Raw genomic sequence first — 55,077 nt, forward strand, 5'->3', positions numbered from 1 at the left:
CTACGTCCCGTACATAAGAATCGCTATCAAAAGGCTTATCGCACTGCTTTTGGTCTGCTTTCAAAGAGATTAAGCTCAGCGGAACACCGTAAATACGTTCTGTTTACGGCATATTTTGTCGAAATCACAAAAACGTATTAAAGAAGTAAGATAAAAATGCAAATGAAATGCATAAAACAATAGCATAGCATAGATTAACAAACATTAGTACCTATATAAATAATATATGTTTACTGTTGCATGTTACGTTATTGCTGGTAGAGATCTCTAGTTATTAGTGACTCTATTCTCCGGTTTTTTTTTCTTGCTTAGTGACCAAAAGTTGCTGGTGGAGTGGTTCAGCACTGATACTCTTATCGTTATCCGAATTATAGGTATGATTGTTGCTGAAATATTATATCTATACATTTTAAACAATAAGAACAAGAAGCTATTGTGAGCCAGTGTCTGGCTTCACCGTTTTATACGTAATTTCTCAAATTTGACTTAAAATAAAGAACGAAGTTAACGCTAGGATGCTGGATGATGTTAAAAAAAATAATAATTTATATAGTACGCTTATCTAAATATCGTAGAACATATTTCACTTAAAGAACTTTGATACTTGGCAATACGCCAAACTTGTGTATTCATGGTTCTGCAGATATTACTATCTCGTCATCTATTAAAGTTTATTTATGTGTCATAATATTATTTGCAAATATTTTTATTTTTTTCTACATTCGGAAAAATATAGGTGTTGCTGTATTTTGAAGAAACAAAGCGTGGCAGTGGGGTTTTCTATTTATAATGCGATGTTTTGTCGTAGCTTGGATGAAAAATTAAAAATGGAGTCTGAAAATCCTAAAAATAAATAGGTTTCTTATAATATTTAACTTTCATTAATAGTCCCTCTGTCATGAGTTCACTATGATATAAAACCGTACCATACCGGGTTACTCGATGTATTTGTTTATATAATTCTATATATTATTTATTAATTCCGTTCTCTTTTCCGTTGCAATACAATATTAAATATGCTATAAATTTGGAAAAGGTATGTTAATCTTCCTGTAACGATAAAATCTTTGAAACAATTTAATTTAGTACTAATTTAATAATATGGTTGCTGCTATTTTACTGTTAATGAATGTACAATAAATGGATTTTCACGAGATATTTAAAAAAATATATCATTTTTGTATTACTAAAATGGAAATTGAAAAAAAAAAACAACGGAAGGATGGAATGGTGTGGTAGAACGTGATCAGCTCCTGAAATTAGATAAATAATGAGTTAGCAAGTTTGTATGAGTTCGGCCCCTATCGGGTGACCACCTAACTAGCCAGGAGCCTCCCCAATATACGCTATTTGTTTACTTTCTTTTGTACCAAACTTTGTCTGTTGCTTTAGGCTCGTATGTGGGTTTTTAACTAACTTTCAGTTTACATTTCACTCGATTCTGTTAGTTTAAAATATCGTATGTTTCCTTGAACTTTGTGCCTTTTATAATATTGATCTATATGTGTTGACATCACCGACGAGTGGTCGACAGTGGTGTAACTTTAAAAAAACATTTAACTTTTAATAATTGAAGAACGTGCATATATTTTAGCTTTTGGAACTTTGGATTTCAACTACACAAGACTAAATTGCATTGTTTAAAATATACTGTATTAAAGTATTAAATTATAACTCGTCGTCTTCTGTTAATTTGTTTGCGTTAACTTTTTTCTTTCTTTAAGAGACTTTTTCTCATTTCCAGAATACATTTCTTTTCCTCTTTAGTTCTCTTATCTCTAGCTACATGCCAAATTTCAACTCCCAGTAGTTTTATCTATATGGTGCCTGTCAGTCACTAAGTAATAATACAATTTAGCGAATATAAAAATATTAGTAGGTACGTGGAATATGCTATTCTATTCAAATAAAACTCACGGGCCAGCTCGATACAAAATGACAAGTTTCGCTTTTCGCTCGCCAAAATAGCGGAAAGTCAGATAAGGCCCGTCACATAGGACGGACGACGGACGCGACACAAGACGAAAGAGAAACATTCAAAAGAAATATTCGAAAAGAATATTGTTGAATTATATTATATTTTGTCGATATTAAATATTTCCATTGAATGGGTTCTAGAGTTAACTTGACAAGTGCTTACTTAAGTTTTTGTGCCATTTTGAGTTAGAGTGTTTTTTTTGTTATTGTCCTTACTATTTAATATTAAAAAAAAATACTAAAACAACCAACTATTTTAGATTTTTTTATAAGTATATTTTAATGTAATTATAGTTAAATATTTCCCAATAATTTAATTTTTTTACAATCTATATCTGAAAACTTTACAGAGATTGAAACAAATATCCAAAATCTCCTTTTTTTTTAACTTCACGCTGTATTCCGCACACATCAGGGCAGGCAGAGGAAACCTAGTGTTACGACACTCCGTTACCCACTTTCTGCCGAATTCTGGAAGCATTGCGTGTTGATTGGCAGAACTCAACACGCTTTGCCCCGACACCAGAGCGAAAAAATGGAATTATAAATTTAAATAAATATTTCATCTCCTCGAGTGGGGATTGAACCCACAACCAATCGGTTTAACAGTCACACTTTGTGCCACTGCGCTACGACTGGCCTAAATGTACTTTATTCCAATTTACTTTATGATATTAATGAATACAAATGACCTACTAAATGGTCAGAGCGTCCAAAGTGCGTAATATTTGTACGATAGTCCAGAAAGTAATTTCATGAAGGATCAAAACGATCAGTTAAAGCTTGTATCGTTCGAACAAAAGCTATTAAGGGAACTATTTAGGAGTTATGAAGTGTCTATTCGTGCCTTAATAAGTACTGGTTTTATGTTAGAGTTTCTTGCTGGCATAATATATGTAGATACTTATAATATTGAGGCCATCTTGGTGTCATGAGAGAGCAGCTTACCGTGATGGTTCTAGGTTCGATTCCCACTCGAAGAAATTAATTATATTATTTTGCTCGCTCTGTTAACAAAAAAGGTGAATAACGAAGTGTGTTAACACTAAATTTTTGCCTACAACTAATTTTTTTAGGGTGAAGCTGAGAAATATCTGTTATTTAAGTTGTTAAGATTGGCCGACTCCTATGAGTGAGAAAGCTGTGTGCCAAATGAAACACTAGTCTAGGAAATCTAGTTTCTAGACAAGTTAATCTAGACAGTCTAAAATACATCCAAAATAGATATAACGATAGATGATTATGGCTTGAAAAGAAGCTAATATTATTTTAATAAATTTATCATAATATATTATATATAAATAGACGTCTATGCTCCTATACAACTTCAGTTAGGTAAATTGTGTTGCTTAAGTACCCTAATAGAGACTCGTTGAAAGAGGAAGTTTGCTCATAAAATTAGATTAACTGTGAGATCATTCAAAGTTGGGAAGTGTTATATTTTATGACGAAAAACTGTAAGTCATAACGATTTTACTATATAGATATTTTTATGACAATGAAGTAACGACGCTGCTTGTGGGTGGGAATCTTACTCGAAGATATTTTTTTGTTTTTTAAAGATTTTCATTTGTTATATGTTTATTATTTATGTGAAAATAGCATTTAATTGCGGGTTAGACTAGTCCATCGAGGGTTTCATGCTATGAATATAACTTGTAAAAGTCGATCAAGTTAGTTTATGAGCATATGTGTGTGAATCCTGAAAAGTTACCCTAGTTATTTAATGTATGGTCTTTTTGGACAGAAAATGGAGAAAGATTCGGAGTTTCTATAATATAATTAATTCTAAATCACAAACAATTATAAATTACTCACTGCACTCTAACAATTATCATTCTTAATGTCTTTAATAAATAACTATATGCAAAATGCATATAAATATTAGCTACTTATAAAACGTAAGAAGCCAGCCATGGCGTAGAAGCACATAGTGTTTAAACACTCGATATTTTAATTTTCATTCCTTCACTTCCGCTACTCAACCTGCAATGCCTATAAAATGTAAACAAAAATCTAAAATAAACTAATTAAATGATATACAACGGGCAGCGTCGTCAAATATGTGTGCTTCGTAAATCAATTATGAAAACATGTAAGTACATACATAGTTCACAGTATATCGTGAACGCGGCAAACTATGTGAGGAAATTATAACGCAATATCGCGAATAGCACGTGATATTGCATACTTTGCGGGTAAAAGGGGAAAAACATGAATAAAATGAGGCTCTATAGTCTCTATGGGAAGTGTATTTTTTTTAGATAAATTAGATAGATAGCTTAGATATAATTGCAATTTTTTTATTTTGGCAAAATAAGTTTATAGCTTGTGCCTATGGATCTTTTATTTATTTTTGAGACATAGGTACATTTGGTAACTAATGTAAGTCACGTTGACCGGATTCATAATGTTGGTGAGGAACCCTCGAGGGGCGAAAACGACTCGCACTTTTTTATTATTATTTATATAGTAGTGCGAATACAAAAATATCCTATATGAAGAAGTAGTTAGATATAAATATTTTTTATATATGAACCTACACCACCTATTGTGTTCTTGGCCAAATAATATAAATATAAGTCGAGATAATTTACAACTAAAATTACGTTTTAAAATTGTTTACTAAAGTTAAGTCTTCAGGTGCACGCAGTACTTACCTAGCTGTATAAAATGGCTGACGTACGAATAGCAATTTGCATAAAATAAGTTTTGTAGTGGAATGTTTAAATCCTAATCTGAACAATGATTATGAGTTTAAATGTAATGTAAAAATAACACTATTATAGAGTATTAAGCTAAACTAAACAAGACATAAGGCGACACTTTATTCAACGAATAACGAACCAGAAGTTCCTAAGATTAGCGTGTCCAACCAAGAACCTCTTCAGCCTTATAATTGTTAACCATAAATTAGCATTACGAGGAGAATATAGTGATGACGGAGATCTCTCTTTTCTTTAATGTAAGGAATATAAAAAAAAATATATCTGCTGATGCTGTAATAGAGATCTTGTCAGATCTGTGCATTTGTGAGATTTTTCAGTCTTTAGCATTGGAACGACGCCAAGTACGATTGCTGCGTTCATACTCCTACGATAAATGTCATATTATCATCTGAGATTGTTTCAAATTGCATAATGTCATACATTTTTCATACTAATGTGGTAATTTTGTATGGGTACTGTCATTGAGTAGTTTACATGAGCTAGCTTAGGTCTTTTACACTGGTTCATGGTGAAAATTTTGAAATGGCCGAAGGTCGAAGAAATTTGCATTTACTGAGAATGAGTTATTTGCATTTACCCGCTCTGATAACAAGATGGAATGCAACTTTGAGTTCTCCGTCCTCAAAACGGAATGTCTCAAAAGTTCGGTAGAAAATGGGGAACGGACTTCCTTACCACTAGGTTCCTTCTGCCTACCCTGCTATATGCATGATAGAGCGTGAATGTGAAAAAAAGATACGTAATGGGTGGTTGTGGGTAGATAGTAGCGAAGCAGTAACTAAGTCTAAACCAGCTCGGTTGATATCTAATTATAATATTCGCCGCGTAAATCCCACGTAATAGATTCGCATTGCAATTAGAAGTGCGAAACCGCGCTTGCCAAACCAACTCCTTGACTTGATTACGCAATACTGAACCAAACTTCCTTACAGGATTATCTACCTTCGTGTAGGCGTCCGCTTGGAGAAAAATTAATTAGGCCATTGCCGAAATACTGAAGCTTAAAACTATTTCAACACGAGCTTCATATTGTTGGTAGATGTTTTATATATGAGGCCGTCATCGCGCAGCGGCACAAGGGTGTGACTGTAACGCGACGGTTGTGGATTCGATCCCCCACTCGAGGAAGTGAAATATTTATTTACGTTTATATTTCCATTCATTCGCTCTGGTGTCGAGACACTGCCTGCAAAATACGGCGGAAAGTGGGGAACGGAGTGTTTTAACACTAGGTTCCCTCTGCCCATCTTGCTGGATGCGGGATACAGCGTGAAGTTGGTTTTATATAACATAAAAATATAATAAAATTGTTTAATCTAATAATACAGCAATCACAGCAGATTATTGTACGAAAAGATTATTATGTCTTAATTACTCTGAATATTTTAATTACGAAAAGGTCGGGAGAGCTAAATGTTTTCATAATTGCGAACAATAATAAGAGAATCATGAGTTATTAAAATTTGAAACCGTTTCTTCGTCGGGTTTAAATTTCTTAGAAACAACAAATGTGGAAGTGTTTTGTGAGGATATTTAGTCTTGTGGGATAATATATTAATATCTTCATAATTTCCTTTCATAGCCAATTTTATGTTTGATCTACGAATAAAATTGTTTAAAGTTAATCCACACTTAGGAGAGAAAAATACTTTTTAGGAAACGGAACGTAAGGCTTAGTGGCCAGAGTGCTTGGACGTTTTCTAAGATGCGCAGTTTGAAATCCTGCTACGTTCAAATTTTTATACGTTTTCTATTTACTTATTTATAAAAAACCTTTTCTGTTTTTTCTAACTTTACACTGTTTTCCGTATACGGAGGGAACAGAGGGAACTTAAAAACTTTTTCCTTACCTTCCCTACATTAGGCGGAAATCCGTGTTGGCAAAGCGTGTTGAATGGCGGAATTCAACGCCGCATTAAAGCTGTGTGAAATGAAAAATATCGTCCATGGGTAAGCTGTCGTAAGTGGTAAGAATTTTTTGTTAAATTAGTGGAATGGCGAAGAGTTGGTGAGCAGAAGACGAAAACAAGGGACTTAGCAGAAGATAAGACCATACATAATATGTAAAAAGAAAATAATGATGTTTTTCATTATCTTAACTTTCACAATGTACAAAACTAACAAAAAAGAAAAGATAACTAAAACAAAAGTAACAGAAAATATTAGATATTCGGACTAGCTGTGACATACTGTTTAATATCGTCCGCAAAGCATGACGCTACGTTAATGAGCTCGGCTCTAAATATAATAGGCTCTGTGACTACCATTACATGCTCCCGTTGTGTTCTGTGAATTATGTTTTTATTAAGATATTTCGTATCTGTTTGTTTATTGTTCATAGAACATGACTTATATAGAATTATAATATAATACAGTATTGAAATAAAGTATAATGGAAGTTCCTTTTCCCCCCCATTTTTATATGTATGTATGTTTTAATTAATGCACATAGTTAGGACGTATTTCACTGAAATGGATAAAATCTAATTTAAAAGTACACATTTATAATGAATGTTGATTTTTTGGGGTTCTGACTTGTGTCCCTTAAAAGATGAAATCAGATGAAAGATGAAATTCGATAGAAATCGATCCTACAACCTGTCGCTCTAACAGTGTCACCCTTGTGCCCCTGTGCTACGACAGACCTCAAATATTACATTAGTATCTATTATAATAATTATTATATAACTGATAGATATTTGAATGTAGATATTCTAGGAAGTGCTGAAAAGCTCTAAGTGTACTTAGAAGCTTGATGTGAAAACTTGGTGTCTTTGAAAACGTTCCAAGCCATTTGGCTTCGCGACACGTTCAGATATTCTATGATATGGTTGTTTCGTTTAATCGTTTTATTAATGTCTATGTCATCTTTGCGAAGAGAACATAGTGACCTTCTTTCCTTTTTCTACTTTCCGCTTATTGAGAAAAGCGGAAAGTAGAGAATAGAGTATTATAGAGTATTTCGCATTTATTTAACGGTCACGCTTAAGTTGGTTCACCAATTGAGCATGAACACTTAAATACCACATTCAATTGTTCGTTAATTTGTCCTTATAACCATTTTTAATTCAGCATTTATTTTATACTTTACAATTAAGTAATATTTTGGTTTTAAATTTTATTGAATTAAAAATTAAATTTTAATAATTTTTACTTTTTTAAGGTTCCGTATATAAAATTTTAGAGATTATGATATATTATTCTCACTTGTATTATGTCAGCATATGACTTTTTGATTTAAGTGTTATGACAAGTAACCCTAACCCAAAAATTTTAAAGATATATTTTTATTCATATATGTATGGATTTTATAATATTTTGTATAATTATTGAGATTAGCGCGTTTAAACATACAATCTTTTCATCTTTATAATAATTCATATGGATTGGGTGTTTAATTATACAGTATATACAAATTCAGGAAAAAAAACTACATTCATAAGTAATCATTCTTTAATTAACATAATATTGTCTTAGCCAAACACTAAGTCTTTAGTATTAAGATAACCGTCTTTAAACAAACCAAGAATTGCTTCAAGAGACTGTTTAGATCCTTCAGTCAGCTTTCTTTCTTTAAATATTTTACCCATTCCTGATTGCAGCTCGTTCACACTATCTAAAAATACACATACATATTGTTATATAAAGAACAACCTAATGATTTATTTTGCTATTTATTATAATTTAATAAAAGAACTAATAGTTTTTTAACTAATAATTATAGGCCTGACTGGTGCTTAATAGCCCGAAATAGACCGCAATGGAAGAAGTGGAGAGAGGCCTTTGCCCAACAATGGGATGGTGTAGGCTAGGGAAAAAAAAAAATATTTTTTTGATTTTATTATAATCATGTTACTATCCAATTTTTTTCAGCTTCACGCTTTATCTTTCATTGTAGAGTAGGCGGAGAACCTAGTGTCTCATCACTACCAGAGCAGGAAAACTCTATAGACTTATACATATAAGGCTTATACGGCTTATACACGTAGATGTCATATTAAAAGTTTTCTTGTCCGAGACGTGAAAAATGCTATTGTAATAGCAGCATTAACTACATTTAAGTATCTACACAAGATTATTTAATAAGTTAAAAACATATAAATTATTTTATACAAATAATACTTACTATACAATGAAATCAGCGCTTTCGCTGGCAACTTTTTCAATTTTTCAGTAAAAGTAGCTTGACTTGCACTATTATCAATTTGTGCTTGAATGTTCTCGAGAATATTTGCATCATAGAAACTGATACCATCTATGCCATCGTCATAGTCATCGTCGTCAGATACTTTGTGTTTATGGCTCATCGTATTTAATTTAGCTCTAAGCATTTCCTCAATTCTGCCAGACTCGCTATAAGTAACCTAGAATGGGATTAAGTAAATAAAAAAAACCAGTATATTCAATAAAAAATAAATAAAAATAAATAATTTCCTCGCTCTGGTAACAAGATAAAGCGCAGCGCTGTGTTCCGCCACTCAACAGATAATATTTTGGAAATTCGACCGAAACTGGAGAACGGAGTGTCTCAACACTAGATGCTTGCCCGTGCTAAAATAATTAAACTCACATCAGCCGTCTGTGCTGTGGTATTGCGCTATTCCCTTTTAATTCATATTAAAATAGTTATAAATAAAAATTTTAACATACCATAATGAATAATATAAGCGCCTTAATTATAGGACTCATTTTTAAATTACAATATAATTAATATTTACTAACAAAAGCGATTAAGTATTATTTATATTTAATTTACAATATTAAACATTTTATTTTATGACAAAACTAAAGAGAGACGACACTGGGAAAAAATGCGTTATTTTTCAACCCTATTAGCCTTTTTATAAGTAATTATTTATTAAGACCAATATGGTGAAAGTATATTAGAAAAACACGATTTTAATTTCATTGTTAATTCGTCGCGCCTTTTCTTAATATGATTAAACAATATGAGAAAATTATACATTTGATTTAATTAATTATAACCACGTATTTATGCGGTTTGTGGTTAGGAATTATAATTTACTTACTAATATCTTTACAGTAAATTATCATTTCTAACCACAGTGGCATTAATTTCTGCAACGAGACATTGAGTGTTGAGTTATTCCGCAATTTAACATTCAATGTCTCGTTGCGGAATTCGGTAGTGTCTTGATGCTAGGTTCTCTCTACTTATTCTATTATTCGGGAAAAAACTGGAAGTAAATGCGTTCAGTACTATATTTGAATATTTTCTCTCTTTATCTTGCATGTATTTCTATAACCGAAAGAACATACTTTTAAGACACGATTCTCTACTTTCCACCCGGATTCGAGACATTACGTATTAGACATTAAAAGGTAAATATTTAGACACTATACCCTATCGTTTATATTAATATTAATATATATACATATTTATAAATTAACAAAGAAATTTGCTTCAAGCTGTATCCCACACACAGCAAGGTAGGCAGAGGGAACCTAGTGATAAGACACTCCGTTCCCAACTTTCCACTGATTTCTGGAGACATTGTACACATTACTATACCAGTATATCAGTTAGAGAACACATAAAAACATAAAGCCAAATGGAAAAGAGATATCTTTAAAATTTCGTCAATTCAATACATTTTGAATATCCAGCACTTTTTCCAACACAAATGTAAATTAAATGATGAATAGATATTCGGGCGAACGCGCTCGACTGTAACCAGAAAAACGAACAGCCCACATTAATTTAAAATGTATTTTTGTTTTTGTTTCTTCTGGCATGTTTGCTGTATTATAATTTTCATATCAGACGGATATTTTGGAATATTTATTTGTTTTTATTTTCATTTTCGTTAATTATAAGGAATGGATAACTGTAAAGTTTCATTATGCATAAAATGAATTTAATGTTATGTATTTTGTCTACAGCTTTCTCTATAATAAAATGTTTTAAAATAACATTACTACAAAGAAATGGTAAATTTTTGAGTTTATTCGTGTGTAAGTGTGACAGGGCTGACGGTACACTATTAATAGCAGATACGAATACCAATAGGAAAAATAATATCCACTTTAACAACTTTTTGCTTCATTGTTGTGGTTGAAAAAAAAAACTTTAGTTTCTTAATGTATCTTTTAAAAATTTAAATAATCAAATTTATTATAATTACATAATTTAATAATATTAAACTATATATTTTAGAATATTCAAAACAAACAAACTACATGTTACATTAACATTATAAGTACGTTACGTTTACGTTATTAATTTTGTATTTGCACCGGAAATTTAAATAGCGATTAATTGTTTTTGCTCCCAAAATATATGAAATTCCATCGCTTGTGTCATAATATTTTATGGGGTTTAGGAATCCGATAATAAGTGGGATTCCGTAAAACCCATATCAGCGTAAAATGTCAACAAAATTATATCCCTGAATTAAGTGTTTTATTCACACCTGGTGCTGGTGGCTACAGCAAGTGTTCTTAGCCTATTATAATTGGATGTTCTAAGGCATAATGTGTGTCATAATTGCTTATGAGACGAGTCTATCGTTTTTTTACATATAAGATATTTTACTAAATGGATACTTTAAATAATAAAATAATTTTTATACTCACGATAATTTGATGATGATTGAGAGGCACAAGAGTGTGATTGTAAACAAGTTGTGGGTTCGATTCCCACTCGAGGACATGACATATTAATATTTTAATTTTCTTTGCTCTGGAGTCGAGACCTAGCGTGGCGTATTCTGCGGTAAGTGAGGAGCGGAGTGTCTAAACACTAGGCTCCCTTTGCCTACTCTGCTACATGTGGGATACGGCGTAAAGCTGATGTAGTTGATAGATGATAATGCAATCTTTATTTCACATGTTCTTGATGGAACCTTGACGGTCTTAAATATAGCAACATATATCCCAAATGTGCCAACGATGTCGCTTAAATTCATGAAAAATAAATAAAACTCTATTTTCATTTTATAAAATGGCAACATTCTTAGGGAGGGTCTTTGTAACAGGCAACGTATGTATGTCGTATAGGTTGAGTAGTAGAATCTTTCAGCATCGACACAGAAAGGGCGGGGCGGAGAGTCGATGAGTCAGCAGAAAACTTCGATCGTGTTTTTAAAAATCTTGTTTTTGAAGTCTTTTTTTTTCTATCTTTATGTATTTGTGCACTTATTTAGATTTTTTTATCTTAAATTTTTTGTTCATACACGTAAAAGTATAAAATATTTTCTGTCCATACAAGTATATAAGGACTATTATATTAATGCTTTTTTTTCTTTTCTTTCCTCCTGGCATTAATTCCGGCGTATGTTGCCAGGAAATTCATTAGGTACATTAATAATAAATATTAATAAAAAATTGAATAATTACATTTAGCATTGTTTGTTTATTTTAAAAGAATTTCATGAAATTCTTCGTGGTATCAATTATAACGTAGTTATTTATTTACAGGATAATTAATACGTACACTATATAATGCAAAGAAATAATTGGTGTTAACCAAATATTATCTTCATATTTGCTTAACACTCAATTGTTATTTGTTATCTTCGCTTGGCTTAATAGGGATATATTTCAGATATTTTTTTAGCTTTACACTGTATCTCGTACATAGCAGAGTAACTAGAGGCAACATTTAAGCCTGGTGTTAACACACTTCGTTCTCCATTAAGACTATTCCGTACCCTACATTCCACCAAATTCTTGATGCATTACGTGTTGAGTGACGGAACACTACGCCACGCTTTGCCTTCGGTGTTACCAAAACAAAAATGAGGAAATGAAAATAGGAAATATTTTATTCCTTTGAGTGAGAATCGAACTCACAACCGTTGCGTTACAGTCACTCTTCTGCCTTTGCGCCTCAGCGGCTTCATTAAGAAGTTTACAAATATTAGCTTAAGTAATCCTTTAAACATTTATTCTTGAAAATTGCATAATAAATTACCGTCAGTATGCAAGTATTGATAAAAGCAAATTAATTTATGATAACGTTATTACAATATGTATGTATTCGCAATTTCCATAATTACCTTGAGATCTTTTACGACCATTGAACATGAAAATCGTATAAATTAAGTCCGTACTATTAAATATTATAAGTTTCATGTAGTACCGCCTTATCTTCTTATCGGATTACTTGTAGTGCTTGTGCATACTATGGCGTATAATATTTTAGAAATTGTTCTATTAATATTCTTCACGAGGCCAGTGTGGATTTGAAAATGCCACTGGTTGTTGGGTCTGGGTTCGATATCCTGTCGATAAAATGAAATATTTATTTAAATTTATATTTTCATTTCTTCGCTCTGGTGTCGATGTAAAGGCAAAGGCGTTGAGTTCCATTCAATATGCAATGCCTCCAGAATTCGGCGGAAAATGGGGAACGGATTGTTTGAACAGTAGATTCCCTGTGCCTATGCTGCCATGTGCGGGATACAACGTGAAGAAGATTTTAATATTTTTGATAATAAAGTTTTTAAATTTTTTTTTTATTTTGAATTTTTATAATTATTTATTGACGTTGTTAAGCGTTTGATATATGTAGATGTGAATATGATAATATTCTGGGAAAAAATACGAATATTATATGGAATCATTTTAAATATTTATTATTTTTAACTTTTGTTATCGTGATGAATGGAATTGGGGTCAAATTCCACTTGTGGGAACGTTTTTATTTATAGATCTCTCGTTCTGGAAACACAGTGCGCTATTGTTAAGTAAAATGTAGTGTTATATATATAACATTTTCGTATTTTTTTTCTATTAAAATATACGCGCAAGCACAAACTTCATCACCCAAAGCTATGTTAATACGGAAAACAAACGTAATCCGTACACACAGAAAGTAGAAACGAAACTAATTAACAAGTTGAAGCGGAGAGATTTCGTTAGGCGAACAGTTATTTTTGCCAACTCCACCACAACTACTTATTTATATAAGGGATCTCGTGGTACCATTAGGCTTAACGGAACTTCCGTTTAATGTAGAGTTAGGAAACTATTGTGTATACCGATAAAGCATAGTACTATCTAAAAGTAAAGTTCATAGCTTTTATGTCTAGATAAGCTGTTGTTGAATTATTATATGAAAACTGTTAAATTATTTTACATAGAAATCGTTGATAATATAAAAAATAGATGAGACAAGTAACTTTTGTACATATTTTTTAAGATACTCCATTCCCATTAACTCAATTCCGTTCCGTTAATTCTGGAGGAGTCTGGAGTTCTAATTCCTTTTCGCCGAATTCTGGAGCCACTGCGTGTTGGGTTGCAGGGTCCAAAGTGAGGAAATGAAAATTTTAAATATTTAATTTGGTATTCTCTCTGAAAGGGCTCCACTGTCAAGTTAGTAAGTACGCACACCGACTTAACTACATATTAAACTAATAGTATTCAAAATTTCAGCTTTGCTAAAATGACGTAGATCGGGGGGCCCTGGGATCTTGGGCTGTAACGAAAGTTCAGCGTCATCAGCTCCGCTATTTAACGCGTGGTATCTCCCAAATTACTACATGGTACGCGTAGTGTCTTAACTCTAGGTTTTCTCTGCTTACCCTGCTTTATAGGGGAAAGAGCCAAAAAAAATATGTTAGTTCTTTTCCACACGGACCTCATTCTCAATCATCATCTCATTTTTGGATGGAGGCATCTATCACCAATTAGTCTAGGTGGCGGTCAATTGTAGTTAACACTGGTTTTTTTACCAAAAAAAAGGACAAATTTCAGGCAAATCTAGAAAAGCTAGTAATGTATCTGTAAATAAGATTAACTAAAACAGTAAACCGTAGTTCTCAGTATCAGATAAATGTTTGTTAAAGCATTGTGATCGATATCTCAAGAAGGGGAACTCTAAGACAATGTTTACATTGCTAAGTGAATACGAGACAAATGCTACTAGTTAAAGAAAATTGAAACGTTTGTAGCGAATTCTCAAAAGAGTTGGACGCGCCTGTTTATTTTCGAGGCACAGTATAGTCTACTTAAGTTATGCTTTTCATCGTCTCTGATATATGGATTTTTATGATTAATTTAGTATGAAAAAAATTGTATTTTTATTTCTGATTATGATTGAGGTTGTATAATGATTATAATATTAAGCTTTTAGTGTTAAATGGAATTTATAATTAAAATTATGCGTTTTTTAGGCAGCCGCAGGATGAGAGAGAACCTAGTGTTAAGATACTCGGATTCCTACTTTTCGCTAAAATGTTTAAAAAATTTGCCACTATCGAGTGGCGAATCAGAACATTACCTTTCTGCAAGAGCGAAGAAATGAATATAATAAATTGTCGCGAATTAGAATCGAACACACTACCGTCGTGCCTCCAGACACCCTTTTTAGTTTAAAATTAAGAATCTAAATTATATATAATCTGTACATTAGTATTGTAAAGGAATGTCCACACACAGTAGACGTCCACTCGTTTAGTTGCGAAAGCGAAGTTAAATAAACTTGTGCATGTATTTGCGTCTAATGACGTATGTTGCGAGCGGACGCGCACTTCGGCGAATTCAACTTAAACACATTTAAACTTCATCTGAAGTGAAGTCTGTATGAAGAAATTATTAGAGTGCATTCAATTATACCGTAGTAGTAGGTACCTACTACCTACTGTACTGAATACATTGAGGCTTTTGTTCAGTTAACCGGTATATTAAAAAGTTTATTGTAAGGTATAGTTTCTGATTTACTTTGAAATTATTTTGCAGAGAAGAATTGAAGTGAATTAAGTTCATAGATGTTGATTGTTCCCATTGACACCAGGGTAGGCAGAGAGAACCCGTGAACCTAGAGTTAAGACACTCTGTTACCCATTAAGACAGTTTCTTTCCACACTTTCCGCCGAATTCTCGAGCTATTTTCTATTATTTATTTCCGTCGTGAGGCAGTGACGTAACGTGTGACTGTGGAAGTGCGGCTTTTAGTTCCGGTACCACATATACAATGTCTCAAAAATTCTGCAGAATGTGGCGACAGAGACTCTATTATATAATACCCTGCTATGCTTAATAAATAATAATATTTAGTATTTATTTTGCAACTCGAGAGCAGCTCTAATTAATACGATACTATTAATTGGAAGTAGACATTATACTTTAGTCTTCCTTTGATTCGATCTATAGATTTAATAGTGTACTTAAAAATGTGTGGCATTCTGTTGATATGAAAATAAAACTCTTATTAAAATACTTTTCTAAGTGAAAATTTAATTATTACGAGGGGAAAAATATCAAATCCAATTCTTAAGCATTTTAACAAAAAAGAACTGGTACTAAAGACAAAATGTCTTTAATAGATGAAATCAGCAAAATTTTAATAGTGAGTATAATTGGAATTATCCTGAAAAGGCGATTTAAATAAAACGGTCCTTGCTAAGTGAATTTGGAAAGGATTGAGTTGATTGCATGGCCTTCAGTCTTTATTTGGAAATGTGAAATTCTTGTGAACTTAATGCTGTAGAAGTCCGATTTTAGATTAGTATATTACTTTTTTATGCTTCACGCTTTAACCTACACATACTATGGTAGGCATTCTCTGTTATCCGTCGGAATTTAAGACATAGCGTGTTGAGTAGTGGAACTCAACACCACCATTTGTCTACCAAAGCATAGAATCTATTTCTATTTGGTCACACAGATGAAGCCGCAGGTAAGTAAAAACAAGTGAGTAGAGATAATTCTGAAATTCCTTTTATGGCTTTAACAATTACGACGATTATTTACACATTTAAATACCTTTTGTGTACTCTGTTCTGATAGTAGTATATTTAAATGGATATTATCATTATAATAAAAACATCAATAACTCTTAGTTATCAACATTGATCCTTATAATCAGGATTCCACCAATTTCTAATGTTTTTAATTTCTTTATAATTGGAGGAAGGACTATTTAAGATTGCACATAATTCGCAGATACCGTCGTCTTCTGTTGTTTCTTTGTATGTATAATGATTATGCCACCTGGAAGTTAAATTTTTTAATTAATTAACTGTAGTTTTATAAATTATAAATAATTTTAAAGACCACCGTGGCGAGGTGAAACAGCGTTTGACTATTAAAGTGATTGTTGTGAGTTCGAGTCCCACTCAAGGGAATAAATTATTGTCATTTCTCTAGTATCGTAAAACAAAGAACGGGATCTAGCTCAGAGTGTATAGGTACAATAGATTCTCTCTGCCTTTCCTACTATTTACGGAATAAAACGTGAATTCAATGCTTATTAATAAAGAGAGAGACAGTATTTCAGTGTAAATAATTGAATAAATTAGTTTTCTGTTAAAATAACAATAGAAAATAATACTAAGTCTTACCGAAAATACTCATAATATTTATGTCGATTTTTGATAGACTTTTGAATTTCTGTTACAACGTCATTCGTATCTAATTTACTGGCATCTATGTAAGAACCCGGTGGTAAAAATCTAAAAAAATAAAAAAGATAAATTTAAGATAAGTTTTTTTATATACCTGTGTTAATAAAAAATAATTGTACCTTGAATAATCTGCACCTCCATAAACAACTGGAACAGCATAATTTAATAATGGATGTAACAAATCTTCTGTCACATAGTCTTCAGCAAAACTACGTTCAAACGCAAAATAAAAATAATAATTCTTTTTCAGAAGTAAAAGGCATTCTTCTATACGATTTTTTGGACATTTATATTTCCCACACCAGCCATAAGAGTCGAGTGTTAGTTTAGCTGCAGATAAAGATTGATTGAGACTAATTATTAAATTGGAAGTTGGGGCACAATTGCTTAAAAACCACGCTGCTGCTTTCTTTTTTTCCTTTAGTTTACGTTTCACCTCATCAGTAGTTGGTTGCATCTTGGTAATCCATAACATGTCTTTCTTAGGTCCAATTACGTTAGCATTTAAATCCATAATTTTAAATTTAGATTTAATTATATCAGAATCTAGTCGATATGTCCAAGTCAAGTTGTAATAGTTATCATATTTCTCATTACATATAGGATACGTTCTTGCTGATTGAGATGTTGTAAAAATATAATTTTGATAATAAGCTCTCAATAGAGGATGTATATCCCAATCACTTTCGACGCCAAAAAGAATCGCGTCAAAATATCTAAAATCTGGTAGTAGGGTCTTATCTATCGTTAAATAGCAATTAGTATACGTACAGTTGTTCATGAGAAATGGTGTTTGGCCTTTAACAAAATTAGAACCCCGGTAAGTAGGCTCATGATTCCAATTTAGTATATATTTCAAATCAGTATGAAATCTTTTCGGCCTTTTAAAATTTGAAGTCGTAATAGTTATGTTATTTTTAAGTTTTCTTAATTTTCTCACCATTTGTTTTATTTTTCCTGGAGTTCGAAGCATATAATTCAATTCTATTATATCACTCTTTTCATAAAACAAAAGGTAATTGATGGAGTGTAAAAAAATTGCTAAATATATACCAGCGAAAATTGCTTTCAAGCTTTTGCACATATCAGAATTTACGTAGACAAAATTACACTACGATACTATAACTTTCTTTGTTTCTTTGTGAAATGCTTACCATTTCATCAAATTGTAAACAGTCTCAACAATGCAATATCTTTCTTAGTAAATATGTCCACAATATTTCATTAATCTCAAACAGGATGGGAAAAGAATTTTCTCTTATGCTAATATAGTTTAAAGCACGCGAGCGGTGGACAGAAAGCTAAATATCGCAATTATACCGACGCGAAATTAAATATGAAAATCTCTTTGTACGGACGGCCGCGTTTGTCGCCCTTCCCTTCACGCCAGTGATATGCAAATGACAAAAAATAAGCAAGTAGTGCTCTTACCTGACAGAAAGGAATTTACGTTCATATTGTTCCATATATGTGGAATGTTTTCATACAAACTGCTGCATTTTTAATAACCAAATGGTTAACCTGCGAATATAGTTACGAAATTGGTTGAAACATTTTTTTTATATTGTTGTTGCATTTTCGTTACTACGGTATTACTTTGACTTAATATAATATTAATTTGATTTTTAATTCCTTACAGTATCGAGAACACTCTTCATATAAAATATTTTCCTTTTCAGCTTCGCTGTATCCCGCATGTACCAGGATTGTCAGACGGAGCCTAGTGTTCAGTCACTCCACTCCCCACTTTTCGCATTGCAGGGTAGGCAGAGGGAACCAGGCAACCCAGAGGCGGAACTCAACGCCGCGTTTTACCTCGACACCAGAAGACGAAGAAATGAAAATATAAAACATTCAATTTCCTCGAGTGGGAATCGAACCCATACACATTATAAATATTGTTTATTACTTATATTTTGTGTGTGAATCAAACCAACACCCAACTATGTACCTATATTAAATTATCCAGTTAACCTCTTCCAAATTGGCCCAAAATGGCGTCTACCAATTTATGCGTACCAGCCTAAGATATAACATAAACATTATGTATCTTTTTCGTTAATCGCTACCGAATTTTCGCGGCTTGCAAAACTTTTTTTTTCGCCTCAAAAGCGAAGCTCTGAATATTAGCAAAAAGTCATTAAAAGTAAGGACGCTGTTCATCATGGCGGCGAAACCTCAAAGTCGGTATTAAATCGGTGAGCTGGTAGGACCTTAAGTTATAAAAGTTCATTCATTTAACGGTTGTGCGCGTTCGGGCCGGGGCTCAAATTCAAATTATATCGTAGTTAGGTATGTGTGTTATGTAAGATTCTACTTGTTTAAATGAGAAGTAGGGGGAGTATTGAGGAATTTTTATATTTTTTTCTGGATTTAGACTTGCAATAATACTATTACAACAAAAATATATTTAAAAAAAACAATAAGTAATATTTGTAGGTCTACCCTCCAATTCCTGCTGTTCAGGAAATGTCATGTTGGCCCAACATGACATTCGTTTGGCGCTCTGTTCTTACTGGCTACTCCTAGCTGTATAGGATCTTTATGCTATATAGGTTTGAGATAAAAAATGAGAATTAAACACTATGATGACATGAAAAACAATTATTTTACATAGGTGAATCTATTGTGGTGTTCGAGTGTCGTTGAATTTCTCCGTCTGCTATGCAACTTATAATTTATAAAGGCTTAATGATGAAAATAGTTAACTTCACGCAGTTAGAATTTAATCTACTAGTCTCAAGTTCAAAGGTCAAGTCAAGAAGTAAAAAGTCAGACCAAATATTAATTTAGTATGAAATTTGACTGCGATATCTCATTATTTTTCGACTATCTGTAAGTATTACGTGATAAAAGTTTATAGTCTTCGCGATTTCAGCGAAATCACGTGGCACGATTGAAGAAGACATTCTTTTTTATTGCTCAGCGCGTTTAGACTAATGGTATTCACTTCGAATTATATAGTTTTCTTAGATATTTTTTCTTATTTTAATTTCTCTATCGTATTTCGTAGTTAGATTCATTACAGAGTTTCTTTTCTCCATTTTCCATTAATTAAAGAAATTAAATGTCAATAAAGGAAGTGGTGTCCGTGTGAATACTTGCGTCCCTGCACTACGACAGGCGTCTTTTCTTATTATTCATCGTTTTTAAATTTCATTATTTTAGACTAGTTTATTTGAATTACCTACTTATGGTATTTTAAATAGCACATCCGTACGTCGGAGTTATACGACATCGACAGCTAAATGACAGCTATTTTCATATTTGACCTTTGTCAGCTAAAAATAAATTTAACCTACAAAGGGAAGAAAAATTATGCTTCATTATTATTTTTAGTTTCACACTGTTATTCCACATAGTAGAGGGAACTTGGATCTAGTATTAATACACTCCCTTCCTATTGAGACACTTTCATTCCCTAGTTTTCGCCCAATTTTGGAAATATTTCGTTTATTTTTAAGCTTTATAAATATCACAATAAACGGAGAAAATCTAGTGTTAAGAAACTCCGTTCTTCACTTTCCATTCGAATTCAAAATCCTATGTGTTGGGTCGCTGTTATAATAATAATAATAATAATTTATTATACTAGTCTGAATTGTCCCTTGCGCAAAAGTCTCTCTCCAGTTTAACAAACAAAAAAAGGTATTGTATATGGTATGGTATGGTATATTAATATCAAAGATATACTTAAATTAATAAAAAACTGTAATATTAAATATTTTGTCCTTATACAATCGTATAGCGGTTTGAATATTCGAACAAAGCCTACATTGTACTGAATAAACTTTTAAACTTTTCGACTCTTTCGCAACTTTCGTTTCAGTCGGTTTCCGCGCCATCGGCCGCCATCCTATTAGTGATAATTAAATCCAATGGATTTGGCGGTTTTAATTTCATTATCGCGTTAACCCTTTAAGTTTTCAACGTTTTAAGCCGACCCGTGTAATTCGGACCATAATTTCGAGGATTGACTTAAGTCGATGGCACATTGATTTTGGTCCGGCAATGAAAGTGAATTATTTAAATTTTGGTGAATTTTGTCTTTTCTCTTAATTTTTAAGGGTTGTAGTTTTTTAGGGCTGCTTTAAAAATTTAAAACAAAACGTTCTTATTTATATAATAGCCAAAATTCATATTTAGATAATAACCAAAATATAAATTAAACAAGTTAATAAATGTGAGATAACCATATACCTATTTAATTAACAAAAATTACGTTATTCAAATATAAATATTACTTATATTTCGCCTTTAATTCTTATTAACTTCATGTTAATAGTGAATTATCATATATTTCTAAAACAGACTTACCCTAAAACTAACTGGCTTATGGAACATTGTACCAAGATTCACAATATTTAAGGAGACACGCCACGAGATCATTATAAAGTAAAGTTCCAAAGCTGAAGAGCAGCCCTGAATATAAAATTATCACCTCCCTTAGTCAGCCGGTTTAACTTCATTTTAATAAAAACGAGAGGAAAAAATTACGCCGCCAATGTCTAGCGCTGAGCGAGGTTTTTACGTTCAACAGAGATCCGGATTTTATTTGATTGCTGTATTACCAGAGAAATGAATAATAATATATTACTATGAAATTATTTGTTTGGTTTTAATAATTTTCAAGAATATGTAACATAACATCATTATTGCACAAATAGAACAAAAATAACATAAAAGATACAGTTAATTTAAAGATTCACAGATGTGCAATGGCGGCCTTATTACTAAAAGCAATTTCTTACAGGTAACCAGGCCAGGTTATATATTGAGACTATTCGTGGCGCAGGAGCACAGAGTGTTTTTTTGTGGTGCGATATCATATTTAAATGTTAGATCTTAAATTTTGGGCATATCGTCGTGACCGTAATCGACTGACTGTAATCGAGACAGTTGACAATTCGATATTCGTTCATTTCCTCGCTCTGGTACAAGATTAAGCACATCCTTTAGTTGGGAAAGGAGTGTCCTAACACTAAGTTTTGATTTTCTACTCTGCTCTATGCAGGATGCAGCGTGCAGCTAAAAACAAGTGCCTTTAATGTGGTATATGTAAATGTATTTTATTATTCAAATTTTGTAAAATAATTTTCGTTAAAACAATTATCATTACAATGTGTTTAATTAAATAAAATTATTACTCTAGCAATAAGTAATATTAAACAATGCACATCTAATTTCATCTCGGCGCAGCAGTAGTTCAAAAGTGCCAGAAATTTCATTATAACATTCACGGCGTGAAGGCTCTCAAAGCCCAAAGCCGAAATAATATAAATCTTATTCTAACGATGGTTTGTATTCGTCGATGTTATGTAAAATTTTTAATGACTACCCTCCAAGTTATGTTGTGATATGTAATATAGTGTAGTTTCTTGTATGCAAAAGTCTTTACTAAATAGTTATTTCTCAAGTTATCATATAAACTTATTAAAAAAAACAGTTAAGTACACATAATAGAAGTACAGTATAAACTATAATTGTTTATTTGTTTTGGAAGACAACTCAGTGCAGTTATAAACTAAATATATTATACAGGTGTTAAAAATTATGGAATAAAGAAGCAGCGCGACGCCAGATTCTATATAGAAAAGAAAAAATAGAGATTGTAGCTTCAATTCCCACACGGAAGAATAAATTATTTTCCTCGCTCTTGTAACGAGTTGAACTGCTGCTTTAAATTCCACCACTCAACAATGAATGTCTCGAAAAATGGGGGAATTCTTGGAGCGAAAATCTTTGGCCATAACAAATGTGGTTCTAAAGAGAAAATTATAAAATTATGCGACAAAATCAACTTTTCGAAGTCCACATTTGGCTGTAGCCCAAAAAATTAATTGGAGACAAGAGGCCGATGTTTCAGCGCTCGCACTGCCTGTAATTAGAGCAATCGGCCTGAGTCACGTCTAGCCGAGTGCCGCTAAGTGTGCTCCAGCTCCAGCTTCAGCGTCTATTGTCGTTCAGTTAGGACTTTAGTAAACGCTTGTAGATATACAAATTAAATGGTTTGCTGGCTTGTTCGTGTATTGATGGAATATTATGGTGTAGCTACTTGTTTGTGTGCTTTACAATATACTATGATAGATTTCGATATTTTTATTTTCACGCTGCATCCCGCACACAGCATGGTAGACAGTTATTTCAAGAACACACTTAAGACATTCCCTTCTCCCTTTTCCGCCGAATTCTGGAGGCATTACGCAATTTGCCTCAACACCAGAGTTAAGAAAGGAAAATATTGAATATTTCATTCCCTCGTGTGGGAATTGAACCCACAACCTGTGTGCTTTATAGGACACGCTTAAGCCCCTGAGTCATGACTTGCCGCACTATACATATGTATATCTAAGAACATTAAAAAGTCATATAAATATATGACAACTGTTCACATTTGGCTTTTAACCAAAAAAATAATTGGAGACTTGTAATGCAAGTTCTCAGCTAATAGCAGCACATTCATGTGTAATTAGTGCAATCAGCGTGAATCACGTACAGTCAATCAAAAGCACTGGTTAAGTGACGTCAAAGCAATCGTCCGGTATATATGTTATGCAAGATAGATAGATATATATCTTTCTTATATAATAATATATGTATAGTTTTTGGTGGTTTCGATCACCAGTGATGTTCTAAGGGTACTGTTACAATTTTCGTTGGAAGCTAAAACAACAAATATAGCTTATTTCGTGTAATAAAGATATATTTACGCTTTTATATGTATGGCAGGTGGTGTAAAGAAAGTTTGTAAATAGTTTTTACACAAACATTGACATGTTTAAGTTGCTTGAAAAAACTGCAATTACGTTATTATTGAACTAAATGACCAACATAGGGATGCTATTAACATAAAAGACAATAAAATATTTTTGCATTCATATTGTCTATTTTCTAATGGTAACAAAATTTTTTTGCAATTCTGCTGATTACTTTTGAAAATAAAAATAAACTATTAAAAATTGAATAATAATGGCAGTTACATGAATAAAAATAGGAACTTTTGTATGCCTACGATAAAGAAATATAAAATGAATATAAAAATATTTTTCCTCGTTTGAGATATTTTTATAAGTACATATGTATATACATAGCACGTCACGTTTTTTTACAAATTAAGTAGCTCCTTTGCTGAATATCTCTATTATTGAGCAAAAAGGAGAGTAGGCTAAGTCTAAATAAACATTTCGTGAAAAACTGTGAGGTCCAATACATTTCCTTATCTTACTTTCGTTTATATCAAAATCAATTAAAATTATTTAAGCTAATTTTAAGTAGACATGTGGATTATTTTCAAAAAGTATATGAGAGTATACGTCTGAAGGAATCGAACATATTTTTAAACATCTTCACTCTATTCGGAGGAAGTAAAATATCCAGGACTCCCCTTTCAGATTGTCTTATAGGAATGACTTCTATAGGCTCATCTAGATCCTCTTCAACATTCCTTGTGGAAGGCGTTGTAGTATCTCCATTTTTTACATCTACTAGTGTAGAACTACTAATATTTAATGAACTATTTGATATTGCCGGAGATGTCGTTATTTCAACATTTTTTGGGTTGAATTCACTAAATTCAGGTCGTACAATATTAATTGGTACATCGGTCTCTTCACTTATTCCAGAATCAGCCTGTTTACTCAAAACATTAGTGTATATATCCTGAAAATTGATAGAGGATGGCATGTAAGCATTTGTGTACGGCTGGTCATCTTCAGTGGACTGAGCTTCAATCTTCACCTGGAATGTATTTTTTTAATATTTTAAACATATTTGGGTTAAATAAAATATGTACATATAATTTGTTATTGCCAATTTAAGAGAGAAGATATGTTTAGTTCACACTCTCTACAACAGTGGAGGCGAAGTGCGGCGTTGAGTTTCACCACTTAACACGCAATCACACTCTGCTTACTCTGCTATATGCAGGATTTTCACTAAGGCACATTGTAATCTTATTTTAGTGAGAACAAAAAACACTAATACACTTATAATATTATAAAACATTTACAAAATTATACTCACTAAGTAATACGTATACAAAACCACTATAATATTAGCTATCAATCCCATATTAACGTCTGATTCTTTTAACAATTCTTGTTATAATAAAAATTATGGACATTGTTCCTCCATTCACTTCTCACTGTGAGAAACTTTTTGTTTTAAATATAACTACAATAGTGTTTATCGAGTTGAAAGAAAACGGTATTGTCTACTCGGTGAATGAATTTATTATGAACGAACTGTGAACTAAATAATATACTGTTAGATGATTAAGATATTCGAAGTTTTCAATACAATTTAATTTTTGTTGACAAGTTGCAGTGTATTCAACTGAAATGCAGTAGTTGTGGGTTCCATTCCCACTTGAAGCATTGGTTAAATACATACATATGTAAGTTTTCTCGGTTTTCTTAAACTCGTGCAATTTTTTTTTCACAACACAAGCTTTTCACAACACATTATTTAAAAGTAATAAAAATATTTGTAGTGTTTTTCGTGAGTGTTAGAACACGACGTCGCGTTTTATCTTTAAATCAGAATGAGGAATTAAAATTAATAATTCTGCCGAGTGACATTCGAACCCACTACCATCGTGTTTACAGTCATACACTATACTATTTCGTTAAAAATATTTAAAAACAATCACACAAATATTTACAATCTGTGTAAATATTTTATGAATAAAAAAATATAAAGTGAAACCCTGGTTATTACATATTATAATAAGAATTTAAGTATTAAATTAAAATGGCGGTACGTAAAATATAAATGGAATTTAGATTACATTTGATAGAGGCGCCTGAATAGTTAACGCTATTTTCGGTGTAAACGCGTATTGTTAAATTTTACTCGTATACTGTTGTATGTGGAGTGAACATGATTTATTGGCTTCAGTTAGAACTCACGATTGTTAGTTTTGGTATGTTGGAAGTTAAATTTATAATTACTTATAAAAATAATTAAATCAGTTTCACGCTGTTTCCCGCATACGAGGTGGGCTGAGGGAACCTATTGTTAAGACCCTCCGTTCCTCACTTTCTGCCGAATTCAGCAGGCATTCCATGTTGACTAGTGGAACTCAACGCCGCGCTTTGCCTCAACGACACCAGAGCGAAGAAATGGAAATATACATTTAAATTTCCTCGAGTGGGAACTGAACACACAAACAGTCGCGTTTACTACCCACGACTGGCCTCAATGTATACTCGTATATCTATGATTTCTGAATCTAACACCAAAATCAAAACGTGTCTATTTAGTGAGAAACTACAGTCTTTATTACTCATTTGTTTCGTATCACCAGAGGCATTTCTCATAATATTTAATTACAGTGGGAAATTTGTAAACGCGAAGAAACAAACCTTTTTTCAACTAAACACCGAAAGGTTAATATTTAGCATCATCATAATTGATCATAACATTTTACATCTAAGGATAAATTTTCAAATGTTTGTAAATATTGGTAATATTATTTCAACCTATTTCAACAGAGCTGACATACTTAGAATAAATTAATTTGCTCTATCTTCTCTTTGAAACATACAAAAAAAATCATGTATCCTTTGTAAATCCAAATCTAACTTTATCTAATAATCTTTAATATACAAAAACTTTGCTTTTCAAAGGCAAATAATATAAAAAGAATAAAACATACACTATATATTTCTTTTATAGTGAAAGTGAACATAAGGCATAGAGAAACTGCTTTATCCTGGGACTAGAACCGAGGTCCCGTGAGTGCAGCACTTTATTTTACACAAAGCGATGAATATACGGGGTTAAAATCGTATTTGCCCCTAAATAAAAGGAAGCGAGACAACCGTACAGCGAACTCCGATATGAAATACTTGTTTCCATTATCACATTTGAGATGTTCTATTTATAATATATTGGGATTTGTGTATAATATTTTCAATAATATTCTGAATTGTTGTAACGAACTTATAAGTTATTTTTTGCTTTCGAAAATGTTTCTTTCTGAATTGCCTGTGGGTTCGATGTCTACTGAGGGGTAATGAATTATTATTTATTAATATTTTCAAATCTTCACCCTGGTACCAAGGTGAAAGCGCCCCTGCTACATATAGCATATAGTATGCTTTTATGTACGGAGTATAACGTGAAACTGAAAAAAAGAAAAACTTTAAAAGATAAGAAAAATGTATATTATTATAAGAAAAGGGCGGAATAACACAAAATGTCTAGAGACATTTCAGGTTTTATAACGAATGACTTTAGCCCCATCTAGTGAATAGAATTAAAATTAAAGACGAAAAACTAATATACACACATACAATTTTCTACAATTTTGGTTAAACAATTATTATTAATTATTATTATTATAATCATTTCAGAATCATATGCATGTTATAAGTTTGCACATAATAGTAAAATAATGGAGCCGAGCACTCCGGTGCGCCAGTAAGGATGCTTATGATGCGGTGTAGCAGTTTATTTAATTTCCTCAAAGGCATTACGTGGAAAAAGCATGTTTTCAAGTGCAGCACGGAATTCTTTTCCAACCTTTTATCCAGAAAATATATTTAGATTTGTGAGTGCAACACACTTTTTAATAAAGTCTCTTGTATTCGCAATTTCGACACTTTCTGCCTTTTCATAGTTGAAAGTAACAACGAAATGAGAAACTTTGCCAAAGTTCATAATCAAGGCCCGAATGTGCTTAAAATTTTTGGTTTTCATTAATGCTCTTTCATCTGTTCCGAGATTGCGGTTGGCAATAACATTTTATGCTTTATAAATAATGATTTTCAGAAAATTCTGTACAATTTTTTTATTGCATTTAAATTTGTATTTAAAATTCAGACATATATAAATTTTCTTTTGTTGCTTCACACTTTTCCTTCATAGCAGGATAGGCATAAGGAATTTAGTGTCAAGATCCTTATTCTCTTCCTATCGATAATTTCCTTCTCTTTTTTTTTATATATTGCAGAACTTAGAAACTTAGCGCTACATTTTGTCTACCATAGCCAGGATTTGTACGAAAATGACTTGAATATAATCATTCCCTGAGTGGGGATTGAACACACAACCGACGCGTTTACTTGTCGTTACGTTTGTTGTCTACTCTATGGAAGGAACGTCTTAAATTCTATTTTCAGTTCATCTATGCATACATATTCTACGGCTTCCACATCACAGATGCAGCATAGCCCAAACTGCCGGTTGGGTCAACATAATCGGAGACACCTTTGTCCTGGAGCTTCGATTCACCGACAATGCGGCAATGCATCAAGTTGATAGCTCACGGCTAATCCCCGTATATATAGTGTTTGGGCATAATGGCCCTGGTAGCTAATCAATCAAGGCTTCGACTAAGATCTAAGTTGTAGTTGGTATATGTTTATTTATGAGTTTATTTTTTATTTAAGTACACTCTGTATCCTGCATATAGCAGGATAGGCAGAGGGAACATGGGAACCTAGTGTTAAGGTACTCCGTTCTCATTAAGACACTTCCATTCCCCATTTTCGGTATTGCGTATTGCTGGAGACTTGTGCCCATGCGCTAGAACTGGCCTCAGTTTTTGTGAGTTTTTATTAATTTATCTTATTCATCTTATTTTTTTCATTTTTGTGTTCCCACTGATATTTAACGTTTTTACATGAGTATTATATTAAAGTCGAGTATATTGGGAAATAACGAAATAATTATAATTCTGTGGATTATTGTGCGGATGTCGGGCAGTGAACGAAATGCTAGCTAGCATTTAGCATCAGTCGCAATCGTCAATGACGTGACAATTGATTTTATCGTTGCCTATTTGGGTATATACCTAGTGCAGAACGGAGTGTTTTAACACTAAGTTCCCTCTGCCTACCCTGCCGTGTGCGGGTTACAGCGTGAAGCTGTTTTAATTTTAATTTCTACCTAACAGTATTTAGGAAAATTTACATGTATCAACAATGTGGATGTACCAAGAGAATGGCGCACGGCTAATCTCGATATATGTGTGTGCTTGTGTGTAATTACCGTGCTAGCGAATCAATCTATTTGATTACGATTTAGGATTCATTGGCTAAATTCAATTTTGAAATTGGGAGCACTTTTTAACATTATTTATTACTTATCGACAGAAAAGAAAAAGAAATAAAATTCGGGTGATCACAGGACAGTCGTAGCGCAGGTTGTGGGTTCGATTCTCATATTTCATTTCGTATATAAAATAATAATAAATGTTTATACAGTGTGTTCACGTAAAATACACTTTTTCTTACGTATAAAACCTGGGCCCTTTTCGCAGATGTTTTAATCGTTAATTACCGTTGAAGCAATTAACGCTTTCACAGTATTCATTAAAAAGAAGAGTCTCCTTCCGCGGTTCTAGACTTTGGAACAGGACTATGCAGTACTGGAGCAAATATATTTTATTATGTCCGTATAACATTTTAAGTAAAACTAATTTATTACTGTTATTTTGAGGCCTTCGTGGCGCAATTCTTGCGTGTTTACACACGACGGTTGTGGGTTTGATTTCGACTCGGGATAATGAAATATTATTCATTAATATTTTCATTTCCTCGCTCTGGTAATAAAGCACAGCGTTGAGTTTCGCCACTCAACACGGAATTCCTCGAAAATTCCTTAGATTTATATACTTATCGGGAACTTAATTGGTTTAACTTTGCACAATGTTAAAGAAAATTTAGCATACACAATGTTTCGAAGACAGAATGGTGCATGGGTGGACTGTCTTAATACTAAATTTCTTCTGCCTATTCTGCTATTAGCGGGATCCATAAATAGTCTCTAGTCTTTTCACTTGTAGGAACTCCTCTTTTAGTGCTGTATATTCCCAAGGGAACCTACACGCCAAGTTTTAGCGTTGTACGCCACACACTACACTAAATATATCGATAAACTTAGATAATTTATACGAAATAAGCAGTAAAATATAAAATGTTATTATTTATTTATACTAAAGAAAAAAATAAGTATGAATAATGAATGAATATATCCGTTGATCTTGTTTAAAGCAGTCCGCGAGCGAGGGAAGGCGGCAACATCTTGTACTAATTGGTCTACGGCGCGAAGATGTTCCGCGATTTATAGCTTTACTCACCTACACATATATTGTGAACTCTAGATTCTACGTTAAATATGAAAAACTTTTTAATTAAAAAAATATAGTTACAGAAGTGTCTCAATCACTAGGTTCCCTCTGCCTACTCTGGTTTGTGCGGGATGTAGCGTGAAGCTGATTTGATTTGATTCTGCCGAATTCTGTAGCCATTGCGTGTTAAGTGGCAGAACTTTAGGCCGCGCATTTACCTCGACACTAGAGCGAAGAAATGGAAATATAAATTTAAATAAATATATCATCTCCTCGAGTGGGGATCGAACCTACGATCAGTCGGTTTTACAGTCACACTTTGTGCTACTGCACTACGACTGGCCTCAACAAAATAAGCGATATTTACCTATTATATATATGGAAAACAGAGTGTCTCAACACTAGGTTCCCCTTGCCGCGGCGTGCGGGTTACAGCGTGAAGCTGATTTAATTTATCTATAACTATATCATCTAACACAAATTTACATACATTATGTATAGAATAATTTTATATAGTAAATACATGTACGACGTTGTAATCTTGTACTCCGGGGAATGCATTACCGGGCGGCGCGGGTGCTTACGTCAGATATACTACCCTTAAATTACTTTGAGACATTTCTACTTTAGATTTTGTAAATGATTATGATTTGCTGAATTTTAAGAAAAAAATACAAATAGAAACGGGTTCGGTTTCTACTTGAGGAAATGAAATAATGTTTTTATTTCGATCTGATAACAAAGAGAGCGGCGTTGAGTTCCGCCACTCAAGTGCTTCCAGAATACGGCGGAAAATGTTTAAGTGAAGTGGCCTAATGGGAACAGAGTGTCTTAACAAGTTTCAAGTTTCCCTCTGCCTACTCTGCTATGTGTGGGAACTGAAAAAACAATCTTTCTTAACAACTTGTTTTCTTAAGAGATTGCTGTAAATAATAACGGTTACATAAACATAGGCGAATAGAATGTACACATATAAAAATTTAATAATCACATCAAATATGAATTAAATAGAGAACGCTATTTAATTATTTTTTATTCATTAACAATACGATAAAAATATATTTTTCTATTTTACGTATTTTAAGAAGACGCGCCAGATTTTGATGCGATTATTTAATATATGAAATAAATATTCCCCTAATTAAAATATGATCCCACAACCATCGAGACAATGCAGCTACTTTACAACTAGTCTCTTTCAAATCCTATAATATTTAGAACGTTAATAAAAAAAAATCATCTGATAAGAAGATGTGAAGTTGCATTCGATAGTAATAGTAATAAATGTAAATTTTATTTATTTTTCCTTTTTCTAATAAACTTATGATTGGAGCTGCTGCAATCGCCAACTTTGCCTTATTATACTATCGCACGATGTTGGAATTTCTCAAGCTCTACGCTGTTTTACTGTGGATATGAAAACCTTGTTACAAGACTTTACGTTTAAATAAAATTATTTTTTACTATAAAATAGTTTTAAAAATGTTTTTGTTCAGTTAGTGTTTTAATATTATATAGCAGATTGAAATATATAATAACCTTTACAAAATTTGTTATATCGAATTTTAAAAAGGTTTTATACGAATGTAAGTAAGCACAGTAGGTTTTAGGTGCTTGTAGAGTGCATGAGGCATAGCTTTACTTGAAAATGTTTAATAATTTAAATTTTATGAAGTAACTAATTAAAATGGTTAGTTAAATTATATTTTGTTATAGTTACACCTCAATTAGTATGTAAATGTAAAGTACGGTTTCAATTTTAAATACCATCACGACTCCTCTAGTCATACCTATATTATTCTTTCAAACCCAAGTTCGCCTGTTGGCTCCCACTCGAGTCGCGTATGAAGGCAAAATTAGACTTTTTAAAGTTCCCGGCAACTTCGATTCTACCTCCATACCTCCATACCTCCGTCCCTCCGTCCCTCCGTGCCTCCGTCCGAGGTTATTTCGCGGCCTCAGGTGGTCTACATGTTTATTACACTTTTTATAACGAACAACCAACTTTTACCTAATTTATATGTATATGATATAAGAGTGGATTTATATGTTGAAGACGTACTGGATACAATGTATGGAAAATTTAAAGATTATGTGGTCATAATAAAGATTTTTATAAGCTTCACGATTATTCCTTGAATTTAGGGTTTGCCATTGCCAATGTTAGTCCGCGTTTACCTTAGATATTAAGTGACGGAACTCTACACAGTGCTATGTCGAATCAGAGCAGAGAAATGTAAATACCCGTTGGAGATAAACGCTGTCCAAATGCGCCGCTACATGTTTTTGATGAAAATATTTGTTGTTTTTTTCGTCTTCTTGAATGTCTCGTATCGTGCAGATCCGGAGACAATTAAGTAATATTTAATTTCATATATATGTTTTGTTTCATATGGAGACACTACTTATTCCACACTTTGTCTAACTAAACCGAAAAAAAAAATTTTTTTAATAGTTTTTAGAAGTTACTTTGCGTGGAATCGAATTCATATCCAAAGTGTAATCAAGGCTAAACTCGACATTTAAATCTTTAAAGAAAATGTCAACTAGAGGTAAATCTACTTCTATTATAGCTTAAATACTTTTAAATTAATACAGATAATTATAAATTCATGTTATTTATAATAGTAAAACGTCATTGATTGTTGTTTCAGTTCATTTTAATCTTTTTATTCATTATATTGGTTAAAATATTTAAATTTCATGAATAAAAGTTTATTTATGGACGTTATCGGTAATAATAATATATATTATATTATCGATTAGTGATCGCTGATAATCCTGACCATTTATAACACGTCTGTGTAAAAATATATGCAAACTGAAAACAACTGAAACGCTTATAACTTCCTATCGTGTGTAATTTTGTTGAAAAATGGCACTTTGTGCCCAAATTGTGAATGATTTTTTTATTTAAAAGGTTTAAAGATATTTATTTATATGTAGGTATTGCAGTTCAGTCATTAAATTATTGTTAGTCTTGTATTTAGTTGATAGGAGGGGTGGGTGGGGTCTTTATATGTAGCGACAATACGAAAATATTGCATTTTTGACCCAACATATATATTTATTTAAGTGTTTTAATGAATCCACAGATATCTCAAATATACATGTCCCAATTTGCTTAAACAGTAGTAAATTCTACTGTACCGATTTCAAGTTTATTTATCCATATAGGCCAAATGCAATCACATTCATCATAAATACCAAATGTGATATCGATGTTTGGAATGTCGATGAAGGCAATCTTGTGCTAACAAAGCATAGTTTAAATTATTATTTTTTATTTTTGTGGTCAATAACTTATGAAAATTGCAAAAAAAGGTAACTTAAATTGTAGAAGTGTTATTTCACACTTAGGAATTTTTTTTTTTTTACAAAACGGTAAAAAAAATTTAAGGAATTGTAACTAACAGCGTATCAAAAGTTCTTAATAAAAACGTACGGCTTAGTGATGAGAGCGCTTGCACGGCTAATAAGAGCAAATACCGCTACCTCCAAATTTTATACGTTTCCGAAAAAAGTATTTTAGGGTTTATCAAATTACAATTTACACCAATATTCATATATATTTTTAGTTAAATTAATAAGAAACAATTAGTATAGAAAACAATCACTAGCTACAACCATCTACAGCTCGTCAATTTCAGCTTAAATGACAAGTAATCAGCCCTAGGGAATGACGAACGACAACAAACCGATGGAATGATATCGGAATGCTACAAGCACTGTTGGATGCCCTAAATATCTGCGACGCGACATACCAATGCCTGTGGCTGCCTCTGACTGACAGATATTTGATAGGCTATTCATTGTTCATGTTTAGGTGCCCGTTTGTCTAAGAATAGCTTGTATAGTCGAATATATGGGAATAGTCAAATATATGGGATGTATGTGTATGGTTAATATATAGCAAATTATTGTATTATAATTTATAATTTTTTATTTTATTATTGAATTGTGACGTAGTGCGGCGTTAACTTGTGTAGCGTGATACTCAGAAAAAAAACTTAACTTTGTAATATATGTAAATACCGAAATTTTATATAAAACATTGAACTTTGCAATGCAAGACATAGTTCTTAGATAAAATATTTAAACGCTCTAATTATTATATTTTTAAGCGTTTATTTTCAATAGAAAATTATGTTACTAAAATTTGTTAGAAAAACGAATTTGTCCCCATTAATTCTGTACATTTAACCAATCCACAAAAAATATAAAAATCTACTATGATAGAACTTAATAAAACATATATAATGATTTATGCATACTGCTTACTTGAATACATACTAGGTACGTACTATAATAGCGTGCTATAACGGAATCCCGCAAATCTCCCGGACACGGCTAAGTCGGGCAGGTGTAGCAACTAATTATCTAGTTTGACTAATGAACTGCCTAATAACATTGGATCTGTGGTTTATTCATGAGATAAACCTACATACTCATACATACATACAACTATTAGAATAGTTATGTTCGGATCGTTTTGTTTTGGGAATGACGTGAAATGGGAAATTATATTTTTATTACCTTGTTAATATAAGATAATAAACTGAAAAAAATGTTTGGTTGAACACGCTAATCTTAGGAACTAATGATGAAAATCTTTAAATCTTTTTACTGCCATTTGACTGATCGGGCGAAGCCGCAAAGAACCCTCTCTTACATGTCTCGTATGTTTCTCGGGTAAGCAGAGAAAATCTAGTAGTAAGCCACTTCGTTCTTGTATTGTATGTAAATTTACAACATATCAAAGTGTTATTCAATATTTAGAACTTTAAGCGTATTGAAATTCCATGTAAATATTGGAACGTATTGAGATATGTTCTCTTACAATTCCTTTTTAACAAGTGTATTTAAATTTCCTTATGGATGTAAATGTATAGGATAAATTAATTCAAGTTTTCAAGGATATTCTGTGAAAAATGATGCGAATACACATCCCCTTAAATGTAAAATGTTATATTTAGATAGAATATATGAAATCACAAAAAGAGAGAGAGAGCTAATTTAATATATTTAACTGTTACAATTTTGGCTTTCGGATTGACAAAAAATGACATAAATACAATTGTTTGTATTTATGTCATATTTTGTAATATTGTATATATTTTATTGTCAACCACAACATATTCTATTTGTATTTTAGTGCGGCGCGAGTGTCGCGTTAATGCTGAACCAACGATGCATAGTACGTCATAATTGAAAATAATCCCAGTTTTATATCGGAAATTGGAAACCAAAAGCTCTGACACCCGCGAGTGTTCACCAAATGATAAGTTCGTTTGGTGCTTTATATTAATTGCAATATTAATTGGCTAGTTTGCTTGGCTAACTTTTATAATTTTTATATAAATACCGACTATAATGTTTTAATATGATTAAATTAATTAATTAATTGATAGAAGTGTAGTGGCTGTGGCCGTACGTGTGGTGTGTGTGACTACGTGTGGTGTAGTCGAAATCGATTTAGTCTGTTTCTGTCTTTATTTAAAATGTGTTGAAAACGAGCTGTAGTTAATGTCTTAGTGATACTGGTATAATGTTACGCTTTTAAATATTTTAGGAGCAAAGCTGTATATGCGTGTAGATAAAAAAGAAGAATTTTAATTAGATTTTAATAATGAAGTTTTAACTAATCTATACATTTTATTTTTAGCTTAACGCTGGACATAGCACCAAACGAAACGGTCTCTGCATATTCTTTCTCCAGATCATCAACTTCTTTCATACATGCCCTCGAGGGGCGTCTTATATTTTTTACATAACCTTCGTCCAGTGATTGAAACAGTAAAATAAATTGTTCCTGGAAACGGGACTAGTTTTGGATTCGATCCCCACTTAAGGAAATGAAATATGTATTTAAATATTTCTTCGCTCTAATTTGCCGGAAAGTGGGGAAGGGAGTGTCTTAAGTTCTTAATCCTAAGTTCCCTCTGCGTACCATGCTGTATGCGGTATACAGCGCGAAGCTGATTTATATATTTTATTTATATTATATGAAAATATCAGCTATAAGTCAAATTTTAAGCAAATCATAAAAGGTGTTAAAGCCAATATGAAAGATTTCTCCATACATTTCATGTTTACAGGAAATGATTACAAATTCACCGTACATAACTATACGACGCGTCGTCACGTGCCGCAAAAGGGGTATATTTTTATGGAATACGTAATTCTGTTTGACTTCATACGCGATGTCCATATTTGCTGAAGACTCTACGTCCTACATGCAAAGAGTGTCGACTGTTTCCAATTACTTACATATTTATTTGTTATAATAGAATAGTGAAAAAAATTGTCTATAGTGAAGCTAGTTCTGGCGCAGTTGTGGCGCAGTGGTCCCCCCTACTTGAGGAAACGAGTCCTGCCTTCAATACGCAATGCCTCCAAAATTCACCGGAAAGGGAAACGGAAGTCTTAATGGGAATAGAGAATCTTAACACTAGGTTCCCAAGATCCCTTTTCCTGCTTTGTGCAGGATACAGCGTGAAGCTGATAAAATATCATTAGTTCCAACGCAGGGGCATTCCTTTAACAAATTATCATTTTCGCGCCCCGGTATAACAAAAAGCAGAGTTTAATTCAGCCTCTCGATATAAAATGTCTTGAATTTGATATAAAGTGAAAGACGAAATATCTTGACAATAGGTTTCCTCTGGATACCATGCTATAAACGGGATAGATCGTGAAACTGAAAAAATAATGTAACAATGGAAACACGCTAGTCTATAACGAAACAGGTCTTAGCAAATAGAGGGCGACATCGACTGATAGAAAAATTCTCTCGAGAGCTTTTCAACTGAAAATAGGTATTGCTCTTTTAAAAGTCGTAAACTTACATTATTTAATATAATAACTTATATGCTTATTTTGCTGTTTTTCATGTTTTGCAAGATATGTAAAAATAATTTTCCGATGATCACTTTCATTTTCTTGAATTCAACAATTTTAAACTATTTCGAGACAATCAGTGTTCTTAAAGAAATTTCATAAATAATTTATAATAATTGTATAAATAGCCTATGAAATAAATATAAATATCTTAAGCTAATAGCAATTTATGGCAGCGCTGGGACGGTACCTATTAACCGAGAGGCGCTCAATACTTTTAAAATTTTATATATTTTTTATATACCTTATTTATTTTATATAATGCTAATTAATTATTCTAGTATAGGATCCAGGAAGCCTCTCGATATAGACACGACCGCCACCACTGGATACAGACCAATCGGCATTGGGTGGGTTTTGTCCAAGAGTGGACGTCAAATCCTAATCTGATGATGGTGATGAAATATCCCACCGAGTGGAAATCGAACCCATGATCATCATTGGAAGCGCTAAGTCAATATACTACAATTGCAGGTTTGCGAGCTTATATAATTAAATATACAAGCTGGTTCACAGAACTGAACCTATGTAGTGTTATTATAGGTATAGGTTTCTCAGTCAATAACAAATTAACAATTCGTGGCATTTGCCAGTTTCCAGACCTTAATGGTTACAGATTTAGCTGTATTTGTGTTAGGGTAAGACTTTAGTACTGAATTTACTAAATATTTCACTAGATGAAGATTGTTTTTCTTATATTCTAACAAGTTAGTAGTTGTTATTAGATAGTTCTTCAAACTTTTATACAAAAATTTTGAACAGTTTTATTTAGCTTTACGCGTATAGTGTGTGTGATGTATATAGCAATGTAGGTAGAGGGAAATTAGTGTTAAGACACTCCGTTTTCCACGTACCGCCTAATTTTTGAGACATTACGTGTTGGAAAATAAAATTAATTTGTATATAAATATTATTACCCTGAATGGGGATCAAACCCACAACCATCAAGTATCAGTCACATGTTTTCTTATCACGGCTTTACACAATTTTAAAGCAAAGTAAAAAATATTTTTCAACGCTTCAAGAACTGTTAGATATATACCTAAATATACGTACTTACATATACAAATTTATTTAGCGTGTTGTCTTATTCACTAAAGTATGTGCGGATTCCAATGAATTGTTTGTTTTGCATTTCTCTCTTATTGTTATCAAATACTGCGGTTTTTACCTCTGCTATACGCTTTAGTTCTTTATTATAAAGTGAAAAGTAAACGTTAGAAATGTACGTGCCTTCCAAAACAGAGGCTGTTGCAAGACTATTTTTTATTGTGAGTTGCGCTGGTTTATTAATGTATATTTTGCTAGCCTTTTATACTTTTCATACGGCATACTCGTCTATGTATCGTTTGCAAAATTATCAAGAACCCATCCAGGGTCTTCCTCATCTGGACATTGAAATCAAGAATGATAAATATTTGGACATGAAATACATTTTATTATGGACTAGTGAAAATAATTCAATAAAGCTTATCGGTGAAGGTCAGATACCTTTTATTACACGTAACTGTGTGCATACAAATTGTTATATAGCAAATGAGCAATCTTTCCTACAAGACTACACAGATTATGATTCAATTGTCTTCGATAGTACAGATTTGCGTAATTGGAAAGAAATGAAATTACCTGAAAGAAGATCGGTACGCCAAAAATATGTTTTCCACAGTGAAATATCGTCTGATTATGCTCCTGTCTGTAATATATCAGCAGATAATTATTTTAATTGGACTTGGTCATATAAACTAGATTCCGATGTCGTCAGCCCATTCATAGAAGTAAAAGACTTAAAAGGAAATGTCGTAGCTCCAAGAGTATCCGTAGCTTGGCAATCTAGTATGAAAGATTTATCCGAAGACAAATTAGAATTAATTGGAGGAAAGAAAAAAGCCATGGCATGGATAGTTGCGAAATGCATAACACAAAACGATAGAATAATGTTCGCTAAAATACTACGAAGTATGTTTAGGAAGAATTCACTAGTTTTCGATATTTACGGATGTGGTAATCTCCAATGTCCTAATAAAGGGTGTTTGGATGTCGTAAAGGAATATTATTTTTATTTTGCTGCTGAAGATTCTAATTCTGTAGATTATGTAACGCAGGAAGTTTTAACAGCCTTCGATAATTATGCTGTACCAATTGTGTTTGGAGGCGCGAATTATACAAGGTAAGAATATTTATAAGAATAAAGAATAATTAATAATAAATTTCATTTTGAAATATATTTAACGTTAAATAAATTATTTACATTATTAATTATTTAACTCATAATAGTACTTTGTGTATTTTTTAGATTTTTTCCTGAGGGCTCCTACTTAAATGCGAGGAGCATGGCTGTAGAGCAATTAGTTGCATTAGTGCAGTATATCATAAATAATCCTAGAATATACAATAATTATCACCGTTGGAGAAACTATTATGTTATTACAAACACTGAGAGATTTAAAGGCATTTGTGAAATATGTTCGTATCTTAACGACGACAGTAAATTAAACATTGTAAGCGTTAAGAAGAATTTAAGACAATGGTGGTATCCTGGTCAACTGTTCCAGCGATGCATTCCAAAAGGTAAAATAAAATAAACATTTCCACGATTAAAATTTTAAGTTTAAGATACTTCTTAAGATTACATTTTCTCACGGTATATGTAGGGTATAGCTTAAAGCTGAAAAAGACGTCGTTATCACTTAAACATACATATGTTGAAATTAATATGTACAAACTTCCTAGTAGCATCAAAATGGCACTAGGTAGGTGGCAATACTTATATTCCTTTATGTATTTTAAGCTTCCGAATTAAATGAATTTTATTTTTTGCTTAGATGATGAAGATAAGTCGCTCGATGTGAAAAATTCAAATCAAGCTATCAATAAAGATAAGCGAGAAGAACAAAACAAAAGTGATATGGACAATAAACTTATATAAAATAATAAATAAATAGTTAATTAAGTATTTATGATATGTATACTAGTAGGAATTTTTACTTGTAACTTGGAAATGTCTATTTTAATTTCCCCCTACATTTAAGAAGAAAGACATGCCGCGTGTACGTCCAGTAGCTCAGATGAAGCTAGTGCGTTATCTGTCAAATATATATTGATGTTTTAATTATAAAACTAATTACATATTATATGAAACATATAAAATGTAGTAATTTTATAAGATTTTATAATTGAAACATCAATGAGTCTTATTTTGTAATATTAATTTGAAAAGCCATTATTTATAAAACCTTATCGATAGCTATAAATAGCGTTATAAATAGCTTTTGATAGAATAAACAAAAGTAGCGCTGACATTTTTATAACATTTACCTAATTTGTCTTTAGTTTAATACAACAATAACACTGGAAGTCCTTAATTAAAGTAAAGGTCAAGAAAAAATACAAAAATAATATTATTTTTGCCATATTTATAGATAAGGTTTTAGATTCAGAGGTCTATGTTTCATATAATATGTATGAACATAAAAAAAATATCCTTACATCGAACATGTATTCTTTTTGTTTGAGTGTAAATATGAGAAATATTTTAAATATTATACATGTATAATTTGTTACTTATGATTTTATTGTTTTTTTTTTGTAATATTTTTAATCATTTTAAAAGTTTCTTATGGTGACCTGTTGCATTAATTAATTGTGTAGGGTAGGCAGAGGGGTCCCATGCTACCTAAAAACGCTTAACACTATTAATAAGTCAGTCTGTTTTCAATTTTCGAATTATTGAGGTTGAGTGACGGAACTTAACGCCGCGCTCTGCAAAAGCCGGAAAATAATAAAAAAAATCTCTCCCCTTCATTCCCCCGAGGGATCAAGACCACTTCCTTCGCGCTTAAAGCCCAACGCTGCCCCACAGCGCCATAACGACCTCGTAATCTTCATAAGAGATTTGCACAAATGTCAATAGAAACGACAAATTCCACAACAAACATAAGAATAAGATATAACAATCAGAATTCAGTATGGAAGGGGATTCGAGTGACTGCTTAGCATATCGCAGAGATCGCCCGCTCGCATATTCACGAGGTCGCTCTTTGTCCTGACCCCACTTCTCTCCTTCGCTATGCAAAGTAGGTCTGTATTGGCGATTGTGAACTACCAACTTCTTTAAGAGGAATAGTTGAAGTTTAAGAGGTTTAATATGTTTGGAAACCTTTGATATGGTGATGAGTTTAATTGATTAATGTTTTTTTTTTCATTTTTGTATTAGTTTGTAGTTTGGTGTAAGGTTCTTAAGTCTAATCAAATAATTGATATTCCCATTTAGGGAGGTTGTCGTGGCGTACCGGCTTTAAACATGATAATAGTGGGTTCGATTCCCACTTGAGAAAATGAATTATTTTGATCTCCGCGCTCTGGTAAAGAAAGGCAAGCGCAAGACAGCGCGCGTCATTAAGTTCCGTCACTAAACAAGCAATGTGTAAGGAGGAGAGTGGAGGACGTCTTAATAATAGTTTCTTTCCGCCTACTCTTATTTTATTTTACTTATATTAACTTTCTAATAATATATAATAGTATATTAAATTATTAGAAGACCTTGTTACGGGCTGGATTTTTCTCTTCGATATGCAAAGCAGCTATGTATAATGAAGAGGTCTTAAAACTTCTTAGAGGCTTGGAAGTTAAATCTTTGAAGTTGAAGACGTGGACTTTTAATATGTAATGAGTGGAAAGGTGACATAATTCATTGGAAAATAGTAATTTATATTCTATACATGATCTTGAGGTCATTAAAATGCCATTGTAGCGCAATGGTCGTTGTAGGTTCGATTTCCCCTCGGGGGATGAATTATTATAATTATACCGGTAAAATAGGCTGAATGTGATGTAGAGCCTTTTAATTAAATCGTACTTATATTTTTACCAGGTTTTGTTCAAGTTCAAGTGGAACTAAAAATTATGTATGACACTCTGGTCGTATGAGTTAAGACCTAATGATAAGAATTAAGACACTCCGTTTCCATTGCCTTATTACCAAAGCGAGGAAATGAAAATATTAAATATTTCATATTCTCGAGTGGGAATCGAACTCGCAACCGTCGCTTTTACAATCTCTTGCCCATTGCGCCACGATGACCTCATACATACATACATTCATCCACGTATATTTAGCATCATTTCAAATATTCACATAGGCTAATGTGTATCAACGCTTAATCTGTACAGGGGCTGGCGTACCTGATGTTCTATTCACAAATTCTATTTGCAAAATCATTAGAGATAGCTATACCCACTACGTACTTGTAATCAAGTCTGCTGATGAATATTCTAGAGGCTTGACGACACTTCGCAGAGGGCGCTACTGAACGAAATTTGAATTATGCCTGGTCAGGGTCTCAGCTGAGATGGTGATTATGTATATTCATGGATAATTTTTCCGTTCCGTTCCGTTGGCACAGATTTGAGTGTATTGCTCGTGACACAGTTTTTAGGAATTGTATATTTTTGTTTTATGGATTCGTATATATATTTTGGTTAATTTTAAGTAATCTTGGAGGGATGGTGAGTTTTTTTTATGTTAATATTTACAAACTTTTAGGTGACCTTGATAAAAATCTTCCTTATTATTTCAATTTAAAGGAGATGCTGGTTTGATTTATTTAAATTATTTCCTAGATGATTAAGTATTACTAAAATAAATATTAAGAAAAAATATTTAAATGCATGACAGTAAAGTACTTTTTCGAATTTTACAAATTCGGCACTAAAGCTAAACTTACGTGGTTTGTTGTCACGTATAATTATTACTTAAGAATGAACGTAACGTATATTTGTTTGTACCTAAAAAGAGAAAAAATATGTATACAAAAAAGGATCAGAGGCTTAAATTGTAAAAGTTGTAACCCCTATAGACATTACATCTGACAATTTAACAAAATTTCCAAAATAAAATCCGAAAACAAATATACCATATGAAATAAAGTGATATCTCCGTAAAACAACTCAATAAAGCCTTCCCGTTAAATAAAACAGAATGTAACCGAAACTACCAGTAAAGTGCAATCAGGGCGCAATTGGATCCCGACACGCGATATATCGGCTGCTGTGCGTTAACACACCTGATGCAGCTGCATTATACTGTGCCGCTACTAATTGTGCTTCTGTTATTAATATATTGTTTAGAATACGGCGTTGAGTTCCGCCGCTCAACAATTTGGGGGAAAGTGGGTTACCCTTGCTACCTTGCTACATGCAGGATGCACTGTGAAGCTGAAAAAATATGGACTTGATTTCAACTTTGAGTTAACCTTTTTATGTATTTTTTTAATTAATTTTTTTATTAGTAAAATTTCTGGGGTTGACAACAGACTATTTTCTGTGGGTCCAGCCATTCTTTGCAATGCCCGTGATAAAGTAATCCATTTCATATATTGCATGTTTGGAAAATAATTTATAAATTTAAAGATACGAATTAATAATAAGAATTACTAAGTGAAATGCATTTTGATAATTTTGATACAAAACGTTACATTTTATATGGGAAATTACAAATTAATTAATTTGGCGCAGATTTAAAATTTCAAATTTATTTCTTAGGAGACATTTTAAATCTTATATGAAGAAATAATTGACAATTTACCTATGACCTATTCAAGCTCATACAATTAATGTTAAAGTAATAAAATCGATATATTGTATAAAAGTTAAATATTTATTAAAAATAATCACCAGGTATATATTTGTTCTTTCAATATTCTGTTTATTAAAACAATTTCTTCTATGAAATTTTCCAAACATTTTCACCTAAAAACAAGTGTAGGGGTAACATTCAATGTTTACTGTGCCTACAAAACTAATACGCACCTGAGACTGGTATTTCGGGTGTTCAACTGCATGGCTTATTTGTGTAATAGTTGTCATTTTACATCGCTAAATAACATTGAAAAAAGTTAACTCTATTAAATATATTGTTTTTGGATATATCAGGTGTAACCTACTGTAAGGTTAGGAAGAGAACACCTAGTGGTAAGATGCTCCGAAAAAATCGGCGGAAAGTGGGGATTTTCCCCCGAATTTTCCGAGGCACTGCTGTTGAGGGGTGGAACTCAACATCGGTGAGGCCTGATTGTGATGAGTGAATGAGAATGATTTTAGTTTTTTTTCTTACTCTTAAATATTTTATTTATGCTCAAAAATTCAGAGAGTCTAACTTCAAGGCGGCCACGACACATCAACCGTACTGTACATACTCGTATATAGGTTTTTTTTATCAAAGCTAGTTATCTATTTAAATAACAATCCTATACATCACACGGTTACAGCATAGTAATATCCAGTAGTTGCAGCTGTAGCTGTAGGTGTGGGTGTAGGAGTACAATCACGCGCGTGGGACGCTATCAATTATTTAGCCATGTCAGCGCTTGCCGCTCGCGAATAAAGCGCTTCGATATTTTCATTTGCATTTATTTGTATGGGTATGTTTTAATGTATTGATAATGTTTTATCTATTGTAAGCAGACAATGTTTACGGGAGCGCGAGTGGGCTTTTAAAAATAACTAAGAAAGTTATATTTAAATTTACTTTAATTAAAATAAGAACAAAGGTATATGTTCTTATAACTAACTTAAAATTAACTTAACTAGTGAATCGACCGAGCAGAAGTGCATGCTCTAATCGACTAAAGAATAAAATATATAATAATTAAAACTAAAACACTACGTTTGTTTCCCATGGCATGAGGGGATTCGCGTTACATACGCCGAACGCTGATTAGGCGTTTACCGGTACCGTTCTCACACCATGAGGCAACATAACTAAGCTGTAAATATTGAATGTATCCTAATAATATAATATATATTTTTGTATAGTTTTACGTTTTATCCCGCATGTAGGGGGTTTAGGGGAAACTGGAAATCAACAAGCTTGTGATCCTGCGCCACGAAATTGCCTTTAATATTTTTTTGTTATTTTAATATTCTTGTACAATGTTTAATTCCTTTCTATATGCAATAAAGAAATAGATTTACTTATCTAGTTTGATTTTATGTCTAAAAAAAATAACTTAAGTATATAAATATGAATTATGGAATGGCTTGATCTCCTGGTAATAAATGTTTTTGTTTAATATACAGCGATGTCAAGAATTTGCTTGAGGTAAATAATTGATAGTCCCCAGGTAAATTCTAACAGACGGTTAATTTGCTACTATAATGGATGGGTCCTATGCTAAATTTAATAATACGAACGATTATATTACCCTTAAGAGATAAACAAATATTCGAAAATTTGGCTTCGAATCCCAGTCAAGAAAATAAAATATTTAATTTTATTTCTTCGCTCTAATATAGAGGTAAAACGCGGCGTTGAGTACCGCCACTCAACATACAATGCCTCCACGGAGGAATTCTGCGGAAAATGGAGAGCGAAGTGTCTAAACAGTTCAACTTCAACTGTGTGCGGGATACAGCGTGAAGTTGATGTATAGATATACATAAATAGTATAGATTTTCATGTCTTAAATTAGATCGCATTTGTTTCTCTTTTGTAATGTTAAGGTGTTTCTTAAGGATGACGTCATGTAAGGAAATAAAAGTGCTAGTACCAGAGAATTATTCAATGAACTTACAAAAGGAACGGATGTCGATGTAAGGATATTCGGAGGGATAGAAAAAATCTCGAATTTTGTGTCATCAATTTTCAAGCGAAAGAAAATTTTTTCAAAGGAAAATTGAAAATTTTAAAAATTTTACGAAGTTTCCTATTCCAGAATTCAATTTCAGTATGTTTTTAGTGGAACATTCGTAGATATGGGGATAATACCTTATAGACATATTATGAAAACGCTAAGCTATAGATATTATATATCTAAATAATTCAAATATCAATACCAAAAGCCCACTAATAAAAATACAACTTCCTTAAGAAGATGGATAGCGTATCACTGCATTGTCAGGCAGACAAAAAAGTATTCAATAATAAATCTAAGTCAAGACGTCGATCACAGATGTGCCCGAGATTATATTGAAACCTTTTAATAACAAGAAAACGTGAATATAAACCGACTGATATTTGATATCTATGTATGTATACAAAAGTTGGCAAGTATGGTACAGTTTGTTATTTTATAAACTATTGATTATGTAAGAGTTTTTATTTTATATTTGTACATTTTTGTCTAACTAACATGTAAAAAGGGGGCCTCATTACCTACTTGCTTAGAAATTTAGAAAAATTTCTCCAAGAATGGCATTAGGAGGTAATTTTTTAATTTATAATTGTAATTTTTTGGTAGTTGTAATTATTGCAATACAATTTTATATTAATCAATTTTTAAACATATTGTGAAGTCTTCTTTGTTGACAAACGTCCTTATAACTAGGGTTCCACCATTCTCTGAATTTTCTATACATTTTCGGTTCCAAGTCACTGTTTAATTTTGTACATAAATCGCACACGTGGTTTCTTGCTCGAGTCGTATAGTAGTAGTGATTCTTCCAATCAAAAAAATATTTGTATGTAACAGGATATTTAATGAGGAAGTCGATGATGGCTCCAAGTTTCTTCATATCAAAGATGTGAGCATTTATGTACGAGCCTGGAGGCAGGAAGCTGAAATACAAAATTGTTTAACGCTTTAAGTAATTTAAATCTTACAAAAAATTACGTTAATCTATTAGATACTAATCAAATGTACAATATTTTTTTGAATTGTTAAAAGTCATTAACTATTTAAAAAACTGTTCTTTACGTCGTTAGAATATAAGATTCTTTTAGATTACAGAGCTATTTTGTAGGAATCAAAGAGTAACATTTTTTGCAAACAATCATACAAGTTATTGTATATATTTGCGCTCAGGTGTGATTTAAATAATATAAAGCTAAATAAATTGTATCGAACTTAGGATAGAACTAATATATAAAACTTACTTCTTGTAACTTGATGATCCTAGAACTATAGGAACTGTTAAATGCGACATCGCATACACCATTAACTCAGAAACGTAATCATCAACGAACGCATCTTCTAGAATCATTTGAAAGAAATATCTTTTTTCTATAAATTTTAAGCAATTTATGATATGCCCTTTTGGACACCGCCTGTCTCCACAAGGGCCGTATATGTCTATAGTGTAGTTATAGCCCAATAATTCTTTTTTCATTTCATTAACAAACTCTTGATATTTCAGCCTCGTCTTGCATTTTGTAACAATCCACGCAACTGCTTTAGTTTTATTTGTTTTCATTGCAATCAAATCATTGTGTTTGAATCCCGATATCCATTTGATCCCTTTTCTTGGTCCCACTAAGTTATTTTGAGAATCAAAAAGGTTAATAAATGGATTTGGTATATCAGAGTCAAGTTTATAAGTCCACGTCCAATTGAAAAAATTGTCAAAGAAAACGTTACATACAGGATGACTTTCGGAAGAACGTAAAGAGTGGAATATGTACCTTTGATCAGAAGATCGAGTTAAATTGACATCTTTTGGTGATAAATATGTAATATCGCGCACTTTAAATATAATTGCATTTATTTCTCCATTAGTTTGCAACAAGTCTTTGTCATAAGTTATAAAGCAATTTTTAAATTTGCAGTTTTGTTTTACAAATAAGCTTCGGCCTTCGGGCAGCTTGGATCCATCATTGCGATTCTTCTTTGGCGGCTTCCATATAAGGATATACTTCATGCCAGATGGATGTTTAGTGAAATCGATTTTGCTAATCGATTTATTTCTAATATCATAGTGATATTTCAAAAACTGTATCATTGTTAATGTAACGAGAGCAATCATAACACACGACAAGTATAAGGTAAATTTAATTAGAATTTTTCTAAAAGTGCTAATAAAAACCATCTCCCTGACGTAATACATGGCGGTAATCTTAATTATTTTCACGAATTTCATATCAAACATTAAAAAAAGCGGCGCTTCAATAAGTTACATTTTATTTTCTTTGTTGTGAATTCTTAACTGTAGTTGCAAGAGCATTGTTCCAACGCTTACTACCATTCCATTTCAGATTTCGTAATTAAAAGCAAATTAATAACAAACCGAATGAAATATGCAAATATTGAAGTTTAGTATTCTGAAAACAATTTGGTGGCAGTTTATGATATACAATCGTAGTTCTACAGGGTGGTTCGTATGTAATTTATGCGTTTCATTTCGCTATATAAAGTAGAAAGTTAACCAAGTGTCGTATGAAAAACTCGTAACGTATCCGACGTTTAATTTATAGCAAAAATATACACCTACTGCGGTATTAACGTTTGGGAGAGCACGGCGGGAAATATTACAATTTCAATAGCCACGTTGCACGTGAAGTGCCGACTGCTGGTATATTTGTCTAAATTTATTTATATAAAGTACATATCTTGGTCGTGATATTAGAAATAATATTATTTAATTTATTGTCATAGATTTTAAGTGTACATCATTATAAATAATCATTTCCAATTTTTTTAGTTTTTTTACTCCACATATAAAGGTAAAATAAATCAAACTTTCTCCCCAATAGGAACCAAACCTACAAAGGTCGCTTTTATAGTCCTACGTTGTGCCAATGTACCACTAGAGCCTTGTTACTTAGCTTACTGTCATAGTTTATTACCTAAATTATTAATTAAATAAATTATTATTACAGCGTTGGGCTCTGCCACTCAACCCGCAATGCCTCAAGAATTCGGCAAAAAGTGGAGAACGGAGCATTTTAACACTAGGTTCCCTCTGCTGTGTGCGGGATACAGCTTGAAGCTAAATAAATTATTAAATAAAAAAATATTCTATTTGACTTTCAGAGTAAAATAATAAAGTATTAAAATAAATATTACAAGGCCCAAAAAACACAATTTTGTATTATTCAAAGGTCAATAAGAAACGTCCAACAAATTTCCTTCACCATCGAATCAATTTAAAGCACTGTATTAAATCGTTTCATCTCAACACACAACTGAAAAATAATGACATCGCTTTAAAACAGGAATAGAAGAGAAGAGAGAAGAGAGATGATTACAGGCGTTTATCGTGGATTAAGAATGGGTCTTGCTTATTTTCCGTTGTTAGTGTTGTTACGCCTCAAATTGTCGACACTCGAGTACAGATTAGCTTCGTTACCCCGCGGCGGAGCGTACCTGTTAGGGGTTGGTATATGGGATATCGATATTTTTAATTTATTTTATTTTATTTGCAGTGTGCATAATTTTATTTATTTCCTGTTGTTGATTGAAAACCTTGGAATTTTAATTTTAAATAATGGCTTATAAAGGGTCGAGGCACAGCGGCACTGACTGTGAACGGTTGTGGGTTCGATCCTCTCTCCCGGGAACGATAAAATTTTAATTATTATCATTTCTCCGTTCTGGTAGACAAATCACGGCGTTAAGTTCCACCGCTCAATATTCTATGTCTTGAAAATTGGAGATGAAGAATGGAGTGTCTAAGCCCTCTGCCTACACTGCTATGTTAGATAAAGCGTGAGGAATAGTAGTACAGCAATAATAAGCAGTAGTAAGCAATATCAAAATGAATGTAGCCAAATTATATATTACATACATTATTCTTACTAAGAAAAACACTCGATTGTATCCCCATCACTAAATTTCCGAGTGGTCGCGCGAGGAAGTCCTCAGAATAATGATTTCTTTGAATCCCCCCACTGTTTGAAGTGCTACCATTACTGGCTCAGATACGTTTGTGCAGTACTTAATAGCAGATCTCGATGTCAAATTTTCTAATTGTTTTCCTTACCTTTGTAAAATGCTTAATAAGTTCAAATGTATGTTTATGGCATCATGTTTTTTTATTATTCATATTTTAGTTATTATTCATAGGTTAGTCCCAAACTAGAATGGGAACTAGAACAGCCCAACAATGTACTAATTATTTGGTAAACTTTAAAATTTACTAGTAAATCCTATGATTAAAGTAGATTAGTTGTTAGAGTAAAAAAATAAACGAATTAGGTTTTTACAGTAACACAATACAGAATATGATATAATGGAGAATGATTTGAGGATGATTACTAGGATCTCTCTGTCTTAAAAATGTAAAAATGTATAATATGTGTGGTTAAATATAAAGAGAAGAAGACAGAAGCGTTCAGTACCTTTCCGGAGGAAATTCTTTATTTTTATTGTTATCGAATGTGGATCTCTTTCCCTACCCTGTTGATCTCTTTCCCTACTCCTGAAATAATTATATTTATATGTAATTTTTTACGTAATCCGAGTAAGTTCTTTTATTTTCAGCACTATATCAACTTACCCTAGTGTTAACCACATCTACAATGCGATGCAGCCAGCATTCAATCAATGTACTCTCCCTCTGTCTACGAGCTGTCTGATCGTTTTAAACCAACACAAAGGTGTAGATGAACTCAATCAAATTGCAGCGTGTAAAGAGAAAAACGTGCATCGTCGCAGTTCCAATTCCATTTGCCGGGCGACGGTTTTTGTCTATCTTGTAGCCTTGTAGGTAAAGGTTTTACCTCTATGTAAGATATTGAATGTAATTTTTTTACAGTATTTGTAATATAGAAAAAAAAAAAATAAAATTACTTAATTGTTCATTACAGAATATATTAAATTAACTTAGCTATTAAAAATCGAAACAATTTTTGTTTGTTAAAAGTGGGAGGAAGAGTGTTAAATATTTTTACGAGATTACATTAATTTATAATATACTACATACATACGAGAATCTCATGTCTTTTCCATTTATTATACTTACTTATTTAGAAAGATATTTTTTTAAATAAACATACTTTATCTTAATATAAATCACTGGAAATAGGTGACTTGGATTTAGTCGTTCTAGTGATTTAACACCTAATTAGTGGTTTGCGGTCGCTTCAACGATGCGAAGATGTAGCGTCGTGGCTTTAGTGTGCGGAGTTAAGAAATATGGACGGTACTGTTGCTATTCAAAATACCTAAGGTATTTGATATAATTAATTAAATAAATATTTATATGTGAAGTTATTTGTATGTTTATATATAATTTAATATATATATTTCGGATTATAATCCTTTCCATTCGTTCTACAATTTTCTTCTAAAGTTTCATTGATAGTATTATGTGTGTAATAAATATATTCGTATGCCTATTATATTATGTGTGTATGATTCTACTAAATATTTATATTCTATAATATATAGAATGTGCTCATATTCGGTCAAATTTAATACTCCATAATATATAGGCAGAGGGAGTCTTGGGAACCTAGCGCTTAGTCACTCTGTTCCCAATAACACCCTTCCCTCCCATTTTTATTTTTGTAAGGCGATTTATTTTTTATTATTTATCCTCTTACAAATAATTTTACTAAATTAAATATTTTTTTTATTTAGGCTTTAAAAAATATATATTATATATATTTTGCTTAATAGTGTGAGATTATTATAATACATAATGAAAACGGTTAAAGAATCGAACCCACTAATGTCACATTCAGAGACAGACAGTGTAAGTCCAAGATGGCCTTTAGAACCAACCTTTCTACCGAAAAGTTTATTATTCTAGTAAAATGTTTAACTATTAATAGTACTATGTTAGCACTAACCGAGTTGTATGAACAGTAAGTGGTGCATTGCGCTGTCAATGATCGGTAACGAAGTTTGTCTCTATATATAGTACAGTATAGAGCGCAGTCCGCAACTTTACAGTGTTTCCTCATAATATTATATGGGCAGAACGTTTACCTACAAATATATGATCAGGGACATTAATTAAGTGGGTATAAAGATAAAATTAAAAAATATCAAATACTAAATTCAATTTTGATTATATTTATTATAAATTAAATTGAGGCAAGTCGTGGCACAGTGTACTAATACGTTACTGGTTGTGGGTTCGATGCTGACTAGAGGAAATTAAATATTTATTTACATTTATATTCTCATTTCTTCACTGTAGCTTGTATTTCCGCTACTTAACAAGCAATGCCTGCGGAAAATGGGGAATTTGAACTTGAAATTAAATCTGCCTTAACACTAGGTTCCCTCTGCTTACCCTGCGTTCCTGTGTAAGTGCAAAACTTCAGTTCAAAACTTCAAAGTTTCTTCACAAACAGCTCAGTTTTTTCTGATTGTATAAATCTATATATATAAAATCGAAAGGTCACTCACTCATCACGAAATCTCAGAAACTACATGTGCTAGGAATCTCAAATTTTGCATAGGAGTTACTTATAGGACGTAGGTGCTCGCTAAGACGGGAATTTGCAATATTCGATTTCTAAGGGGTTGTTTTTGGGGTCGAAAGTTTGTATGAAACTTCGTTACTACAAATGCTAGGAGTCTCAAATTTTGTATAGACGTCACTAGGACGTAGTCATGGAGACAAAAATTAATAATAACATAGTTCACGCGGGTGTAACCGCGAGCGGGCCGCTAGTATTATATACTTGAATAAAATAAAAATTGCCTAGTAAAAAACATTTACAATGAAAACAAACAAAATTAACAAAAACATCCGTTAATATAGTGATGTATAAAAATACTTTAAAAGAGTCCACTCCACGGGCACCGCAACTGGGAAACGGAAGTTCGGCTGCAGACAACATGCCTGCTGGCCACTTCCGCCGCACTGGTTCCTGTCTCAGTAACCGACAGTTTAAAAATACCAAAGCAAATCTATTTCTGGTCAAAATTACTTAAAATACATTCTAAAATAAAATTATTTATATTTTGTATATTTAAAGAAAAATATCAACTAATTTTATTGTTGTATTTTACCTAATATGAGAAGTATTTTTATTCTTTTATCTAAATATATAAAAGACTTCTATTAGTAATATAAGCAAGGGAATTTAAAAATTAGCGTTTTAAATATGTTTGTAAAGTGTTTACATGCAGGAACTGCTAAACGGAAGTTTGGCCGCAGACAACATGGCTGCCGGCCACTTCCGCCGTAGAGCTTCCGGTCTGAGTGTTGTGGACAGTTTAAAAAGGCTTAGTGAATCTGTTACACATTATTCTAAGCCATTATTGCTTGTTATTTTTATTTTTTTTAGTTATAGGAAGTGGTATTTATAAAATCTCAATTTTACAAATTTCATATACGATATTTTTAATCAAATCAATCACTCGGAAGGATGAGTAATTATTTTCATTTCTTCGCTCCGCAAGCAGAAAAGCCTAAATATGAATATATTGAAAATTGGGCAGAAGGCGGGGAATAAAGTATCTTAATACTAGAATTACCTAAGCTACGACGGGAAAAAAACATGAAGCTGTTTTTTTTCAGAGATCATATTTAAATAATAATAATACATAGCACGGTTTTGAATTTCGCAAGTCAACGCGTAAAATCTCGTTAATTTGCAAAAAATGGAGAGCGAAATGAGCGGAATTATAAACTTTCAAACTATTAAGAAATTAGCTTGTAAAAATGCAAAAATATTAAAAACATATTTAACAGTAAAAACTACTAAATAATGTATTAAAACATAGCCGTACCAAAAAACCAGTGAACCCACTGATATAAATATTAGTTTTGAAGCATAACTTTACATGTGAACCAGAAAATAAATGTATTCTGGGCCACTACAAAGTCAGCTGAGTCAAATTTATGTGCATATTTTAATACATAAACGCAAGCTAAACTTCAATAATGTTCCATAACATATTGTGGTTGCCTACTAAATGTATTAAACAGTTTTGATGAGTTATTATTTTCGTTTAGTAATTATTTTCTTAAGTTTTTTTTTTAGGTTCACGCTTTTTTTTGTATTGATGGGTAAGTAGAGGGAACCTAGTTTGGGAACACTCTGTTCACCAGTTTTTGCCTTATTTTCATCTGTTGTGTGGAGAAACTCTGTCCTGAGTTTTGTTTTATCATTTCTTCGTGCCGAAACGTTTTAATTTTCACATAAAAAAATCGTTTCTACGTAATCCAATCTCTGGTGTCGAGGCAAAGCGCGTAATTGAGTTCCGCCACTAAACACGCAATGTCACCATAATTCAGCAGAAAGTGGGGATCGGAGTGTCTTAACACTAGGTTCCTTCTGCCTATACTATGTGCGAGATATAGAGTGAAGTTAAAAAATCATGTATTCCGATTATTGTTATAATAAATATCATATAATAATATCCATTTAATTTATTTATCACAAGGCCAAGTTCAGCCGGAAGCTGTTACGAAAGATAGTGCATGCCATATTCACATTTATACATAATATAATATCATTTTATTATGATAAAATAATATGTAATATATAATGTTTGATAAACCATAATGTATTTATTGTATTTTATTTATTTGTACATATTTCTTTACAGCTCCTATACTTTATCCTACAAAGCAGTGTAGACAGAGAGGTAGTTTAGTACGGAGACAACCCCTTATCCACTTTTTGTGAATTAGAAGAATTTGAGACATTGCGAGGTGAATAGCGGAAATGAACGTTGCGCCTCATGTTATAAAATTGGTAAAATACAAATGATTTAAATATATTGCTTTAACAACAATTGAACTCACAACCACCATGCTTACAATCAGACGCTTCCCCACTGTGCGGTGATATCGAAGGTTAAATCTTACCGAGTAGGCAGTGCATATGCAGAAAATAAGATAATAATAATAAATATTTATTATTATTAATAAGATAACAATAATAAATATTTATTATTATTATCTTATTTTTTTAGCTCACACTGTATCCACAACGGCCTTTACGTTTTAACGGATGTTAAATGTTATCAATTGAAGTAATAACTAACCTACCTATTTTAAAAACGAAAATGGTAGGTAATAAGCTCGCACGATTTGCTACATTTCTTTAAAATTCCAAATGTTTTTGTAGAAACGAAACGCACGTTTACGCCTTTGTTAATATTTTGTGTAAGACGTTACTTAGTTGATATTTGCTAATGCAAAATTTCTATTGATGTTATAATTCAATACCTTTATAATGCTTTAAAATTCTCACATAACGACTATATCAGCCACTTAAATCTACTAATATCCTAAGCCTAGATATTGCTATCTGTAAAACCTAAATTTATATTTTATCTAACAGATAGGACTATCAGTGGCTTTTAATATTTATTAACCAGCGGTTAAACTCTAACTA

General features: G+C 32.2%; 4 protein-coding genes across 4 annotated transcripts; 1 reads left to right on the top strand and 3 right to left on the bottom strand.

The window, feature by feature from the left end:
- Positions 1-16,519: 16,519 nt before the first annotated feature.
- Positions 16,520-17,594, bottom strand: LOC146533147 (alpha-(1,3)-fucosyltransferase C-like). Its single transcript, XM_085196338.1, has 3 exons — positions 17,200-17,594; positions 17,018-17,128; positions 16,520-16,667 (listed from the first exon to the last, which is right to left on the bottom strand). Exons 1-3 carry the CDS (start codon positions 17,592-17,594, stop codon positions 16,520-16,522), a joined length of 654 nt encoding a protein of 217 aa, XP_085052464.1.
- A 6,591-nt stretch (positions 17,595-24,185) lies between these two features.
- On the bottom strand, positions 24,186-25,288 carry LOC146533148 (uncharacterized). Its single transcript, XM_085196803.1, has 2 exons — positions 25,103-25,288; positions 24,186-24,817 (listed from the first exon to the last, which is right to left on the bottom strand). The coding sequence occupies exons 1-2, from the start codon at positions 25,148-25,150 to the stop codon at positions 24,371-24,373; spliced, it is 495 nt and encodes a 164-aa protein (XP_085052929.1). The 5' UTR covers positions 25,151-25,288; the 3' UTR covers positions 24,186-24,370.
- Positions 25,289-38,674: 13,386 nt separating this feature from the next.
- On the top strand, positions 38,675-39,984 carry LOC146533149 (alpha-(1,3)-fucosyltransferase C-like). The gene is made up of 3 exons (XM_085196339.1): positions 38,675-39,225; positions 39,352-39,626; positions 39,881-39,984. Exons 1-3 carry the CDS (start codon positions 38,675-38,677, stop codon positions 39,982-39,984), a joined length of 930 nt encoding a protein of 309 aa, XP_085052465.1.
- A 6,341-nt stretch (positions 39,985-46,325) lies between these two features.
- On the bottom strand, positions 46,326-47,771 carry LOC146533150 (alpha-(1,3)-fucosyltransferase C-like). Its single transcript, XM_085196340.1, has 2 exons — positions 46,930-47,771; positions 46,326-46,611 (listed from the first exon to the last, which is right to left on the bottom strand). The coding sequence occupies exons 1-2, from the start codon at positions 47,769-47,771 to the stop codon at positions 46,326-46,328; spliced, it is 1,128 nt and encodes a 375-aa protein (XP_085052466.1).
- Between the last annotated feature and the right edge of the window lie 7,306 nt (positions 47,772-55,077).

The sequence above is a fragment of the Heliconius melpomene genome, chromosome 13 (assembly GCF_056956725.1).
Source record: "Heliconius melpomene rosina isolate 202511_hmr_F chromosome 13, ASM5695672v1, whole genome shotgun sequence".
NCBI classification, from domain to species: domain Eukaryota; kingdom Metazoa; phylum Arthropoda; class Insecta; order Lepidoptera; family Nymphalidae; genus Heliconius; species Heliconius melpomene.

What these genes read in the sequence shown, in the direction of transcription:
- LOC146533147 (XM_085196338.1), bottom strand. Translation starts at nt 17,594, where the DNA reads ATGGATTTAAATGCTAACGTAATTGGACCTAAGAAAGACATGTTATGG. An exon ending in GGAGGTGCAGATTATTCAAG is followed by an intron (nt 17,129 to 17,199) that starts GTACAATTATTT and finishes TTATTTTTTTAG; the next exon opens with ATTTTTACCACCGGGTTCTT. An exon ending in AAATATTATGAGTATTTTCG is followed by an intron (nt 16,668 to 17,017) that starts GTAAGACTTAGT and finishes TTTAACTTCCAG; the next exon opens with GTGGCATAATCATTATACAT.
- LOC146533148 (XM_085196803.1), bottom strand. Translation starts at nt 25,150, where the DNA reads ATGGGATTGATAGCTAATATTATAGTGGTTTTGTATACGTATTACTTA. An exon ending in TTTTGTATACGTATTACTTA is followed by an intron (nt 24,818 to 25,102) that starts GTGAGTATAATT and finishes AATACATTCCAG; the next exon opens with GTGAAGATTGAAGCTCAGTC.
- LOC146533149 (XM_085196339.1), top strand. Translation starts at nt 38,675, where the DNA reads ATGAAATTACCTGAAAGAAGATCGGTACGCCAAAAATATGTTTTCCAC. An exon ending in GGAGGCGCGAATTATACAAG is followed by an intron (nt 39,226 to 39,351) that starts GTAAGAATATTT and finishes TGTATTTTTTAG; the next exon opens with ATTTTTTCCTGAGGGCTCCT. An exon ending in CCAGCGATGCATTCCAAAAG is followed by an intron (nt 39,627 to 39,880) that starts GTAAAATAAAAT and finishes TTTTTTGCTTAG; the next exon opens with ATGATGAAGATAAGTCGCTC.
- LOC146533150 (XM_085196340.1), bottom strand. Translation starts at nt 47,771, where the DNA reads ATGATACAGTTTTTGAAATATCACTATGATATTAGAAATAAATCGATT. An exon ending in GGATCATCAAGTTACAAGAA is followed by an intron (nt 46,612 to 46,929) that starts GTAAGTTTTATA and finishes TTTGTATTTCAG; the next exon opens with CTTCCTGCCTCCAGGCTCGT.